The sequence below is a fragment of the Blastomyces dermatitidis genome (genome assembly GCF_000003525.1).
Source record: "Blastomyces dermatitidis ER-3 genomic scaffold supercont1.7, whole genome shotgun sequence".
NCBI lineage: Eukaryota > Fungi > Ascomycota > Eurotiomycetes > Onygenales > Ajellomycetaceae > Blastomyces > Blastomyces dermatitidis.
In genome coordinates, this window is record NW_025544780.1 from 2,472,035 (window position 1) to 2,544,123 (window position 72,089).

General features: G+C 32.1%; 3 protein-coding genes across 3 annotated transcripts; all 3 read right to left on the reverse strand.

Moving 5' to 3' along the window:
* Window positions 1-17,946: 17,946 nt before the first annotated feature.
* Window positions 17,947-19,718, reverse strand: BDCG_17412 (uncharacterized protein; the record flags this gene model as incomplete). The annotated part of the gene is made up of 2 exons (XM_045426541.1): window positions 17,947-18,648; window positions 18,741-19,718. The coding sequence occupies 2 exons, from the start codon at window positions 19,716-19,718 to the stop codon at window positions 17,947-17,949; spliced, it is 1,680 nt and encodes a 559-aa protein (XP_045281877.1).
* A 9,465-nt stretch (window positions 19,719-29,183) lies between these two features.
* On the reverse strand, window positions 29,184-29,565 carry BDCG_17413 (uncharacterized protein; the record flags this gene model as incomplete). The annotated part of the gene is made up of 2 exons (XM_045426542.1): window positions 29,184-29,260; window positions 29,340-29,565. The coding sequence occupies 2 exons, from the start codon at window positions 29,563-29,565 to the stop codon at window positions 29,184-29,186; spliced, it is 303 nt and encodes a 100-aa protein (XP_045281878.1).
* Window positions 29,566-29,597: 32 nt separating this feature from the next.
* On the reverse strand, window positions 29,598-30,081 carry BDCG_17414 (uncharacterized protein; the record flags this gene model as incomplete). The annotated part of the gene is made up of 2 exons (XM_045426543.1): window positions 29,598-29,670; window positions 29,723-30,081. 2 exons carry the CDS (start codon window positions 30,079-30,081, stop codon window positions 29,598-29,600), a joined length of 432 nt encoding a protein of 143 aa, XP_045281879.1.
* Window positions 30,082-72,089: the final 42,008 nt, after the last annotated feature.

The window sequence follows — 72,089 nt, forward strand, 5'->3', positions numbered from 1 at the left end:
GCATGTACAATTCTAAGATCAGCAGATATTCATTCAGTAATTGTTATCTCTGCTTTTACAGTTTTATATACTAATAATAGTTCTTAGTTGCTTCAGTGTCAGAGATCATTTTAATTGAAGATAATAACACTGCTGAGACTACTCTCTTTCACTCTTAAGCTTCTTCTGTTACTTTCTCTTTCTTCTCTGCAGAGAAGATTGTGCATACACTGAGTTATAAGTGTTTAACTCTGAGTGACTCTCACTGTCATTTGTTCAGTTCAGTGTCTTCTTCTTCTTTTATTTCTTTCATCTCTATTCTCTCTACTCTGGCTTTTAGTTCTGCAGATCTCATACTCTTCTCTAATTTTTCTATGTGTACACATACACATTTCTATATTAACATTTCAGTCAATCTTGCAATAAATGACATTAATGTTGTACACAGAGTGATAGAGAAATTGAAAGTGTGTATAATATTATTGTGAGAGTGACTTGCAGCTCTCAAATTCCTTGTAAATCTTGAGTTTTGAGATTTTCTTTATTTTTGACATTTTTCAGATGACATGGCATTGAAAATAGATTAATATGTGATATATGAAAATGAATAAAATGTGTATGATAATATTTATCTTTTATAGCTGATTCTTACAGTTGATAATCAATTCATGATTTCTTTTCTTTTCTTACACTTTTTCTTTCTCTGCTAGTCAATACTCTTACATAATCTCTATATAATACAGTGTTTAATGACTAGATTCAGCAGTTTTTATCTTTTATCATTCTGTCTTACATATTATACTATCTCTCTTCACCTGCTCAGATTACTATAGTGAACAGCTTATCAAAACTAATCTTGTCTGATCTCTGGGCATTCTCAGAGATTGAGATAACTTAGTCTTATATAGACTGACCGTGTAACCGTGTCTGAGACCAGAATCAGAATTTTTGATAGCCCTTTGACTCGCCAACTGATCTGAATTTCTCTCCTCCTATACCTAGTCAACTGTGCTGGTGGGTCGGACTGGTGGGAGTGGTACGGGACGAACGTGAGGCCAATGTGGTTGCGTTAGGGAGACTAATTGTGTATGTAATAACGTTTGACCTTGGTTTGGAGAGTGCTGGGTGTACTCATTCAGGAGTGTAATGTAGTAAAGCTGAAGCATTCTATGTAGACTGGCCCGGGATCATGAATTTCGTGTTTAGTCTCATTTGGTCTGGTCTCATACATTTCTTGGTGTGAATCCCGCTGGGACTACCTCTCAAAAAAACATGCAAAGTGACTATATATCAGATCTTAAAATGGAATCATGACTTGAAAAAAATGAGAAAGTGGTTTCATTTAGTCCCATTTAGTCCCATTCTTGGCATAAAGTTACTATTTTTAGACATTTTAAGGTTTTTTTTAGACTATTTTTAATTTTTTAAAAAGTAATGCTTTTTGATAACACTCAAATGAGATTTGAAGTCATTTAAAGCAATAAAAATAATTTAAATTGAGAAGTGGAAATCATGGTCTCATTTGAAAAATGTGATAAGAGTAGACAGTAAGTCTCACTGAGACAGTATGAGACTACTATCTAATATTAAAACCGTGTAATGGGATCAGTCAAATTGGTAATGAGACTATCAAAAAATCTGGTCCTGGTCCCAGACACGGTCACACGGTCAGTCTACTCATATGTTCATAGTTGTTTCAGATGCTTCATTCTCTGTTATCTCTGCAATTGAACTGATGTAAACAGTCAAATGTAACTCTGAATTTCTTTTTCTTCTGTGATCTGACTCATATATAAGTCTGCTGCTTTGAGACTGCTCTTTACTGTCTTATATCTGCTGTCTGCAGTGTATTATTATACAACTGGCTACAGTCTCATTACTTATTGAAGTGTGATATTTATCTGATTTCTTCATTTCTTCTCATTCTTTTTTATAGTTGTGAAAAGATTGAAATAAGTGAGATTATCTGATTTGTAAGTATTTATGATTTCTTTTACCTTGTAAGACTTTTCAATTATAAGTCTCTTCTTTTTCAATACTGATAATAGTGCTGCAGATGATTATAATTCACTCAGATCTTACATCTTTACTTTTATAAGTTATGAATTATTTATTAAGTTGTATAAGATCTGTTTCGCTGATTCTTTCAATGTGTATATTCTCAGAGAATGTGATTTGAGTATTTTATATAACTCAAATCATCTAGATTGAAACTTCTCAGAACTTTTATTATGTACAAGAACTTACATTTTCATCTTAAGACTCAATTTCTTAACAAGTGAGTCTTATGTTCTTTTTGATTGAATTGCTTGATTCAGAAGTAACTTATTAGCTTTTGCATGTGTATGACTGATCTCTTTCAATCTTGATTCTGTATTCATAACTGTTGCATCTGCAACTGCTACTACTGTGTCTGTAACTGCTGTTCTCTCTCTCATCTTTTTCAAAGCATTCTTCAGAATGCACGGATACAATTCATATAACAGATAGAATGATAAACACTTAAAGACTGCATGCTGCTGAATTCGCATGACTAATAGCATCTGACTGAGATATTCATCTCATAATCTTGTAGACTTACTCACTAGATATTTCATCAGTATGTTATTCAAGATTTCATTTAAGTGTTTCATCTTTCTGTTTATCTGCAGATAATATAATATTGTTCTATGATGTCTTATTTATAACTGGCCTATGAAATGCCTCACTACTTCTTCTATGAGATTCACATTATTATCAGTTAGAATCTCACACAGCATTTCATAGTTAATATAGATCTTATTATATAGAAACTTCATCATCATCTTCTCTATCATCTCTGAAACTGCTTTCACAACTGATCAGTCAGTAGTGTAATTAATAGCAGTGATTATTCATTGATTTTCATTTAGCATTCACAGTAATATATCTATGAGATTCATTCTTCATCATTTAAATAATTGTATTATACACTTCATCTGATATTATACTTTCTTATATTCTAATTCTTTCTTAGGTTCTTTCATGACCTGATAATTCAGGCACTTGTGAGTATACATCTGAATATTTTCAGTCATGCTTGACTAGTATACTCTTGATTTGAGTACACTCATGAGTCTAGAGCTTTCTAAGTGACTGAATTCCTTGTGCATATAAGTCATTGAGTCATGTTTAAATAAATGTTCTAGATAGAGAGCTTTCACATATTCTAGATTGCAGTAAAGCATAATATCATTTTTCAATTTTCTCAGCTTGAAGTTTGAAAGCATCTCTTCTACTACTTTTATAAGACACTTGTTATTCAATATCTTACTGTTCTCTAAGTAAGAGATCATTGTGTTCACTCATTCTAATTCCTTGCATCTTCTCAGTATATTTAATATGAACTTTTCTTATATCTGATTCACAGAATTCTACTTATGAAATCAGATCTATGACTGATTGTATCTGATATCACAGTGTTCAATCTCTTTCAGTATTTGATATAAAGATTGTACATTTGAAACTTCAAGATTCAATATACTAAGTGTTTAAAAGGTTTCATTGTCAATTATAGATAGATAAGGCTTTTATAATCTGTGATCACTGTTATTATATACACATTTTTAACATATCTATCTCATAATGTCAGTGTGTGCTTGATTGCTAGCAATTTCTTTTCATACACTAAGTAATTGAGCTCAGTGCTTGATAGTTTTCTATCATCATACATCACTGAGTGTAGCTTGCTATTCTTATCTATCTGTAGAAGAGCATCTCTGATAGCTCATTCAGATATATTTATCTCAATATAAACAGATTTATCATAATCTGATTGAATAAGTACTAAGAATATTATGACATATTCTCTCAGTGTGAGAAAAGCCTCTTCATATATAATATTTCAGATGATTGAATGAAACTTCTTCTTTCACAGATTTGTATTCATTTCTCTTAAGAGATCTGAGAGTGATGCAGATATTTATATAAAATTCTTGATGAATCTGCAGTAATATAAGATTAACTCAAGAAACTGTTATATATAGTATACATTTCTCAGTTATAGCTAATTTACTATGATATTCAATTTCTCTGAAATAAGATATATACAGTTATCACTCACTATATATTCTACAAACTTCAACTCTTTCATTTCAAACACACACTTTGTTAATTTAATATAGAGCTTATACTCTGTCAGAGTTATAAGTACTTCATTGAGATGCTTCAGATATTTATTATATAAGTTTGAAAAGACTAGAATGTTATTAAGAGATATAAGATATGAGATTTTATTCTGTTTATAAAGAATTATATTGATCATCATTTAAAAGATGACAGATGCATTTATTAGACTGAATAATATTATCAGAAATTTGAACTTCTCTTATTATATATTAAACACAGTTCACAGAACTGACAGTTTATCTATACAAATCTATCAGTATTCTGAGAGAAGATTGATCTTTGATAGATATCAGATATTTTCAACTGTATTCAACTATTATTGAATCTATGATAATGAATATTCATTCTTGATTATAAGCTTATTAAGTACTTGATAATTAATACATATTTATCACTTCTCATCTGTCTTTTTCATAAATAGAACTGGAAAGCCTCACACACTTAATGAGAATTATATAAGATTATGTTCTAGAAGGTCTGTGATCTGATACTTCTGTTCTTTGAGATGTATTTGTAATAGAGAATATGCATTCTGATTGACTGGTTTTACATTTCTCATGTCAATCTCATGTATAAATTCTCATTTCAGTGATAATTTCAGTGAAAGATCTGTTTAAAAGATCTTCTTATACTTCTTCAGAAGCTTCTTTATACACTTATTCTTCTGCATATTCTTTATCTTAATTTTCTCTGCTTTCAGATCCTGTATAATATATAGAATGCTTTCAGATGAGATCTTATAAATTGTTCTCTTTACTTATTAATGTATAAGCAGATTTAATTCTTTTATATTAGAAATGTGAAATGTCCTTCTTATATCAGTTGATAGAATTGTATAAACTGTTTTCTTTCTATTAGTTAACTAAATATAACATGTACATTATTGAATCTGCAGATTGAACCTTTGAAATCAATTAAGTCTGAGAATAAGATTATATTTCACATTCTGCAGCTCTTACACTCAAATATAGCAAGATCATTCTCTGAAGTGTAAGAAAACTCTTACTCTTACAGATAATATCAAATATTAGTTATCAGATAATTTTATATATCAGAGATTCTTCACTCAGCAGACTTCTTTCAGTCTTCAGATTATATAGTCATTAATATATTATATAAAAGCTTCTGTGTTCACTAATACTTTTACAGTCATCTCTCAATTCTTATTCAAGTGTCTCTTATATATTAACATTTCAGGTCTCAAGACATTGAGATGAGTATTCATTTCATTATTCTTATTCACATCTCATTCAGAAGTCTGCTTCTTCTTGATATTCACAGAATTCAGAGAGTCATCTAATATAAGCATCTCTTTTACTTTAAAGACTTTTCATAGAATATCAGCAAGTATCTCTGAGCTTACTGATTCTGCTAGTTTTTCAACTCTCTTACTTCTCTTGACTGTGCATGCTGAATGTAATCTTTTGTATTATAATTTTAATATCTGCAGTTGAAGCAAGCTTAATACTTGCCCCGGTGACTGAATGGTTAATGCGGCCACCCGGTAGCGCCTTGGCGTGGGAAACCAAGGCGTGTGGGTTTGAAACCCGCAGGGGATACATTAAATCCGGAACCCAAGCACCTCAGGTTCCTAATAAATACAGAGGTGTACAAATCACTTCAATAAATCGCTCTATGTTCCTGGGCTGGGAAGTTATTATCGCATGTATCTAATTGTCACTTCTTTGTATTTCCTATGTTATTGTTATCTTGATATGGTCTTAACACCTGTATTTCCTCCTGTATAACTAACACTTGGCCTGTATTTAACATCACGCAAGGACTCATCATAAGCTCCGCTTGCATATGAGTATAATGAAAGAATAATAATAATAATAATAAAGCTTAATACTTACAATATCAAGATTTTCACTCAGAGAATTTTTTTTTAGAGAATTCAGTACTTTAGTAATAATATTCAGATCTAGATTCATCATATTCAGATATGTAACTTGTATTATAGAAGTCTGATTATCTGTTCTTCACTGAGATATACTTAATTACAGTATTTTCTATTACAATTAACTCACTTATTTCTGTATAATAAGAATATTGTATACTTCTTTCACTATATCTGATTATAAGATTAAGTATTTTCATTTCACTCTTAACTCAGATGTAAGATTATGAATGAAGATCTGTAAACAGAAAGATGTTAAAAGCTCTTCATTTAATATAAGATAATGTAAGCTGAAGTGTGTGAAGTATAATATAAGATCACTTACTTATCTACACTTAGTGAAGCATTTGTAATACTTGTCTTATATATTCACTTTCTCAAAGTTGTACAAGATTCATTTGAAAAACTCATTTTATATTTATAAAAATGAATATTACTTCTGATCTGTGAGATTCATCTTTTCATCAGTTATTTATAATAACTTCACTTTTTCATGTAGAAATATAGCAGATCTTAAAACTTGTTGAAATTCTATTAACTGTCTATCTATCAGTTCATACTCAATCTGATAATATAATTGTATCTGACTTAGCTAGCTGATTACAGTATTATTTTTTCAGTTATTATTAAAGCTTAATAGCTCTGACAGATCTTTCAGCTTAATATATTTTATACTCAGATTCTCATCCTGCATAGCAGTCTTTAATAATGTGTATACTTCTGAAGATATTATGAATAATTATAATGAGATCTTTAGATTTGATGTAGTTATCTATCTGTGTAAATATTCAATCTCTCACTGCAGGTCTAAGACCTGATTTTCTCTATTCTTATTGATAATGATAATTATGTCAGTAAAGCTCTTTATAGTGAATACTTAATCTGCAGTGAATGTCAATTGTTATTTAACTTCTGTCTCAGTCTGTCACTGTGTATACAAGACCTTAATCTCATTTAGAATTCTTGTATATATACAGAGCTTTGATTTCAGTTTAGCAGTTTCAGCTGCTTTTCTTCCTGCTTTGAGTAAACTCTCTGAGAGGTTCTGTATATCTTTCAGTTCAGATAGCAGAGAAGAATGTTGTTCATATTAACTAGAAGAGATATTCATTTCAGTGATTTCTCATTGATTGTATAATATCTATTGTTATATCACTGTATTGTTATATAATTTCTGTTATTATTGTACAACTTCATTAATGATCACTCTTCTCTTTTATTCTTCTTTTAAGTAGAGAGTGAACTTCTTTGAATTTCATTTACTACTCTTATTTCCTTTCTCACATCTCATCTGTTTATATATCATATGTGGCATTTATCTGAGTGTGAAGTTTTTTCTCTATAAGTAAAACAGTATCAATCAGATACTCTTTCACTCATCACTCTTTATACACTATCTTTTGAGATGTTCTAGAACCACACTGATATGATAACTATGAATTACTTTATAGATGAAATTATCACACTCTGAAGAAGTCTGTGCTTCTCACTAGTTTTTAAACATACTATCAGATGTGATTCAAAGATTGCTTAAGTCAGTGTATAATTACAGCTGTACACTGACTTCTTATATATTATACACTAAATTAATTAGTGACTGCTATGGCCTCTTTACATTCGTAAGCAAGTTCGGAAGCGGCCGTGTTATTATCCGACAGTCATACGTTCTTTCAAACCACAACTTCAGCATGAGATTGAGTAAATAAAGATTAATAGAGATAACTCTGTAGATAATAAGATAAAAGCAGATCTGATAGAATATCTTTAATAAAAAGAGAAAATATTTATTATAATAAAAGTTCTTAAAGAATTTAGAAGCTAAGTAAGACTTATTAAAAGAGTAATAATTCTCACTGAATTTATTAACTACTTAATATAAAAAGAGAAAATTCTTTTAACTATAGACTAGTCTGAACTCTGAAACTGATAATATTCTTAAAGATAATAATCTTAATAAGAATATTATTGTAAATATATAATATTTCTGAAAAGAATATAATCTTTAATTATATAATTATATATAATCTGTAATTACTCTGCAGATCAAGACTTATTTTACTATACTTAAGAAGTTCAAGTTATCTACTTATACTTTATAAACTATTATAGAGAATAACTTTTCTAAGAGATCTACTATCTGCAGAATCTGTCTATTTAAGAAGCTGATTAATATAACTGCTAGATTAGAAGACTTAGATTATACTTTTATTCAATATCTGATTGTTATAAGAACTGATTATATCTATTTAAAATATCAGATTTTAAATATCGTGTTTTTTAACAGACTGCTTACAGAAGTCAACAGAGATTGAGTCTCATTTATAAGAAATTAAATAAATTAAATTGATAAAGATAATACTTAATTCTTAGAGAATGATTTTATAAGTCTGTGTAAGAGGCCTACGCCGAATAGATTGGTATGATATTGATAGGTCTTATATAACAAAGATAAAAATGTTAAAGAAGAAAGGAAAGAGAAAGTGCGAGAATCAGTGATTGAGATGAATATTTATACATGTATGTGATGAAGCTTCAGGGCGGAAGAATATACACGCGTTTGTAGCAGCTGAGAATCAGTGATTGAGAATGACTGAGAATTGAAGTGTATGTGTTTGTGGCGGCTGAGAATTGGCAATTGAGAATGGCCGAGGATCAGAGTGTATGTGGAATCTGTGAAGTGTAACAGAATAGTCTATATGATTGATCAGATGCAGCCCGTCACATTAGTCTTCTCTTTTCAGAAGCAGTTCTCATCAGTCAAGAGTGACTGTTTCAGATAACATGAAACTTGAAGTTCAGGTTGATTGATCATAGCTGACTCATTTCACAAGATATTATCAGCTGCAGCTGCATGATCTCTCATCAAGAATTTCTTCAATCTCTCACTTAAGTTCATTATCTTCTTCTATGATCCCTGGCAGTTGTCAGTTAGAAGTCAGTTAAGAAGGGAATGAATTGATGACAGTGCAGCAGAGCAAGCTTGTATGAAATACATTATAAATCTCTGATAATGTGTTAAGACAGTAGTTGTGACTATCTAGAACTTCTATTACTTTATACCTGGCATGGCAGTAATCTAGTATACAGGATGAATGTGTGATTCATATGTTCTTAAGATTCAATCATATCAGATCTTCTATCTTATATTGTTTGACAGGGTCTCAGTGAACATTGATTTGATTCTCTTGATCTTGTTTTGCAGTTGCCATAAAGGCCTCTGCTCAATTACAGGCATCTCAGAGCTTCATTACTATATTATCAGTGATCTGAATTGAACTGCAGAGGTTCAGTGTGAACTGTGTGATCTCTAGAAGATTCAACACTTTCATATGATATTCATGTGTAAGAAAGAATGGGCTTATATCTGTTGAAACAGCATCTTGACTGTTGATAGTGACCTCTGCATATAGAAGAAGATTATATCAATCATCTTATAAGTAATTGCAGAACTTACAAAGATAATTCTTTACAGTCTGAATTGTCTGTTCTGATGCATCATCAGTCTCAGAGTGATAGACAGTTAACAGACAGCATGTAATCTTGAGAACTTGACAGATTCTAGTTCAGAGAGTGCTCATGAATTGACAGCTCTGATTTAATACTATAAATCTCAGCAATTCATGCATCTGATAGAACAGGCTCTGTAGAAAGACTTCAGTGACTTGTTCAGTATTCATCTTATCACAACATTTCAATATTACATCTTTGCTCAATCAATTCATGATGATCAGAATGTTCCTATAACTCTTGCTCTTTGATAGATTGATAGTGAAGTCAATCATCACATCTCACTAGATTCTATCAGAAACATTGAGTGATTTCAGTAGATCTTTTCTACAGTTCTTTCATGAGATAATAGAAGAACAGCAGTTGCAGTTTCAGACAAAGCATCTGATACTGTTTAATATCTCAGGTTAATAGAATTCTCAGAAAATCATTCTATACAGTTATTCACAGTCTGAATGATCAGTCATATACAAATCATGTATCTCTTGTATTATCCAGGTGTATAAGAGTTCAGAGTGAGAGACTCAGCATTGTTTACAGAATTGTAGAGCATTATTATCATCAATTGAACATTCTGAGATATCAGTTCTTACTTGTAATTCTGAGAGAAATCAGAGTGCTTCTTATCATACTGCTTCAGTGAGTGCTTGAAGAAGTTCATTGATTTGAGCTGCTATATGTCATAGCTCATCTAATATAGGTTTAAGAGAAGTTGAGATATCAGTGACAGTTCTAATCAGAGAAGCATGTATAGTGCTATGAGCTGTTTCATCTTGATCAACTAGTATCTTCAGATTCAAGAGCCAGTGCTCTCAATTCATTCAGTGAGTATCTGTTACATTGAATGGCATATCTTGCTCTTATTGTGAGAGGGCATCTGTCATCGAGTTCTGGCTGCCAGAATGATAGTGTATTGTAAAATGAAAGTGACTTAAGAACTCAGATCATCACATCTGTCATTCAGTAAGTTTACAGGTAGTTATGAAGTATTTGAGATTCTTATGATCTGTAACTATCTCAAACTCAGAGACACTTCAGAGTTCAGAGTCTCATTCTTCTAAACAGTGTACAATTGTGAGAAGTTTCTTATCATAGATCTCATAATTGTATTCAGTGAGACTCAGTTTCTTAGACATGAAGGCACATGATTGTAGAACATCTTTATCATTATATTACAATATCACTTCTTCTATCACATAGTCAGAGAAATCAGCTTCAACAACTGTCTCATAATCAGAATCAAAGATTATCAGTAGAGAAGTATTAACAAACATCTTCTTCATCTGTGTAAATGCAGCTTTGATGTCTGCTGATTATTGAAATACTGAGTCTTTCTTAGTGAGATCTGTAAGTGATCTCACAATATCTGAGAAGTTTCATATAAATCACTGATAGAAGTTAGTAAATCTGATAAAGCTTTATACATCTTTCACAGTACATAGAGCTTCTCATTCAAGAATGATGAAGACTTTCTCAGAATTCATTCAAATCCTCTTATCAGCTTCTATAATAAAACCCAGATACTTGATACTCTTGACTTCAAAATCACACTTATCAATATCTATCAGTAGTTCTGCTTCTCATAGCTGTTGTAATACTTTTTGCATATATTCTTAGTATTCTTTTCTGAATTCATCAGTGAAGATGAGAATGTCATCTAGATAAGTAGATGCAAACTTATCAAGGAAATCTCAGAGCACTCAGTTGATATACTTCTGAAATGTACTGAGAGCATTAGTCAGTTCAAAGAGTGTGACTATCTATTTAAAGAGATCATAATATGTTCAGAATACTGTAAGTCATTTATCTTCTTCAGTGATATGAATCTTATGAAATGCAGTGATGACATCTAGTTTTATAAATTATTGAGCTCATTCAATCTGTGCTAGGGTTTCATTGATAAGAGATAAGAGATATTAATCTTTCTTTATCAATCTGTTCAGATCTCAGTAGTTTATACAGAATTGAAGTTCTTCATCTGATTTCTTTGCAAAGAGAATAGAGGCTGTGATGAAAGAGTTGCTAACACATATGAATTCTTTATTCAACAGATCATTGAGTGTCTTTTAAAGAAGAAGAAGTTCATCTCAGAACATGTTATAAAGAGAGCCTTATAGCAGTTCAGAATTCTTATCATTCTTTTTCTCTAACTTGATACTGTGATTCACTTCAGAACCTTGTAAGAGAAATATATTCATAATATTATCTTATCAGAAGATATCTAGATATTCATGATATTATTGAGAGAGTTTTGTATGAGAATCTGTTGTTATAATATGAAATAACTTTTCTAGAGTCTTTTTGATATCAGTCAGACTGATGAAATAGATTGACACATGATCTTGCTGTTAGTAACTCTGTCAGTGATTTTGATGATGACTTCTTTTTCAGAGTATTTCATACATGTTGACAGAGATCTGTGTCAGATTCATGATCTTGTGAATGTTATCTTCATGAACTCTATTATTGTTAGAGAATATCAAGCTTCTATTTCAAGTATTCAATAAGATGTCTTGTTCAGATAGCTAGACAAGTTCTAACATAAGATTATAATCAAGATTATCAACTTCATATATGTAGACATCTTCACATTGATATTCTTCTACATCTATAATCAGCTTCATCATGTAACAGGTACAAATGTCTTTTGAGTCATCAAATTCTGTGAGAAGTCAGAGTTTTAATAGAGAAATACACTGAAGATTATGACATCTTATAACTGAAGATTTTATCATTGCATAGTGACATAGATTACTGTCTATCATAGCCTTCATATTATACATGTTATTAATCACAGTAGATATAAGAATCACATTCATTGTCATCTTCTCTTCAAATCATTGTCATTCAATCTCTTCAAGCTTCTGTTTACAAATTTGAACAGAAGCTAATCTTTTCTCTGTTTCACTGAGACATTCTTATAGTTATTCTCTGAATCTTTCTCTAATACAATGTAGTTGGCGCAGACAGACGCTGATTCATTCTTTGAATGAGAAGGTACATAGGTTGATTAGCAGTTGAAAGCAATGTGTTCTGATCAGTTACAGTTGATACACACTCTACATTGACATTGATTGACAACTTCTTCAGAAGTGATCTCAGAGATTCAGAAGCCTGTTTAAACAGTGAAGACTCTTGCTTATGTATAGACATTTAAGTCTACTCAATTCATGACATCTGCATCATTGTTATTTCTCAGCACAGATGTATGAGTTACTGAGATATAACATCTTCTGTCACTGTTCTGTATATTCTTAAGCTTGATAAGATGATTATTCATTGTTCAGAGCTGTGTATAGAAGTCTTCATAAGTTGAGTCTTCATCTGCACTTACAAGAGTCTGTAAGAGTTTAAAAGTCAATGTCTTCTTAAGCATGCTAATCTTCATTTAATTCTCTCAAGACTAATCACCTGCTTCTAGAATCTTAATATTGAAGTCAGAGATGAATGTTATAAGAGAAGTGTTTCTCTGTCAGACACTCTGTAATTAATCTAATACTTTCTATTGCATGGCAGTATCTCAGAACAGAATATCAAGATATTTCATAATATTGTCAGATGTTCACAACACTGATTCACATGCTTTCATTCATGAATGAAACTTCTGTTTTACATGATTCTTCAATCATCTATTAATATATCAATCTTGATTGATTAATAAATCAATGAAATCTTCATCTACACTCAGTTTCATGAGTATTTCCATTCTTCATAATGAGTAGAGAGTGAGATCAGAAGTATTAAAATATGTGAGAGTATCTAAGCATTCTTTCAGTGCTTTTATATTCAATTCTGTAGATGCTGGAATTGCATGAGTTTCTTATTATAATAATCATTGAATTTCTTCATATTGATATTGTTGAGTTGCATGCATATCAGCTATTTATTGTTATTGTAGTTTTAACATTGCTCAGAGCCACTGTGGCACTGCATCTATACTCATGTTTGAGAGTTTCATATTATTGTTAGACATGATTATATTGATTGTTGAATGTGAAATTGTATGAATATCTCATATATCTGAGTGTCAGAACTCTTAAGTCTTTTGCTAATATTCTCTTATAAGATTTTATTCTCTTCATAAGATCTTGTTATGAGGCTAGAGTGACTGATGAGCAAGCTTCTATCTGAGAACTCAGTGTTCACTTATCTGTGTTTTCTCTTTCTTACATGTTGTTATGCATTCAGATATCTCTCAATGAATAATTGTTTCTGATGAGAAGATAATGTGTGAATAATTGTTTTCTAATAAGAAGACAATGAATGTTTTTATAGTGTAAGAGGCCTACACCGAATAGATCAGTATGATATTGATAGATCTTATATAACAAAGATAAAAATGTTAAAGAAGAAAGGAAAGAGAAAGTGTGAGAATCAGTGATTGAGGTGGATATTTATACATGTATGTGGTGGAGCTTCAGGGCAGAAGAATATACACGCGTTCATAGCAGCCAAGGATCGGCGATTGAGAATGACTGAGAATCAGAGTGTACGCGTTTGTGGCGGCCGAGGATCGGCGATCGAGAATGGCCGAGGATCGGAGTGTACGTGAAATCTGTGAAGTGTAACGGAATAGTCTATATGATTGATCGGGCGCAGCCCGCCACAGTCTGTACTATAATATTCTTTTACAGCTCTCTGCTGCTAATGAGACAAGTACTGATATATTTGAATACTCTATCAATAATTAGACTGACTGTGTGACTGTGTCTGAAACCAGGACTAGAATTTTTAATAGTCTCATTGTCAATTCAACTGATCTCATTACACAGTTTTAATAGATAGTAGTCTTATACTGTCTCAGTGAGACTTACTGTCTAATGTTATCACATTTTTCAAATGAGATCATGATTTTCACTTCTTAATTTAAATTATTTTTATTGCTTTAAATGACTTTAAATCTCATTTGAGTATTATCAAAAAGTGTTACTTTTTAAAAATTTAAAAATAGTCTAAAAACAATCTTAAAATGTCTAACAATAGTAACTTTATACTAAGAATGAGACTAAATGAAATCAAATGAGATCACTTTCTCATTTTTTACAAGTCATGATTTCATTTTGAGACTTGATATATAGTCACTTTGTCAGTTTTTTAAATGACTAGTCTTAGCAGGATTCATGCCAAGAAATGTATAAGATCAGATCAAATGAGACTAAATATGAAATTTATGATCTCAGCGGCCAGTCTATCAATAATGTACAAGATAAGAAAAAGAAAGACAAGAAAAAGAAAGACAAGAATAAAGAGAAAGATAAGAATAATAATATCAAATTTAAACCTGAATGTAGAGACAATGATGTGAAGATATATTATCATTATTAGACTGGCCGCCGGGACCATGAATTTCACATTTGATTTCATTTGATCTGGTCTCATACATTTCTTGGTGTAAATCCCACTGGGACTGACTATCAAAAAAACAGATAAAGTGACTATATATCAGATCTTAAAATGAAACCATGACTTGAAAAAAATGAGAAAGTGGTTTCATTTGGTCTCATTTAGTCTCATTCTTAGCATAAAGTTACTATTTTTAGACATTTTAAGGTTTTTTTTAGACTATTTTTAATTATTTAAAAAGTAACACTTTTTGATAACACTCAAATGAGATTTAAAGTCATTTAAAGCAATAAAAATAATTTAAATTGAGAAGTGGAAATCATGATCTCATTTGAAAAATGTGATAAGAGTAGACAGTAAGTCCCACTGAGACAGTATGAGACTACTATCTAATGTTAAAACCGTGTAATGGGATCAGTTGAATTGGTAATGAGACTATCAAAAAATCTGGTCCTGGTCTCAGACACGGTCACACGGTCAGTCTAATCATTATTAAAAGATTGATTATATTCAGACTGACTGTTAAAAGAAATACTCTGAGAAATATTCTTTGAATTTGAATTTCAACATCAATAGAAATAAGAATAAAGATAAGAATGCAGAGAATATAGATACTACTTCTATTCACAGTATTATAAAGTAAATATTTTACATTAAGAAAAAGATCTATATAAGTAGTTAGATAGAAAGATATCTGAATTCTAGACTCTGAATTAAGTGCTCATGTCACATCTTACAGAGATCTTATTGTGATAAAATCTCAGATAATAAAACTAATATTGAAAATAACAGATGAAATAGTAGTTCTCACTGCAGCTATAGAAGATATGAAGATTTTAGTGAAAGAGATAAATATACTGTTAAATAATATCTACTATATTCTGAAGCTAGAAGTGAATTTAATGAGTATAAATAAGCTTATATATCAGAGTTATATCTGTAAGCAGTTAATATATAAGAATAATTATACTATGTTAATTATGTCTTCTGATTACATGTTCTCATTTACAGTAAGATTAAATGAGAATGATATCTATAAGATGAAAATCCTGATTATATACAGAGACTTAATTCAGTTTACTATACTTAATGATGACTTTAAATCTGTGAATATATTACAGATGAAAGATAACATAATATTAATACTTTTTGATAGAAATAATACAAAGATTATAAAACTTACAATGATATAATAATATTAAAAGCTAGAATATCTAAATTCTGTGAATATTATAAAAATGACAGCAGATTCATGTCTAAAGATGATAATTATTCATTAACAAGCTTTATTATTCTGCAAAGTCTGTGTTCAGATAAAAATAACATGTTCAATCTTTACATCTATAATATAAGCTGTTAAGCTGATAATGAGATTCTTCATTGATCTAGCAGAGAGTGAAAAAACACTTTTCAATGAAAATGACACACTCACTAGAAGAGATGTGAGTTATTAAGTAAATATAACAGATAATACAATCTGTTATAGATGAGTAATTCTTATAATAAAAAAGAGAGAATCTGCTGCAAGATTAATAAATTTCATTATAAATATTAAGATAACTATACAATGTTGAGTTGAAACTCTACACTGAGATGATGAAGAAGAGTTTAAAACTCAAGAACTTAAGATCTACTGTCAGAGTAAAGAAATAGTATATGAAATGACTACATCTGACACATCATAATTGAATAACTCAGTGAAATGCATGAATTGAATAGTTGTAGAGAAGATAAGAAGCTTGCTATTTAATAGTAAACTGATGAAAGAGCTCTGAGATGAGATAATATAAGCTGTGATTATGATGATCAACACATTCTCAACATTAATAAAGATATTTGAATATAAGAAAGAAATATCACTTATATCTTTTAAAGCTTGAAGTGAGATGTAATCTTCTGTTCATTGAATACAGAGATGAGAGTGCAAGATCTATAAGAAGGATTTAAAAGTGTTGAATAAGCTCACAGATAGAACTGATGATAAGAAATAATAGCTGATTGAATATCAAGAATTATATTAATATCATGTATAAAATTCTGTTGCATATTGTCTTAAGATTGCATAAGATGTTATATTTAATGAAGCTCTTAACATAGATGTAAATACATCTGTAAATACAGTGAGAGACTTCAATGAATTGTCTAATAAATGGGCCTATACGCCTTGGGCTGTGTATAGTTGTCCTTACCTGGTTTTCACAGGACTACTGTGATGGTATCCTTGAAATGCGTTGGGCAGTAGCCCTGTTCGAGGCATGCGTTAAAGAGCTTGCAGAGATTTGGAAGGAGAATGTCGAGCGTCTGATGCAAGATCCCGTTGGTTATGCCGTCAACGCATGGTGCCTTGTTTGGGGACGCTCCGCGCACTGCTTTTTCAATCTCCGACGTGGTAATATCCGGGTATTCGATTGACGGAGGGTATTCATATGCTTCGATATCGGAAAGGTCGGCTTGGGGTGGTGGTGGGAAGAAGGACTGGCGGAGCACTTCTGCCTTTTCCAGTGGCCCTCGGGCGTGTTCTCCATCTGGCCTGATCAGTGCCGGGGTGCAGGCAGGTGTTATGTTGTGCCTGTTCTTGGCCCATTTGACCAGATTCCAGAGGCCTGACTGTGACGTCGATGCTTCTTCGACCTGTTGTCGATGAGTGTTATGGAGCATCTTTTTAATTTGTCGGCCTTTTCTATTTCGCGCCTATCGATAGGCCTTGTAGTCTTCATCCTGTCTTGATCGCTGCCATCTTCGGCGGAGTTGTTGAACTTCCGAGCACATGTCCTTGCATTCCTGGTCAAAACCTGCGACTGAGTGTGGGGACGGATTCGACCATGGAGTTGATGCAGCGATACCTGCCTCTAGGAGCACTGATGATGGAAGAAATGAGCTTGTCAATACTGTTCTTGTCTCTGAGCTCCGTGGCATCAACCAGGCAAGGAAGATGTTCCTCAACGGTTTTTCGGAGTTTCACCAGATTCGTCTTTTCCCATAGGCGCTTTCGGGTTGGGGTTGCTGGTTGCCAGCTCCAGTCTATGGCTAGAGTAATTGGAAGGTGATCTGAGTCACAGTCGAGGTCTTTGTTAATCTTGCAGTGGATTATGTGGGATGCCAAATGCGAGGTTGATTTCTCCGTCTTTCCATCGGTGGGTCGGGGTTCCAGGCACTGTGAGAAGCTGCAGCTGGAAATTCTCAATAATTGTGAGGAGCTCTTGGGCGTTTGGCCCGTATCTAGCCTGTCGATGTGCCGCTGACCAGAGAGGGTGATGCAGGTTGAAGTCTCCGAGTACTATGGCTTCCTTATAAGATTCCAGCCTGTCGATAGCGCCAGCAAGTGTGGAGAGTGTGTCGGTTCTCACTTCGTTGTAGACATTAAATACACGGATATTTCTGCCTGAGGAGGGGTCGCGGATGGCTAGGGTGGTGATGTCCTTGGACAGGTGTGAAACACTCCATGTGCCTGGGTCGATTCGTTTGTTGATGTAAAAGCATACCCTTGTGGCGTTGTCGTCGAGGTATGTTAGTTGAAAGTGTGCTTTGAGAGGGTGGTAGGATGTCGCGATGAAAGGGTTACGCCGGGGCTCTTGGATTGCTAGCACGTTGTATTCTAGAATCCTGGGGTCCTGGAATAGGCTTGCTAGAACGACGTCTCTTGAATTCTGGATGTTGTACTGTAAGATCTGTAGTTCCTGGTGTCTCGTCATGAGAGCAGTGCTGCGTCGGTGCTGTTTGTGCGGGATTGGCTGCGAGTTGTTCGGGGATCTGATGGGTGGGTTGGCGTTCCTCTGTGGGGTGTGCGGGTCCACCCAGGTTCGGCGGAGCTCCATTTGCCTTTGGGGTCGATGCGCACTGTCAGGTTTCTTTTGATATATCTCACCCTTTTCCTTATATGTGAGCGTAGTTCTGATGCTACCTCAAAGTCTTTGCCGCAGTACATGCATATCTTCATGCATTTAGTGATTGTTAGCTCGGCATCGCGTGTTGGCCAGTTGCCGTAGATTTCCTGGTGCTCCGGGCAGTTACATCCTTTGTAGATATTTCCTTGTGCCGTACTGTTGTTCGTTGCCACGGAGGTCAGCGGGGATCCCGCTGTCTCGGGAAGGTGCGGTCCGTCCTCGGGAAGACTGTCCGCCAATCCGGCCAGCCATGCGTCCGCGTCATGGACGTTGAACTCTTCCCAAATGGGGTATAGAGGTTGCTGGCTTGACGCAGCGTCTATTGGCGCCATTTCCACGACCTCGGCGTTCGGGACGCCATCTGCCGCCGGGTCGGCCTCCAGGAGTCGCTCTGTTGCCAGTAGCTGTGGGTCGATTAGGGGTTCTTCTGGTGATGCTGGTGTCGCCCAGTCCTCTGCAATTGGAGTAGCGGACAATGTCCGTGCAGCCTCGATCTCCACGGGTATCTGCGATTCCTGGAGAGAATTTCCTGCTCGCGCATTTGGAGGTTCCAAGGCGCGGGTTCCGTGATCCGAGGGCTCCACCTCAGGGGAATTTGCGACTGCGATGATTCGGTTGGCGGCAGGCTCGCGTGTACGGCGGTGCTTTGACCGCGGGTTGTCGTCCCTGGGGGATTCGTCCTTGGAGATAACGTGCCAGTAGATGTTCCGGACCTGCTTTGCCTGTTCATCTCTTACTAACTCTTTCTTTCTTGCTGAGCAGGCATTGCTCCATGCTGTGTGGACACCTTTGCAGACTGTGCATCTGGGGGTGCAGCCTTCTACCCCCTTCTGCTTGCAGTTCTTGGTCTCATGTAGCTCGGCGCAATAGCCGCATGCTTGGCCTGCGTTGCATTGAGTGCCGATGTGACTGTAATTATAGCAACAGAAGCATGGCTTTACTCTGCAGGCATTAAACATAGTTTAATAACCCTTAACAAGCCAAGGACGGCAGAGAGCATTTCATTCAAGAATCAATGAGAGAAGAAAAGAGTTTCTTTTGAATGTTCTAAAACAAGTAAAGATCAGTATTGATTACTTCAAATCTATGAAGATCTGGCTTAAAGGCTCCTAGCTCAGAGAAGTGGAATTTGTACAAGCACTGACACACATTAACATTACACACATGAAGAATTGATGATTTCTTTACTAAGAAGTTACTTGCATATTTGAAGAAAAAGACTGAGCTTGAATTTGAGAAGAAAGAATGATGTGAAGGATTTTTAATAGAAATCTGATGAAACTGAGACTGTAGCTGTTAAATAAAAGACTGCTCAGAAATGTAGCAGATTGAGACATATTTATAAATATATATTTAATCTAAGATACAGAATGAGAATCTTCTAACTCTGCTAAGTAAATTCAGTTCAGCTATCATTTAATAAACAAAGTCAATAATGATGTCAGCTTACTAGTGTATCAAGCTCATGATACTACTACACTATTCTAATAATTATGTATATATATGTAAATAAATCAAGTCAATACAACAGTTCACAGATTCTGTCTCTCTTGCAGTCTATATTAGAACTCAGTGAATCATTTTCACATAACTCTGTATATACATCTTATGTTTCAGTTTGATCTTATATTAGCTGCAGTTTGCAGACTCTTTATTTTTAAGATACTGAAGATAATTATTCTGAAAATACTAGCTCAGATCCGCGGGCTGTAAGTATTAATAAATATACTGATAATTCAATGATTCAGAATGTGTAAAACACTTAAAGTAACTCTGAGACTTCTTTATATTGTGAATATATTTCTTAGCTGTATAGAGAGTATTATTTTATCTCTTCAGTGAAATCTCATTATATATCTTACTTCTATTATCAGTGTTATCAAGTTGTAAGAATAAGTACTCGCAGGCGATTATTCGGGTGTTTGCAGCTTGGCATGATATGTACTGTTAACTACTAGAAGTGTTCATGATAGAAAGATAAATGTAGAAGTCAAATGTATAATAGTATTCAAGCTGAGTTATGAATAGTATTCACAAACTCCAGTCTATATAGTTGTGTGTAGCCAAGGGCCGCTAGCCCTATTGATTACATGAGAGATAGAAATAGAGATAAAGAATTCATAAGAAGTGGGATTTCTTACATATCCCTCTCTTTCTAAGACTTCATCTGTGAAGCCTTTCACTGAGTGACTTCATAGTCAGCTCAGCACTGCAGTAATACTCACTAAAAATTCTTCACATCTATAAAAAATCTCAGTGAGGAAAAATCTCTTATTATTATAAAGAGAAAAGAGTCTGTCACTTAGTTTCTTATTTCACAAGATTCTTTGTAATCTACAGATTCTTCTCTGACTATCACACAGATTCATCTCACATCTTTCATATAGAAGAGTTTCAGTTGACTCTCAATCATTTTTACAAGATTCTTGTATAATTATTATACAGATTCATCTCACAGATGAATCACTCTCTGTGAGATTATTCTCATTAAAGAGAAATATTTGTGAGTTGATCTTTCATTTATTCTCATAAATCATTGCTCTTTGACACTGTAAAATTGTGAGAAATTTTCCATTCTTTCACTAACTCTGTAGAATTATAGAATCAAGATGTCTGCAGTCTGCAATCACTCTTTATAATCACATAGAAAGATTCAGATCTGCAATTTATAATCACTCTTATTTACTAGAGTGATCTGACTATTCTGCAGAATCATTCACAGTGTAAACAAATCTCTCTAGAGTAGTATAAATATCTCAGATCTGTCTGTGAAATCTTATCTTCTTTTCTCTTTTTCTGTAACAGCTTTCATTCTCACAAACTGTGAGTATTCTCATTCATTCACAAAGTGTTTTCACTCAGATAACAGAGAGAGAGTGTTTCTGACAATGTTCACATATTAATTCAAGAACTTCTCAAGAATAAAAATTTTTTCAATTTCAATATCTTTGTAAACAATGTCTGATCATCACTGAGCTTCTTATGAGCATTTCTGTGACTTCTCTGATTGCTTTTTACTGACTGGTGAAGCAGGGACACTGCTGCTCACAACTGTGTCTTCATCTCTCTCAGTCTCATCACTGCACCTGATCTTCAGATCAGCAGCTCACTTCATCCCTCTCTCAGATCAGTCCCTGACTTCAAGCAGTGCAGTTTCTCTCTTTGCTGTAAGTCTTCTCATAAGTAATTCCTTACAGACTCTAGCTAACAGTTCTTGTGAAGCTCTCAGTATTGTCAGTGTCTTCTGCAGTCTCACAGGCCTATGATCACTCTCTTCCTGCCTACACAATCTCTGATCAGATATATGCAAATATGCCTAGGTTTTCTATCAATGATTCTCACACCGCGGTGCATTTCCACAATTTCATTGTTAATGAGAGATGAGTCTCTGAGTATCTGCAAAATCTGAGTAATCAAGGCAATGCAAATGTCATGAATTCACAATGAAAGTTGATCTGAATAGATGAGCTCTCTCTCTGTGTCTTCATTGTTTTCAGGCTGAATACTTCAGCATAACTGAGAGAGCAGACACAGCTTTATAAGAGATATCTGATTACATACACAGATAATCAGTCTTCAAGGCTCTGCTGCAACTGTGTACACTCTGATATCTGACTCTTCTGAAGTCTGTGTATTTCTAATGATCTTCACATCAAATGTAACAATTATCTGTATTATGAGTATAATGCTCTCTGCTTCTTTGAAGGAAGAAATTGATAGTTATGAGAAGATTGAGTGTCACAGATATTGATAATGTGAGTGTGAATTTTCTTTATTTTTTCTTTATTAATCTCTAAATTGTATTCATAGTCCTGTTTATTTTCTTATTTTTTAGCTTTAATGAGAATATGTTTTCTTCTTCTCTTGTGTACACTGCAGACTGTTCATCTCAGTAGAAACTCATTATCTTATAGACTAGAGTTTACAAATAACAGTGTTAATATCTTTATCATAATCAGATTCTTAACAAAGACTGCATCATTCTGACTTGTCAGAATTCATAGTATAAAAGTCATATCTCAGCTTCTGCAGATGTCTTATCTGTCTGAATAATTCTCAAGTGAACTTATTCATCTTGTCAGAATATTCTTATCACTGAATCTTGAATCAGAGCTTGTAATCTCACTTCTCTGAGTCAATAATTTCTTTAATCTGATATTCTCTTTCACTCTCTAGTATTTCATAGACAGAGTGATGAGTCACAGAATTCTCTTCTGAGAATTTCTTATATTTATGAAGTAAAGAGACATGAAAAATATTATATATCTACAACTCAGATGACAGTTTCAATCTGTAGAACTGTGAGCTAACTTTCTTCATAATCTTACAAGACTCTGTCTGTAAGAGATTCAGCTTCTTACTAGATCTCTATATAATGATATTTTCTAGACTCAGTCAGACTCTATTATCTTTCTTGAAACTCTTTATAATATGCTTAAAGTTATAGTATCTCTTCTAATACTCTTAAGCCTTTCTCAAGAATTCATGAGCTTTCTTCTGAATCTTCTGAATTCTCTCAGCCTGTTCACAGGCATCATTATACTCTATAGTGTACTCTCACAGATTCATCAAGATCATCTGTGAATAAGTCTCAGTGAGTATCTCAAAGAGGGTTTTATCTGTGCTGACATGCTTTGAGTTATTATACACAAACTCTGTGAGTGATAATTAATGCACTCAGTCATTCTGATTGTAATTGACAAAGTACTGCAGATACTGTTTCAATATACTCATCAGATGTTCTATCTGATCATCTGTCTGTTAATGAAAAGCTGTGCTTAGATCTCATGAGATCTTCAGTATAGTTATCAGATCAGATCAGAACTCTTCTGTAAAGATTGATTCTCTGTCTGAGACAATGTTTGCAGATAATTCATACAACTGAATCATATCACAGATGAAGATATGAGTTAAATTCTTTGACTTCAAGTTCTTACAGATGAGTATAAAGTGTGTTATCTTGATAAAGTGATTCACTATCACCAGCACACTGTCAAAGCAGGCATTATATATGTTCTTGCTTTCAGAGAGGCTTACAAGAGCATTTATTTCTAGCTGTTCTCAAGGTTCTCACAGAATGAGTAGAGAAGTAAGTTCTTCATATAATCTGAACTGCACTATCTGCAAACTCTGACAAATAGTATAAGAATTCACTATCTTCTTCACAAGTTCTTGCATCTTCAGTCAGAAGTATTTTCTTATAAGTAACTCATGAGTTCTAGTATCTATAAAATGACTCACTAGAGAAGAGTCATAATGCCTTTTGATAAGTTCTATGTATAGAAACTCATTCACAGGCATATAAATTCAGCTCTCTCTTCACAAGAGATCATTTAAGTCTCTTTAATTCTTTATTTCTGTAGAGTTGATCCCTGCTGTGAGCAGTTTCTGAATATGCTGAGTATATTCATTCTTCAGTTGTAGTTCAGACAATCTGAATAGAAGATCTTATGAAGACTTGTACTCTGTTTCTTCTTACATCAGGTCTTTCACAGTGCTTCTCAAAGTCTGCAAACTCTTCAGATTATAGATACCCTCTTCAAGGATTCTCACAGAGATTCTCAGAGTGTTAACTCTCAGTGTCATAGAGAGTAGTTGTACAGGCTTCTTCTCTCTCTCTCTTCTCTTCTCTCATAGGGAATTGAGAGACTCTTCAGTCAATCTCTTTGTAACACTCAGTCTGAGTATTCTGTGAAGCTTTTCTGTCTTCTTTAATCTCTCTGTATCTATTGCTCTGATCTTCTTAACATAGTCTGATCTGTGAGAGAGTCTGTCTGCTGAGTTCTTAGTTTTCTTAATATATTCTATCTTAAATCAGAACTCACTCAGTCTCTGAGCTCAGTGAATCTGTTACTGTGAGAGTTTCTTGATTGAAGTAAACTGTTGTAAGCTGTTATAATCAGTTCTAACAGTAATCACTGTTACAAGATTCTTGAAGTAGTGATATCAGTGATAGAAGAATTTCACTATTATGAGAAGCTTCTGATTATGAATGTTATAGTTGATCTCTGCAGGTTGCATCTTCTGTGAGAAAAAGATCACTGAAACTCAGTTCTTATTTGACTATAGTTACAAGATTATTTCTGAAATTGTAAAGAAGAAGATATCTGTCTTTAATCTGATTAAGAGTAAGAGATTAAAGTGAAACAGTATCACTGTGTTTATAAATATCTGTTTCAATCTTGTAAAGACTCTGTGAGCTTCTAAGATAAGAAAGTTCTTACAGTTCTTTCTTCTCAACAATCTTTTCATTCTCTGTTCACAGAATGACTTCTTCTTATTTTCACTCTTCAGCATGTCTGTAAGAACTAAGAAGATTCTCACAAATATAAAGATAAATCATCTATAGAAATTCACAAAGCTCAGAAAGATCTGAATCTCATAAATACTAGTTGACTCTGACTATGATAGAATAGTCTTAATCTGTGAAGATTTCATCTGAATATCATCTACAGTGATTACATATTCTAGAAAATTAATTCAGTGAGTACTGAAGTTGCACTTTGTGAGCTTAACATACAGTTCTGTCTTATCTAAGACCTTCAACATGCTTCACACATACTCAGTGTGTTCTTTCTTCTTCATGAAGTACATCATCACATCATTCAGATATATTATTACAAAGACATTCAGATATGTGCAAAGTATTTTATTGATGAAAGACTGAAATACTGCAGAGACATTAGTCAGATTAAAAGACATCACTAGATATTCAAACAATCTCAGTGCAGTTCTAAAGACAGTCTTTCATTCATTCTCAGACTGTATTCACAGCTGTGTATATGTATTAATTACATTCAGTTATGTGAATATGACAGCTTCTGTGAGATGATTGATCACATTCTCAATCAGAGACAGGAAATAGTGACTCTTTATTATCTTAGAGTTCAGGTTGCAGTAGTCTACACACAATCTGAGATCTTCATTCTTCTTCTTTGTAAACATCACAGAGGCTTTCACAGAGGCCTGTGAAGATTGAATGAAGTCATTCTTCAGATTCTTCTTTACATAGGTCTGCAAGACCTCTGTCTTGTGATGAAAGAGCTTATAGATTGATTCTCAGAAGGGTTTCTATTCTTCTATCAAATCTATTATCAGATTCTTCTCACAGTGAGAAGAAAGCTTAGCTGCCTTAGCTGAGCTGAACATCTCTGTAAGATCTCAGTATTTCTCTGATATCTGAAGCTCAGTTTCCATGACTGTGAGATTCTCAGACACTTATAAAGTCATTACATAGATGAGCTTGTCTTCTCTAATCAACTCTGTAGCATCAACTGCTTCTATCTCTGTGAGTGAGTCTGTCAACACTGATCAGAAGTATAAACCTGACTTATAGACAGCTATATATAGATTGTGTCTTTGAAGTCATACAAGTTTCAAATACATGTCATCTGTGATATTCATGACAATCATAGTTTCTGCAAATCTTCTTCAGATTTCAGAGAGATCTTGCAATTCAAAGATGACTCTCATGAGTCTCTCAGTTCTCAGATCTGAGTTCTCACACTCTGCTTGTTATAAGAGCAGGTTCTCAGTCTTCATCTTTCAGCTCATTCACTCTGCAAGCTTTAGAGACATCACAGTGACCTGGGATCCTGAGTTCATCAATACTTCTCATGCTTGTGAGACAGCAGTACTGCAGTGTGATCTCTCTCTGTGAGCAAGCATTTTCATTGAGAGAGCAACAGATTCAGGTGTCAGCTTCAAGACTCTTAAGAAGGCTGTTGCTGACTCTGTCTGTGACTTCTCAAATTTCTATTTTGATTTGTCTGAACAGTTTGCATGAAGATGTTCTGATTTAGAACAGATAAAGCAGAGTTTCTTTTTCTTGATCTCTCTGTTATACACTCTATTTACAGAAGCTTATAAAGCTCTTTCTCTCTGCTCAGCAGTCAGATATAAATCTCTCTGTATCTTGTCATCTTTTTCTAACAAACCTGTTCTCTGTTATTCTGGCCCTTGCAGAGCTGGTTGATAATCTGCTCTCTACAGATCTGTGACTCTCACAGTGATTTGTAAGTGATGAATGAGAGTCATCAGTTTCTTCAGAGTCAAGAACTTAGAGTCTTACTCAATAAGCTTGTTCTGCATGTCTTTATTCAGCTTCTTTACAAATATCATTATTCAGATCTTGTTTCAGAGCCCCTGTTTTCACAGATCTCAATTCACATTATAATTTTATAAAGCACTGTGAGTAGTCTTCATCAGATTCCTTATCTCTTTTTCTAATATTGATAATCACTGTTCAGGTGTTCTCTGTTCAGCTTGTGAAGTTTCTTAACTTGTTCTCTAGATAGGTCTTGAGAACAGATCATCAGAATCTCTCATGATCATTCTCTAGATAATTCAGTCAGTTCTTAGCTTCAGTGTAATAGAGGCCTGTCATTGTATAGATGACAGCTTCTTCATCTTTCATATCACACAGCTGAGCTTGTAAGTCAATTTCAAATGCAAACTTGTAAAAGCTTTTATAGATTGTGATTTGATAGATGATCTTAAGTGATTGTGACTTGAGAAAGTTTCTTTTTGATTCACAGGTATCTCTGAAGATCATGTCTAGAGACTCAGTTTAAGAGTGTTTGCAGATAGTAAGCATTTCTTGTAGAAAAATAGCTTAATTCTGTGAGAGATGCTCAAGAATGTTCTTCACTGAGATTGATTTATTCATGGATTCAGAGGGTTTCTCTGTTACAGATGCAGAGAATGATGTTCTGTGAGTGATTGATAAGTTCTCTGAGACTTCTTTTATGAAGATTATTCATGGTTCAGGTGACTGCTTCTGAGTGTCTGTAGTAGAGTTCACAGAGATTGAAGTATACAAGTTTCTAGTTCTTTCAGTCATAATAAGTGATTGCTGACTGACTGAGCTTGAAATGTAAGAATAAGTGCTCACAGACAATTATTCAGATGTTTGCAGCTTGATGTGATATGTACTGTTAACTACTAGAAGTGTTCATGATAGAAAGATAAATGTAGAGATCAAATGTATAATAGCATTCAAGCTGAGTTATGAATAGTATTCGCGAACTCCAGTCTATATAGTTGTGTGTAGCCAAGGGCCGCTAGCTCTATTGATTACATGAGAGATAGGAATAGAAGTAAAGAATCTGCAAGAAGCGGGATTTCTTACACAAGTACTTATATAAGTGAAAGTAAGAGTGAAAGTAAAGAAGTCTTTGATCTTCTTTCACAATGTAATCTACTCTTGAAAATGTCACAGTACATTTAAACAGCTTTAATCTCAGTATTCTAACACTGCAGCTTTTCTTTCACTGATTTAAATATCAGTTACATTAGAAGCTTTGAGAGAAGATGAATCTGTGTAAGAAGTATCTATTTCTTCTTTAGTATCTCTTTTATCTCATTATTTAATATCATGTCAGAGAGCTGCTGTTCAATGTTAATTACAGCTTACTTATTATTAAACTTCTCATGAATCTGTTTTCTATATTTATAGAGAAGACAGTTTCTTATCTTCTTTATATTATTCTTTTATCTCATAAATTTCTCAATTATCTGAAAGCTATTAATCTGTACAGTATATTATTCAGTCTGATTTCTCTTCTAAATAACTTTTTATAACTTCAGATTCTACTTTATAGTTATCTTCTATACATCTGTCAGATACTGTGAATATATTTATCAAGTTAACAGCTAATCTGTGTAATCACTTATATTAGAGAAGTGTTGAGATTCAGACTGCTAATTAGTGACTGCATATTAATACTTACTATACGTGAAATATAGTAGTTTAGAAAGATACAGATACTTATATACTTAAGAATCAGATTCTACTTAGTATCACTAATTAACTCTGTATTATTCTCTATCAGTGTCTTTGCTTCTCACGTGATCTAGTTGAATAGAAAGAGATAAGAGCTTCTTCTTCTTCTTATTACTTTTATTAAGAATCAGACTCTCACTATATCAGCAGTGATAATTAAATCAGAGATGTAGAAACCTGTAAATCTTGATAATTATCTGAATAACAGATAAAGAATTTATCTTCTTCTCAGAGAAGATGTAAACCTTATCACTCTTCTTTATTATCTTGTAGAAGATGAAGTAATCAGTCATCTCTGACTTCAGTGAGACTGAGTTCTGCTATTAATTACTCTTAATCATCAGTTCTCTGAGCTTCTTTATTAAGATGAGATTGATAATCTTGAAGACACTGAAGAAGAACAGAATGTCAAAGAGAAAGTTATATGAACTGAGAATTAGTAATGAGTTGTAGATAATCTCAGATAGAATGAAGATGTTTCTGACCAGCAGTCAGTTAGTGTATATATATAAGAATGACAGAGAAGAGTACATATGCCTGTGTGAGACTGAGATGCTTCTTCATAAAACTGTAGTGAAATTCCACTGTCAGAAGATGAGGCCCGCTGCTAGAATCCCGCTAAAGTGACACTCTCAGGTCTCTATATTGCAGGTTGAGAATGGCACTTTTCTGGTTCAGTGTGAAGAGGCTCAGCAGGTTGTAGAGACAGATCTGCATCTACTGCAGCTCAAGTCAAAATCTCTTCTCCTGTATCTGCAGGGCAGTCTTCTGAAGTGGAGACATGTTCTTCACATACACTGGGGTCTTCTCCTTCTCCTGCGTGTCCAGCCTGTGCTTCTTGGCCAGCTGTTGAAGGCTCTTCCACAATGATCAGCCTCATCAATCGGTGTGCTGGATGAGAAGTTGGGACTTATCTTCTGTGTCAGCCGCATCAGCTGTCCGTCGACCTTGGTGTCAGTGACAGCCTCATAGTAGTGCAGGAAGAACTTCCAGTCATCATTCAGAACACTCAACTTGTTCATCCTCTTCAGTCAACAGCCTTCCTTCCTCAACTTCAGTCTGAAGTGCCAGTTGAAGAACTGGTACAGATCACGTCGCCCTGCAGTGCGGACAGTGTTGATCGGGTCCTGCCACTTGGGGTCCGCGGATGGCTCCGCCTCTTTCTTCCTGCGAGCCTACCGCTGCCAGTGATTTTCCATTCGACCGATGAGGGCCCTGGCGCCAGGGGAGTAGTCATCGTCCTCGTCCCCCGATGATATCTCGTCGTCCATATCATCCTCGGGGTCCGTATCATCATCCGAGTCGTCGGTGGCAGTGGCAGCTGCATGTTTCTTGGAGACTGGTGTGTTCGGCTTGTAGACAAGCTGTCGACGCTTGCATTTGTCCTTGTGTCTGTCGCGAGGCGCATCAGAATCGGGCTCAGTCCACTCAGTCTCATATCCTTGATCAGACTGGCTGTTCATGTCCAAGTGGGACAATTCGTCTGTCATGTCACTGTCCTTGCTAGACGTCACCCGGCTTCGATGACACTTTGGCATGTTCACAGCGGTTTGGAGGCCCGAACCGAGGACGGTCAATTAAAAGGTGACAGGAGCGAGGAGTGGAGACCAGCCGACGCGGTGTGCTGTATAGAAGGCCAGGCCTGCTTGGTGTGCAGGTGGGTATATAACTCTCGACGTAGAGACAGCGATGGAGGGGAGGAGCCATGATGGATTAGCGGGTGGCCAGGGTGAGCAAAGTGACTGAAAGGGAGGCCGAAAGTGGCCCTGAATGAATAAAAATACACAACCATGGCCATGGAAGACACCAGAAGAGAAGTGGGTGATTGAGAGAGAGAGCACGCAGGGACGAGCAAGTCACTCATCTCTCAACTCACCAGCACACAGTTTCATCAGAAATTCAGATTATTATAAAAAAATCAATAAATTTAAAATTCTATAAATATAAAAAAATAGAAGATATTAAAATATAATTTATTTAAATATTATTATTATTATTATTCTTTCATTATACTTATATACAAGTATAGAGTGATTATATAACTGTATCTGAGATCAGAATCAGATTTTTTAATAGTCTTATTATTAATTTAACTGATCTTATTACATAGTTTTAATATTAAATAGTAGTCTCATACTATCTTAGTAAGACTTACTGTCTACTCTTATCACATTTTTTAAATAAGATTATGATTTTCACTTCTCAATTTAAATTATTTTTATTACTTTAAATAACTTTAAATCTCATTTGAGTATTATTAAAAAGCATTACTTTTTAAAAAATTAAAAATAGTCTAAAAAAACCTTAAAATGTCTAAAAATAGTCACTTTATGCTAAGAATAAGATTAAATAAGATTAAATGAGACTACTTTCTTATTTTTTTCAAGTTATGATTTCATTTTAAGATTTGATATATAGTCACTTTACATGTTTTTTTAATAGTCAGTCTCAGTGAGATGCACATTAAGAAATGTATGAAATTAAATTAAATGAAATTAAATGTGAAATTCATGATTCTGATGACTAGTTTATACAAGCAGAGCTTATTATGAGTTCTGTGATAAGCTGCGCCTGATTAATTATATAGACTTGTAAGAGGCCTACACTGAATAGATCAGTATGATATTAATAAGTCTTATATAACAAAGAGAAAAATGTTAGAGAAGAAAAAGAAATAGAAAGTATGAGAATCAGTAATTGAAGTGAATATTTATATACATATATAATAATATATATAGTGAAGCTTCAGAGTGAAAGAATCTATACATGTTCATAGTAACTAAGAATTGATGATTGAGAATAACTGAGAATTGAAGTATATATATTTATAGCAGCTGAGAATCAGTAATTGAGAATGACTGAGAATTGAAGTGTATATATTCAAGAATGAAGTGATTGAAATCTGTGAAATGTAACAGAATAGTCTATACAATTAATCAGGTATAGTCTGTTACATTAACTTCTCTCTTTCAGAAGCAGTTCTTATCAGTTAAAAACTACTGTTTCAGATAATATAAAACTTAAAGTTCAGATTAGTTGATTATAGCTGTCTTATTTCATAAAATATTATCAGCTGTGACTGTGAGATCTTTTATTAAGAATATTCTCAATCTCTTAAGCTTATTATCTTCTTCTATAATGTCTGACAGCTGTCAGTCAGAAGTCAGTTAAGAAGAGAACAGATCAGTGATGATGTAGTAAAGTAAGCTTGTATAAAAGATATTATAAATCTTTGATAATATATCAAGATAATAGTTATAACTATCTAAAACTTCTATCACTTTATACTTAGTATAATAATAATTCAGTGTATGAGATGAATATATAATCTGTATATTCTTAAGATTTAATTATATCAAATCTTCTATCTTATATTATTTAGTGAGATCTTGATGAATATTGATTTGATTCTTTTAATCTTGTTTTATAGTTGTTATAAAGATCTCTACTCAGTTATAAGTAATAACTGTATATAAGAAAGAATAGACTTATATCTGTTGAAATAATATCTTATTTATTGATAGTAATCTCTATATATAAAAACAGATTATATCAATTATCTTATAAGTGATTGCAGAACTTATAAAGATAATTCTTTACAGTCTGAATTATCTGCTCTGATACATCATCAGTCTTAGAGTAATAGATAGTTAATAGACAGTGTATAATCTTGAGAACTTGACAGATTCTTATTTAGAGAGTACTTATAAATTAATAGTTTTAATCTAATACTATAAATCTCAGTAATTTATATATCTGATAGAATAGACTCTGTAGAAAAGCTTTAGTGACTTATTCAGTATTCATTTTATTACAAGATTTTAATATTATATTCTTACTTAATTGATTTATAATAATCAGAATGTTTCTATAATTCTTACTCTCAGAGAGATTAACAGTGAAGTTAATTATTATATCTTATCAGATTCTATCAGAGATATTAAGTGATTTCAGTAGATTTTTTCTATAGTTCTTTTATAAGATGATGAAAGAATAATAGTTGTAGTTTTGAATGAAATGTCTGATACTGTTTAATATCTCAGATCAGTAGAACTCTTAAGAGATTATTCAGTATAATTATTCATGATCTGAGTGACTGATTATATATAAATCATGTATCTCTTGTATTATCTGAGTGTATAAGAGTTTGAAGTAGAGAACTCAACATTGTTTATGAAACTGCAGAGTGTTATTATCATTGATTGAGTATTCTGAGATGTTGATTCTTATACATAGTTCTGAGAAGAATTGAGATGCTTCTTGATATACTGCTTTGATAAGTATTTGAAGAAGTTCATTAGTTTGAGCTGTTACATGCTATAATTTATTCAGTGTAGATTTGAGAGCAGTTGAGATATTGATATCAGTATCAGTGTTAATGTCAGTAGCAGTTCAGAGAGAGAATGTTCTAATTGAAGAAGTATATATAGTATCATAAGCTGTTTCATCTTGATTAACTAATATCTTTAAATTCAAGAGCTGATACTCTTGATTCATTCAGTGAGTATCTGTTATATCAGATAATATATCTTACTCTTGTTATAAGAGAGCATCTATCATCAAGTTCTGACTGTCAGAATGATAGTGTATTGTAAAATGAAAGTGACTTAAGAACTCAGATCATTGCATCTGTTGTTTAATAAGTTTATAAGTAGTTATAAAGTGCTTGAGATTCTTATGATCTGTGATTATCTCAAATTCGGAGATACTTCAGAGTTCAGAGTATTATTCTTCTAGACAGTGTATAATTATGAGAAGTTTCTTATCATAGATCTCATAGTTGCATTCTGCAGAACTCAGTTTCTTAAACATGAAAATACATGATTATAAGATATCTTTATCATCATATTATAATATAGCTTCTTCTATAACATAGTTAGAGAAATCAGCTTCAATAACTATCTTATAATTGAGATTGAATATTATCAGTGAAGAAGTATTAATGAACATCTTCTTTATCTGTGTAAATGCAGCTTCAGTGTCTGCTGATCATTGAAATACTGAGTCTTTCTTAGTGAGTTCTATAAGTAATCTTATGATATCTGAGAAGTTTTGTATAAATTGCTGATAGAAGTTAGTAAATCTGATGAAGCTTTGTACATCTTTCACAGTATATAAAGCCTCTCATTCAAGAATAGTAGAGACCTTCTCAGAATTCATTTGAATTCTCTTATCAGCTTCTATGATAAAGTCTAGATATTTTATACTTTTAATCTTAAAATCATACTTATCTATATCTATCAGCAGTTCTGCTTTCTGTAGTTATTATAATATCTTTTGTACATGTTCTTGATATTCTTTGCTGAATTTATCAGTGAAGATGAGAATGTCATTCAGATATATAGATATGAATTCATTAAGAAAGTCTCAGAGTACTCAGTTGATATACTTCTGAAATATACTGAGAATGTTAGTCAGTTCAAAGAGTGTGACTACTTATTCAAAGAGATTATATTGTGTTCAGAATACTGTAAGTCACTCATCTTCTTTAATAATGTGTAGATTGGCCGCCGGGATCATGAATTTCACATTTAATCTCATTTAATCTGGTCTCATACATTTCTTGACGTGAATCCCGCTGGGACTGGCTATCAAAAAAACATGTAAAGTGACTATATATCAGATCTTAAAATGAAACCATGACTTGAAAAAAATGAGAAAGTGATTTCATTTGGTCTCATTTAGTCTCATTCTTGACATAAAGTTACTATTTTTAGACATTTTAAGGTTTTCTTTAGACTATTTTTAATTTTTTAAAAAGTAATGCTTTTTGATAATACTCAAATGAGATTTAAAGTCATTTAAAGCAATAAAAATAATTTAAATTGAGAAGTGAAAATCATGATTTCATTTGAAAAATGTGATAAGAGTAGACAGTAAGTTTCACTGAGACAGTATGAGACTACTATCTAATCTTAAAACTGTGTAATGAGAGCAGTTGAATTGATAATGAGACTATCAAAAAATCTGATCCTGGTTTTAGACACGGTCACACGGTCAGTCTAATAATGTGAATCTTATGAAATGTGATAATAATATTTAACTTTGTGAATTATTGAGCGTGTCTGATATGAGCTAGAGTTTCATTAATAAGAGATAAAGAATAATGATTCTTCTTTATTAATCTGTTCAATTCTTGATAATTTATACAGAACTGAAGTTCTTCATCTGATTTCTTTGCAAAGAGAATAGAAACTGCAGTGAAAGAGTTACTAATACATATAAATTCTTTATTCAATAGATCATTGAGTGTCTTTTGAAGAAGAAGAAATTCATCTTGACACATATTATAAAGAGAGTATTATAATAATTCAGAGTTCTTACTGTTTATCTTTTTTATCTTAATACTATGATTCACTTCTGAACCTTGTAAGAGAGAGAAATTTATAATATTATTATCTTATCAGAAGACATCTAGATATTTATAATATTATTAAGAGAGTTTTGTATAAGAATCTGTTATTATAATATGAAATAACTTTTCTAGAGTCTTTTTAATATTAGTCAGACTGATGAAATAGATTGATATAGAATTCTGCTATCAGTGATCTTATCAGCAGTTTTAATAATACCTTCTTTTTCAGAGTATTTTATAAGTATTGACAGAGATCTGTATAAGATTCATAGTCTTATAAATATTATCTTTATGAGTTCTATTATTGTTAGAGAATATCAAGCTTCTATTTCAAGTATTTAACAAGATACTTTGTTCAGATAGTCAGACAAGTTCTAACATAAGATTATAATTGAGATTATCAACTTCATATATATAGACATCTTCATATTAATATTCTCTTATATCTATGTTTAGTTTCATTATATAATGAGTATAAATGTCTTTTAAACCATCAAATTCTGTGAGAAGTTGAGATTTTGATAAGAGAATATGCTGAAGATTATAATATCTTATAACTGAAGATTTTATCATTGCATAGTAGCATAGACTGCTGTCTATCATAGCTTTCATATTATACATATTATTAACTACAGTATATATAAGAATTGCATTCATTGTCATTTTCTCTTTAAATTATTATTATTCAATCTTTTCAAGCTTCTGTTTATAAATTTAAACAGAAGTTAATCTTTTCTCTGTTTCATCAGCTTATTCTTATAATTATCTTTCAAATCTTTCTTCACTGCAATGTGATTGACACAGACAGATACTAATTCATTTCTTAAGTAAGAAGATACATAGACTGATCAGCAGTTGAAAGTAATATACTCTGATCAGTTACAGTTAATACACACTTCTTATTAATATTAATCAGTGACTTCTTTGAGAGTGATCTCAGAAACTCAGAAGTCTGTTCAGATAGTGAAGATTCTTGCTTATATATAGATATTTGAGTCTACTCAATTCATGATATCTGCATTATTGTTATTCTTCAGTATAAGTGTATAAATGACTGAGATGTAATGTCTTCTATCACTATTCTGTATACTCTTGAGCTTGATAAGATGATTATTCAATGTCTGAAGCTGTGTGCAGAAGTCATTATATGATTCAAAGATTGCTTGAGCCATCGTACGATTACAGGCGTACGCCGGCTTCTTATATATTGTACACTAAATTAATTAGTGGCCGCTATGACCTCTTTACACTTGTAAGCAAGTTCAGAAGCGGCTGCATTATTATCTGACAGTTATATATTCTTTCAAATCACATTCTCTCTCATCAGATTTAGTCACACTCATGTGATTATAACACTCACTCTAGCTTCATGCGGATTAGTGTGTTACTAGTATTTACAATCTTGTGATCTATCTCTGATTCAGCTAGTATTCTATATACATTCTTATAAAGAAACTTTCACTATATTATATCACTTATTCACTAACTTTTCTCATTCTTCAATTATCTTCTTTATTATTATTATCATTAAATACTACTATCTTCTTCAAGATTTCTATCTCTTCTTCTGTCTAACTCTTTTCATCTATTTATCTATCACATTATACATGTTTCTGATGATGGCCTCTCATTCTCATAACAAGTATTCTTATAGTGCTCATATCAGGCAGTTTATTAGCAGTAAGTGTAATACATTGTGAAATGTGATCAGAACTTATTTATCTTCTAACAATTATCAGAATATACTACTATAAATGACATATCTTCTTCATCTTCTTATATACTCTTGACTGTTTTCCTTCTCAGCAGGTTTCTGATCATGTTTTCTAGCATAATTTTGCATGAATGCAGATGCTAATATATTTATTTTTATTTGCATAGAATCTTCACATGTTGACAGATCTGTATCTGCTAATAATAGTGAACTCAATATTGAATCATTGATTGAGAACTTGAAGAACATGATAATGAAGAAATTATCTGTGTCATATGTGACTGAGTCTTCTATGTCTCTTTCTGCCTTCTCTGTTTCTTTCTCTACTGCTTTCTCTCAATCTTCTACATCTATTTCTGTGTCTGATTCTCCTGCTTCTGCTATCTCTGTCTCTGTGTCTGATTCTTCTACTTCTGCTACCTCTGCTTTCTCTGATTCTGCTGTCTCTGCTTTCATTATCAGCTCTCCTCATTTTAAGAAGATGTTGTGTAGACTTAATAAATCATGTTTCTCAGTATATATGCTTCTGTTCTTCTTACTAATCTCTAGAATAATTTATTGTATAAAGACTGTGTACAATATGACTATCTGAAGCTCAGCTACAGACATCAATCATTACATTCATTTTAAATATTTATAATGAGACAATTATTCATTCATATCAGAGAATGACTTCTTCTCTTAACAGTATTAAAATTATAAGTCTTTTTCTTTTTCATCTTTTCTTTCTGATGCTGATTTTTCTGTTCTTAGGAAAAATTATTATAAGTTTTATTATGCATGAAATTATGATATTCACAGATATTAAGAAACTTTTTATAACTGTGAAGTTCAATATTATAGAAATATCTACTTTGATAAATTTCTGCAGAATGATAGATCTGTATCAGTCTATTCTCTGATATCTGTTATCTGACTTTGTAATGCAGACAAAAGATATCTGTGTTTTCAGAAACAGAAATGTGAATATTATACTCTTTTACATTCACAGATGTGAGGCTTATACATCTTGTCTGAGATGTTATTGTAAAAATGAGCTGTTTACATACTGTGTTCTGCTTTCTGCATTTCTCTGTATCTCTCTCTCTCTTTCTGAGAAGCCTTGTATGTGTTGTAATTATGTGTACAATTCTAAGATCAGTGAGTGTTCATTTGATAATTGTTATCTCTGCTTTTACAGTTTCATATGCTAATAATAGTTCTTAGTTGCTTCAGTGTCAGAGATCATTTTAATTGAAGATAACAATGCTGTTAAGACTATTCTCTCTCACTCTTAAGCTTCTTTCATCACTTTCTCTTCCTTCTCTGCAGAGAAGGTTGTGTGCATATCAGATTGTAAGTGTTTGACTCTGAGTAACTCTCACTGTTGTTTATTCAGTTCTGTGTCTTCTTCTTCTTTCATTTCTTCTATTTTCATCTTCTCTGCCCTGACTTCTAGTTCTGCAGGTCCCGCGCTCTTCTTCAATTTTTCTATGTATACACATATGCATTTCTATATTGATATTTCAGTCAATCTTGTGATAAATGACATTAATGTTATATACAGAGCAGTAGAGAAATCAGAGACATGTGCAGTGTTATTATAAGAGTGACTTACAGCTCTCAAATCTCTTACAGATTTTAAGTTTTGAGATTTCCTTTATTTTTGATGTTTTTCAGGTGATGTGATGTTGAACATAGCTTAAATATATAATGTATGAAAATGAATGAGATATGTATGATAACATTTGTCTTTTACAGCTGATTCTTACAGTTGATGATCAATTCATTTTTCTTTTCTTACACTTTTTCTTTATCTGTTAGTCACTACTCTTACATAATCTCTATATAATACAGTGTTTAATGACTAGGTTCAGCAGCTTTCATCTTTTATAATTCTGTCTCATATATGATACTGTCTCTTTTCACTCACTTAGATCACTATAGTGAACAGCTTATTAAAACTAATCTCATCTGATCTCTGAGTGTTCTTAGAGATTAAGATGACTTAATCTCATATATCTGTGAATGTTTCTGATGCTTCATTCTCTGTTATCTCTGTGATTGAACTGATGTAAACAGTTAAATCTAACTCTGAATTTCTTTTTCTTCTGTAATCTGATTCATGTGCAAGTCTGCTGCTTTGAGACTGCTCTTTATCACATTGCACTTACTATCTGCAGTGTGTTATCATATGATCAGCTATAGTCTCATCACTTATTAAAGTATGATGTTTATCTGATTTCTTCATTTCTTCTCATTCTTTTCTTATAATTATGAAAAGATTGAAATAAGTGAGATTATCTGATTTATAAGTGTCTATGATTTCTCTTACTTCATAAGACTTTTCAATTATAAGTGTCTTCTTTTTCAACACTGATAATAGTGCTGTAAATAATTGTAATCTGCTTAAGTCTTACATCTTTGCTTTCATAAGTCATGAATTATTTATTAAGTTATATAAGATCTGTCTCTCTGATTCTTTCAATGCATACATTCTCAGAGAATGTGATTTAAGTATTTTATATAGCTCAAATCACCTAGGTTGAAACTTCTCAGAACTCTCATTATATATAAGAACTTATGTTCTCACCTTGAGACTTGATTTCTTAACTAGTGAGTCTCATATTCTTTTCAATTGAATTGCTCAGTTCAGAAGTAACTTGTTAGCTTTTGTGCATGTGTGACTAATCTCTTTCAATCTTGATTTCATATCTGTAACTGTTGTGTCTGTAACTGCTGTTTCTGCTGTGTCTGTAACTGCTGTTCTCTCTCTCATCTTTTCTGAAGCATTCTCTGAGATGCGCGGATGCAATTCATATAACAGATAGAATGATGAACACTTGAAGACTGTATACTGTTGAATCTGCATGATTAATAGCATCTGTCTGAGATATTCATCTCATAGTCTTGTAGACTTGCTCACTAGATATTTCATTAGCATGTTGCTTAAGATTTGATTCAAGTATTTCATCTTTCTGTTTGTCTGTGAATAATATGATGTTGTTCTACAATATCTTATCTGTAACTGACTCATGAAATACCTCATCACTTCTTCTATGAGATTTACACTGTTATCAGTCAGAATCTCATGCAGCATTTCATAGTTAACATAGATCTCATTATATAGAAACTTTACTATCATCTTCTCTGTTATCTCTGAAACTGCTTTCATGACTGATCAGTCAGTAGTGTAATCAATAGCAGTGATTATTCATTGATTTTCATTTAATATTCACAGTAATATGTCTATGAGATTCATCTCTCATTATTTAAACAGTTGTATTATATACTTTATCTGATGTTATGCTTTCTCACATTCTATTTCTTTCTTAGATTCTTTCATAACCTGATAATTCAGGCACTTGTGAGTGTATGTCTGAATGTTCTTGATCATGCTTGATCAGTATACTCTTGATTTGAGTACACTCATAAGTTCAGAGCTTTCTAAGTGACTGAATTTCTTATGCATGTGAGTTGTCAAGTTGTGTCTAAATACATATTCTAGATAGGAAGCTTTCATATATTCTAGATCACAGTAAAGTACAACATCATTTTTTAATTTTCTCAGCTTGAACTTTGAAAGCATCTCTTCTACTACTTTCATGAGATACTTATCATTTGATATCTTATCATTCTTTCAGTGAGAGATCATTGTATTCACTCATTCTGATTTCTTATATCTTCTCAGTGCATTTAATGTGAACTTCTCTTATATCTGATTCACAGAACTCTCACTCATGAAATCAGATCTGTGTCTGATTGCATCAGATATCACAGTGTCTGATTTCTTTCAGTATTTTATATGAAGATTATACACTTGAAACTGTGAGATTCAATGTGCTAAGTATTTGAAAGATTTTATTATTAATTATAGATAGATAAGACTTTTATGATCTGTGATCATCATTGTTATATATCTGTTATTAATATATCTATTTCATAATATCAGTATATGCTTGATCACTAGCAATTTCTTTTCATATACTGAATAATTGAGCTCAGTGCCTGATAGTTTTCTATCATTATATATCACTGAGTGCAGCTTGCTGTTCTTACTCATCTGTAGAAGAGCATCTCTGATAGCTCATTTAGATGCATTCATCTCAATGTAGAAAGATTTATCATAATCTGATTGAATAAGCACTGAAGATGTTATTACATGTTCTCTTAGTATGAGAAAAGCCTCTTCACACACAGTATTTCAGATGATTGAATAAAACTTCTTCTTTTACAGATTTGTATTTATTTCTCTTAAGAGATCTGAGAGTGATGCAGATATTCATGTGAAATTCTTGATAAATCTGTGATAATATGAGATTAACTCAAGAAACTGTTGTATATGATGTATATTTCTCAGTCACAGTTAATTCACTATGACATTTAATTTCTTCATAATGAAGTGTATACAGCTATCACTCACTATATATTCTATGAACTTTAACTCTTCTGTTTTAAACACACACTTTGTTAATTTAATATAGAGCTTATACTCTGTCAGAGTTATAAGCACTTTATTAAAATGCTTCAGATGTTCATTGTATGAGTTTGAAAAGACTAGAATGTCATTGAGATATATAAGATATGAGATTTCATTCTATTTATAAAGAATTATATTTATCATTATTTGAAAGATAATGAGTGCATTTGTCAGACTGAATGACATTGTCAGAAATTTGAACTTTTCTTATTATATATTAAATATAGTTCACAGAACTGACAGTTTATCTATATAAATCTGTCAGTATTCTGAGAGAAGATCAATTTTTAATAGATATTGAGTGTTTTCAACTGTATTCAACTGTTATTAAATCTGTGATAATGAATATTCATTCTTAATTATAAGCTTATTAAGTGCTTCATAATTAATACACATCTGTCACCTCTTATCTGTCTTTTTCATAAATAGAACTGAAAAGCCTCACATGCTTGATGAGAGTTGTATGAGACTATATTCTAAAAGGTCAGTGATCTGACACTTCTATTCTTTGAAATGTATTTGTGACAGAGAATATACATTCTGATTGACTGGTTTTGCATTCTCTATGTCAATCTCATGTATGAATTCTCATTCTGACAGTAATTCTGATGAAAGATCTGTTCAGAAGATCTTTTCATACTTCTTCAGAAGCTTCTTCATATACTTATTCTTCTGTATATTCTTTATCTTGATTTTCTCTGCTTCTGAGTTCTGTATAATATACAGAATACTTTCAGATGAGGTCTTGTAAATCATTCTCTTTACTTATTGATATATAAGCAGATTTATCTCTTCTATATCAGAAGTGTGAAATGTTCTTCTTATATCAGTTGATAGAATTGTATGAACTGTTTTCTTTCTATCAGTCAACTGCATATAATATGTACATCATTGAATCTGTGAATTGAATCTTTGAAATCAATCAAGTTTAAGAATAAGATCATATTTTACATTCTGCAGCTTTCACATCTAAATATAGTAAGATCATTCTCTGAAGTGCAAGAAAACTCTTACTCTTATGAGTAATATCAAATATCAGTTATCAGATAATCTTATATGTCAGAGATTCTTCACTCAGCAGATCTCTTTCAGTCTTCAGATTATATAATTATTAATATATTATATAGAAGCTTCTGTGTCTGCTAACACTTTTACAGTCATCTCTCAATTCTTATTCAAGTATCTCTTATACATTAACATTTCAGGTCTTAAGATATTGAGATAAGTATTCACTTCATCATTCTCATCTGCATCTTATTCAGAAGTCTGCTTTCTCTTAATATTCACAGAATTCAGAGAGTCATCTAATATGAACATCTCTTTCACTTTGAAGACTTTTTATAGAATATCAGTGAGTGTCTTCAAGCTCACTGATTCCGCTAGTTTTTTAACTCTCTTGCTTCTCTTAACTGTGCATGCTGAGTGCAATCTTTTATATCATAATTTTGATATTCACAGTTGAAGCAAGCTTGATACTCATGATATCAAGATTTTCACTCAGAGAATTTCTTTTTCAGAGAATTCAGTGCTTTAGTGATGACATTCAGATCTAGATTTATTATATTCAGATGTGTAACTTGTGTTATAGAAGTCTGATTATCTGTTTTTCACTGAGATATACTTGATTACAGTATTTTCTGTTACAATTGACTCACTTATTTCTGTATAATGAGAATGTTATACACTTCTTTCACTGTGTCTGATTATGAGATTAAGCATTTTCATTTCACTCTCAACTCAGATATAAGATCATGAATAAAGATCTATAAACAGAAAGATGTTAAAAGCTCTTCATTCAATGTGAGATAGTGTAAACTGAAGTGTATGAGATATAATATAAGATGACTTACTTATCTACACTCAGTGAAGTATTCATAATACTTATCTCATATATTCACTTTCTCAAAGTTGTGTAAGATTCATTTGAAAAACTCATTTCATATTCATGAGAATGAATATTATTTCAGATCTGTGAGATTTATCTTTTTATCAGTTATTCATAATAATTTCAGTTTTCTGTATAGAAATATAGCAGATCTTAAGACTTGTCAAAATTCTGTTAGCTATCTGTCTGTGAGTTTATGTTTAATCTGATAATATAATTACATCTGACTTAGTCAGCTGATTGCAGCATCATTTTTTCAGTTGTTATTAAAGCTTAATAATTTCAGCTGATCTTCTGACTTGATATATCTTATACTCAGATTCTCATTCTGTACAGTGATCTCTGATGATGTGTATGCTTCTGAAGAGATTGTGAATAATTGTAATAAGATCTTTAGATTTAATGTAGTTACTTATCTATATAAACATTCAATCTCTCACTGCAGGTCTAAGACCTGGTTTTCTCTATTCTTATTAATAGTGATGATTGTGTCAGTGAAGCTCTTCATAGTGAATACTTAATCTGCTATGAATGTCAATTGTTATTTGACTTCTGTCTTAGCCTGTCACTGTATATGTAAGACCTCAATCTCATTTAGAATCCTTGTACATGTACAGAGCTTTGATTTCAGTTCAGTGATTTCAGCTGCTTTTCTTACTACTTTGAGTAAACTCTCTAAGAGATTCTGTATATCTTCTGATTCAGATAGCAGAGAAGAGTGTTATTCATATTAACTAGAGAAAGTATTCAGTTCAGTGATTTCTTGTTAATTGTATGATATCTATCATCATATTGCTATATCATTATATCACTATATCATTATATGATTTCTGTTATCATTATATAACTCTGATGATAATCACTCTCTCTCTTTTATCTCTCTGAGTGAAGAGCAGTCTTCTTTGAATCTGGTTCACTGCTCTCATTTTCTTTCTCATATCTCATCTATTCATGTCTCATACATGGCATTCATCTGAGTGTGAAGTTTTCTCTTAACAAGTAAAGCAGTATCAATCAGATGCTCTTCTGCTTACTGCTCTTCATACACTATCTTTTGAGATGTTCTAGAATCACACTGACATGATAACTACAAATTACTTCATAGACAGAATTATCACATTCTGAAGAAGTCTGTACTTCTCATCAGTTTTTAGACATGCTATCAGATGTCATTCAAAGGTTGCTTAAGTCAGTGTATGATTACAGGTGTATGCCAGCTTCTTATATATCATACACTAAATTAATTAGTGGCTGCTATGGCCTCTTTACACTCGTAAGCAAGTTCGGAAGCGGCCGCGTTATTATCCGACGGTCGTACGTTCTTCCGAACCACAATTATAAGTTGAGTCTTTATTTATTCTTATGAGAATCTGTAAGAGTTTGAAAGTTAATGTCTTCTTAAGTATGTTAATCTTCATTCAATTCTTTCAAGATTAATCACCTGCTTCTAAGATCTTGATATTGAAGTCAGAGATAAATGTTATAAGAGAAATATTTCTCTGTTAGATACTCTATAATTAATCTAATACTTTCTATTATATAACAGTGTGTTGAAATAGAATATCAAGATATTTAATGATGTTATCAGATATATACAACACTGATTTACATGCTTTTATTCATAAATGAAACTTCTGTTTTATATAATTCTTCAATTATTCATTGATATATTAATCTTGATTAATTAATAAACTGATGACATCTTTATCTACACTCAGTTTCACAAGCATTTTCATTCTTCATAATGAGTAGAGAGTGAGATTGAAAGTATTGAAATATGTGAGAGTATCAAAGTATTCTTTCAGTGCTTTTATATTTGATTCTGTAGATGTTGAAATTACATGAATTAATTATTAAATCTCTTTATATTGAAGTTATTGAGTTATGTATATATCTGCTATCTATTGCTGTTATAATTTCAATATTACTTAAAGTCACTATAATATTACTTCTATACTCATGCTTGAGAGTTCTCTTATATTATTATTAGACATGATTATATTGTTTATTAAATGTGTAATATCTGTGAAATCTGAAGAAGTGTAATCATATTCTCATACATCTGAGTGTCAGAACTCTCAGGTCTTTCACTGATATTCTCTTATAAGATCTTATTACAGGGCTAGAGTGACTAGTAAGCAAGCTTCTATCTAGAGACTCAGTGTCTGCTTTAACTGATTATTTCTCTTTCTTACATGTTATTACATGTTTGAATATCTCTTGATGAATAATTGTTTCTAATAAGAAGATGATGAACATTTTTCTAGTATAAGAAGCCTATACTGAATAGATTGATATGATATTAATAGGTCTTATATAACAAAGAGAAAAATGTTGAAGAAGGAAAAGAAAGAGAAAGTGTGAGAATCAGTGATTGAAGTGGATATTTATACATGTATGTGGTGGTGTACACAGTGGAGCTTCGGGGCGGAAGAATCTATACATGTTCATGATGACTGAGGATTGGCGATTGAGAATGGCTGAGAATCGGAGCATACGCGTTCATGGCAGCTGAGGATCAGTGATCAAGAATGGCCGAGAATCGGAGCGTACGCGTTCGAGAATGGAGCGGTTGGAATCTGTGAAGTGTAACGGAATAGTCTATATGATTGATCGGGCGCAGCCCGCCACAAGACTATTCCATTACACTCCACAGATTCCTACCGTTCCGATTCTCGGTCGCCGATCCTCGGCCGAAAACCTACGGAATTCCTATTCTTCCACCCTGAAGCTCCACCGCGTACACCACCACGTACATGTATAAATATTCACCCTGATTACTGATTCTCACACTTTCTCTTTCTTTTCTTCTCTAATGTTTTTCTCTTTGTTATATAAGATCTATCAATATCATAGCAATCTATTCAGTATAGGCCTCTTACACTAGAAAAACATTCATTGTCTTCTTATTAGAAATAATTATTCACACATTGTCTTCTTATTAGAAATGATTATTCATTAAGAGATATCTGAATGTGTAATAACATGTAAGAAAGAGAAACAGTTAAGCAGACACTGAGTTCTTAGATAGAAGCTTGCTCATCAGTTATTCTGACTCTGTAACAAGATCTTATGAAGAGAACAAGATCTTATAAAAAAAATGTCAGTGAAAGACTTGAGAAGTTCTGACACTACAGATGTATGAGATATTCATATAATTACACTTCTTCTAATTTCACAGATATTATGTATCTGATGATTAATATAATCATGTCTAATGATAGTATGAGAGACACACTGCTCATAATCAGCAAGCGCTTCACCACGAACTCGCTCAATTTTTTGAATAAGAACCCGCCGATAGATCCATCAAAAAGCCCTCGATCATACAAGCATTTTGACCCCATCACTGACTGCATACCCCGTGTGGTGGTGGAGTTATCCAGCCAAACATGAACCAGACGTTGTTCGAAACTCCTGTGTGGGATTATCCCCTGTTCACCCCTACCACACCACAACCCTGGGCCAAATTGCCATACAAATTGTAAGGTGAAGAGACCTAATCATATGCATCAATCTTCTTGATTTTGGAAGATCTCTGACCTGTAATTGTGAAGATATCTGAGAAGCATCTTCCACAAAAACTCTGTCTATCTTTGATGTTTCAGAACATCAACACCAAGTCTCACCCATGTACCGTTCTTTCCAATCTGGCCCACCTTCAGCAGAAAAATACAAAAAGATATCTCAGCAATAGTATTAAGTATATAATCAACAGACACATCTGAAGTGCATTCTCTGTGAAAACCCCTCTCTGTCTTTGATATATCAAGACATCAACATTAAGTCTTACTCTTGTATCACTTCTTCTGATCTGACTCATCTTCAGCAGAAAAATATAAAGAGATATCTCAGTAACTGTACTCAATATATAATTAGCAGATATGATAACTATAAAATCAGTATATCTTAAAATCTGACTGAGCCTTTGATCTCTGTACAGTGAGATATATTAAATCTAGTTTTAATATCTCAATATTTAATAGATTCTGTAAGAGATTGAGAATAGCAATACTAGATTTCTATTGAATTTGAGAATTAACTTTATATTGATATAATCATTGACAAAGTCTTCTATTTTAAGATATAAATAATCAGTTTCTCTACATTCTGCTGATAATATTTATATTATTATATAGAAACAGACTTATATTCTCTATAATATCAAGACTCTGAAGAGAAAAAGTCTTGATAGAGAGTATATAGTAGTGCATATCTTAGCAGTTTCTATCTCATTCTTCTATAGCAGTTAATGTAAAAAAAAAGATCTTAGAAATAGTTTTTTACTTCTCTAGAAAAAGTAAGATGTTTTTCTCTGAATTTTATACAATATTCTTATAAAGAATTAAAAACAGAGTTATTTTCTATCATAATTTCATATTCTTTTAAGTAAGAATTACTTTTTCAGTGACTGAAGAGCTTTTATTAATACTTAATTCTTTTTTACACTCTTTATTAACTGATTTGAGTTGCACACTTGTTGTGTGAGAAGAATTGAATAATTTAGAATAAAATTGAATAGTTTTAATTAATTTCTCTGCAAAAAATTGATTTATTTTTTATCAGTTTTTCTCTTAAAAACTGTCATATTATCTGATTTATTATCAATTGATATCATACTTTTTCTCACTGTATTTCAAGAAAGAGATTATAAAGATTTTATTGAGTTATCTTAAAAATCAATTTTAGTTTATTAGATTCTCTTCAAAAATCTAACCTAGTTACTGAACTAGTGTGAAAAAAATCAGGTATTTTATACACAAAAGTCTGTTATTCTTCTTTTGAAATAGTCTGATTAACTTTTCAATTGAAAACAGACTTAGAAACCTCTTAATTGAAACAGTCTGATTCACTTTTGAATTTAAAAGAGTTTAATAAATATCTTAATTGAATTAGTCTGATCAACTTTTCATTGAGTAAGAACAATGAGTTTGAAAGTATACTCAGTTAATGTGAAAAAAGATGCTTTCTCAAATGCTATTCCTGAGATTGAAATTCTGAAGAGAAGAAAGAAAGAAGAAATAGAGAAATAACAAGTTCTTGAAATATAGACACTTGAAAAAGCAAGTAAAATGCTTGAAAAGCAGTGTCTGAGTGAGATGAATGAATAGACTGGCCGCTGGAACCATGAATTTCATGTTTGATTCCATTTGATCTGATCTCATACATTTCTTGGCGTGAATCCCGCTGGGACTGACTATTAAAAAAACATGTAAAGTGACTATATATCAGATCTTAAAATGAAATCATGACTTGAAAAAAATGAGAAAGTGATCTCATTTGATCCCATTTAATCTCATTCTTGGCATAAAGTTACTATTTTTAGACATTTTAAGGTTTTTTTTAGACTATTTTTAATTTTTTAAAAAGTAACGCTTTTTGATAATACTCAAATGAGATTTAAAGTCATTTAAAGCAATAAAAATAATTTAAATTGAGAAGTGGAAATCATGATCTCATTTGGAAAATGTGACAAGAGTAGACAGTAAGTTTCACTGGGACAGTATGAGACTACTATCTAATGTTAAAACCGTGTAATGGGATCAGTCAAATTGGTAATGAAACTATCAAAAAATCTGGTCCTGGTCTCAGACACGGTCACACGGTCAGTCTATGAATGAAGAAGTTCTGTTAATTCTTCATACTCAGACTAGACAACTACAGAAAGTGATCAAGTTCAACCTTGGAATTTCAAACACAGTTCTAAAAACTTTGAAAATTTCTAATATATATAATCACTGACTCTTCAGTTTGCTCTTCTTTTTTTTCTACTTCTTCTTCTTCTTCTTCTTTAAATCAGAAGAAAACATATGCTCAAGCAGCTAAATCTGCTGTCTCTAAACCAGCTGTCTCTAAATCTGCTGTCTCAAAACCTGCTCAAAATTCTGAGAAAACTGAGAAGAATACTGCTCATACTTCTATTGATAGAAGAGTGAGGAAAAAAATGTAAAAAGAGAAAAATCTTCAAATCTTCAGAAATAGAAGACTTATTCTCAAAGTATCAAATTAGAATATCTTACAGAGAAATAAGCTAAACTCAAGTCTCATTTTCAGAATTAGAAATGAAATTAATCAGCAGTTCTTTTCTCAGTTAATGACTGATATTAAAGTTCAAAAATCAGTTATAGCTTCAATTGAGTCATTCTTCTTTGAAAACTCCATCATTCTGATCACAATATCTGAATTCAGTGCAGAATTTCTTATTCAGAATGAGAATCTCTGAAAATCAGCAGTAGAATCTCTGTTAAACATAATAATTCTATCTGAGAGAGATGAAAAGTGAGATAAATTCATTCTTCATAATATTTCAGTTGAAATCTTTGACTGTGAGAAAGAAATGCTACTTCTTAAAAATGAATTGAAAGAATACAATTCTATTCAACTGAGAAAAGAGCCTGTATAACTTAATTCAATTGAGTTCAGACAGAGTAGAAGAAATGTCTCTGTTCTAGTATATATAAAGACACTTGAACAATCAAGAATCTCTGAAGTAAGAGTACCAGATTTGAAAATGAGAGTTCATGAATACAAAGACTCAAGAATGAATCTCAAAGCTCAAACACAGTGTTCAAACTGTCAAAGATATGAACACTTTGCAATCTCTTGTTTCAGAGACTCAAAATGCGCATTCTGTGCTAGAGATCACAAAGCTAGTGTGCATAAATGTGAAACATGCTTAAAAAGAGATGAAATATGTCAACATACTCTACTTAAGTGCTTCAATTGCAAAGAAAAACATGCATCTAGCTCAAAAGAATGTGTACTTACTTCAAGAACTCAGAAGAACTGAAGAAAAGATGAAGCTCAAAGTGAATCTAAAACTGAAGAGAAAAGTTAAGCTAGTAAATCTGCAACTGTAAGCTTAAAAAGAAGAAATTCTCAACTATCTAGATCTTCAAACTTCAATTCTTCAGCTAAGTGTAAACAGAATTTGAATCCTCAAACTTCTATTAAGATTAGAGAATTGAGAAATAACTCTGATGATAAAGTAGATATAATGTAAGCAGTTGAGATTCCTACTTTTCAAAATAGTTATAATCTACTATCTGATGATAGAGATTAGATTCTACTCTATCTCTACTCTCTCTTAGTATGAATATACAACAAAAACAATAAAAAAAGTTTAAAAACTCTTCAAAAATCACATTTATTCAAAATAATGTGAATAGAAACTTAAATTGTATTTATTCTTGTCTTCAGATTGTATTTGAATAAAAAGTTGACTTTGTACTTCTTCAAGAATCAAACTTTGATACTGAGTAAAAGTACATCATTTCTCATTCAAGCTATTACTGCTTTCTTTCTGAAAAATCTGAGATAAAATCAAGAGTAGTGATCTATGAGAGAAAAAGATCAAGATATCAATTTAATTTGAGATTTGATATTATATCTGACTCTGATATTCTGGTGAGTGATATTATAGATAAAGAGAATGAGTTTGATACTATTCAACTTATAAATATCTATAATGAAAAGTTATTGAAAGAAAACAACAATATCTGAACAATTGATAGAGAATTTTTGAATATAACTCTCTTAAAAAACTCTATAATTGCAGAAGACTTCAATACACATCATCTCTGATAAAACTCAGAGTGCATAAGAGCAGTAAGAGCAGATAAACTGATTGAATAAACTTTTAAGCATTCAATAGATTTAGTTAAGAAGTCTGATCAATCAACATTCTTTAGAAAAGATATGAAACAGAAATCTACTATAAATCTAACTTTCATGTTATAAAATTTAATTGAAAAAAGACTTATAAATTGATATATTAATTCAAATGAAATCTCAGGATCAGATCATGAGATCATTCAATTTGATATTGAACTGAGTGAAAAACAAAGAAGTGAAAATCCTCTTCTCTCTAATCAGTATAACTTTGAAAAAGCTGATTGAAAAGCAGTTGAAGAAAGAGTAAAACAGCTGAAATCTGAAAGATAGAGTAAGCTCTATTGAAATCAAAGTCAAGATATCTCAAATGAAATGCTTAAGAATAGAGTAAAGCTGATTATATCTATTCTTCTAACAAGTATTAAAGAAAATATTTCAAAGAAAAAGTCTTCTGAGTATTTCAAATCTTGATAAAATGAGAATATCACTTTCAAAAGAAAGCAATTAGTCACTGCTAAGAGAGATTGAAAGAATAACTTAATATCTGATGAAGAGTTCAAAGCTATTTGAAATGAATATTTTTCAGATATTAAAAAAGTCAAAACAGATTGCTGGAACAAATTTCTTGAAGAAGCATAAGAAAAAGAAGTTTTTAAAGCCTTCAACTATACTAAAACAAGAAGTGTAGCAAAGCTTCTAACCTTAGAATATGAATTTCAGAATGAATTGTATACAGCAAACTCTTTTGAGGAAAAATATCAAGCTTTTATAAGAATTCTCTTTCAAAACTCATCACATTTAGAAGAGAAGAATATGTCATTTCATGAATATATTGATGAAAATAACTGGGAATGGTCTGAGCTTACATGTGATGAACTAGAGTCAGTAATATTCTCCAGTTCAATTAAAACTGCTGCAGGGCCTGATTCAATTAATCATTTAATTATTCAAAACATATATTTCTACTTGAAGAATGAATATTTTGAGCTCTTTTTCAATCTCTTAAAAAATGATTATCATTCTTAATACTGGAGAGAAGCTACTGGAGTAATCCTTGCAAAATCTAATAGAAAAGCTTCAATTTCTAAGTTATATAGAGTAATATCTCTGTTAAACTGTTTGAGAAAAGTTCTAGAAAAGATAATAGCTACTAGATTATCTTTTATAAGCTCTATTAGTGATTCTCTTCTATTTAATGAATAAATGAGAGATAGAAAACAATGTTCTGTAATTGACACTGTTCTCTCAGTTATTTATGATATTCAAGTAGCAAAGCATGAAGGCCTGATCTCAACTGCAGTTTTTATTGACATAAAAGATGCATTTGATCATGTTTCAAAGTCTAAGATAATTCAAACTTTGAAGATGTTAAAACTGTCACTTTCTTTAATAAAATGAGTTAATTATTTCATGTTTAAAAGAATTATACAACTATTCTTTGATGGAAGAAAACAAGATAAAACAGAGATAAAAATAGAAGTATCATAAGAATCTTCAATCTCATCTGTTTTATTTACAATATACACTGCATATCTATTCAAGAATAGAGAGATGAAAATAGTGAGATCTTCAAGTTATGTAAATAATATTGATCTACTCTACAGTTCAAAGACAATCAAAGAGAATTTAGAAGTCATTGAGAAAGCAGTAAAGAAAATCTTTGTTAGAGCAGATATCAATCTAATTCAATTTAATATGAATAAAACTGAGTTAATTCACTTTTCTCCCAGATTTAATGAGAAAGAACTAAGTCTAACTGTTTTAAATAAAGAGATTAAACTCAGTTTAAATGTTAAATAACTAGAAGTATGGTTAAACTCCAAGTTGAATTTTAAATATCATATTCAACAAAGAATCATCAAGACAGAGAGACTACTGAATAGTATAATCAGACTATCAAATACTGAGAGAGGTCTATGTTTTCAGGCTATGAGACAGTTATACATAGCCTGTATTATCTCAGTAGCTGATTATGAAGTTCAAGTTTAATGAAACAATCAAGATAACTTCAATGAACTGTTTCAAAGTCTATAAAACAGAGCTTTGAGAAGAATTCTGAGAGCATTCAAATCATCTTCTATTAAAGCAATGGAAATTGAAGCTTCAATTTCATCTTCTACTATTTGATTTGAAAAGGCCTGTATGAACTATGCTCTGCGAGTTATAAAGATGAGCTCAAATCATATAATCAGAGAAAGAGTCTCTTCTTCATTTCTATCAGTTAACTCAGAAAATGAACTGAATTGAAATAGATTCCTTAATTGAAATGAGAATAATACTTTAAAGAAAATGCTCTCTTAACTGTATTGACTATGTTCACTTATTAAGAATTAATTTTCTTTATTAAATGTTGAGAAAATTGATCATGAGAAGATATCTCTCTGAAGAGAAAAGTTGAAATCTCTCATAGACTTATAAATAAGTGAACTATCTAAAGAGAGAGAATATGAACAGTATTTGAAGAAGATCTCTACAATTAATATAAAAGACTCTATTCTGATTTACTCAGATAACTTAAAAAATGAGAATTTGAATAGATTAGATGCAGGCATTGCTTATACTGAAGATAATATCAATTATATCTCAGATTTCTGGAATTTAGACTGTGAATCTGAAGTCTTTGATGCTGAACTATTTGTAATAGTGAAAGCTTTCAAACTCATTGAAATAAAATCTCATAAAAGAGAAAATAGTTTGAAAGAGATATGAATATTCTTTGATAGTCAAGCTGCTTTAAAAAGACTTAGAAATAGTCAGATTCATAATGATCAAATGAATCTTAAACTGATTTTAAACTCTGTTTTGAAAATTCAAAAAAGAAGAACATCTAAACTGATAATTCATCTGCATTGAGTTCCTGCTCATATGAATATTCATGACAATGAATTGGCTGATTTAGCTGTAAAAAAGAGTTCAGAATTAAGCAGATCTATTCAAAAAACAGTGTCCTGATCTTTCATAAAGATAAAGATAAAAGAATCTCATTTAAACAAGTGAAATGAAAGCTGGCAGAAACAAAAGAAGAGCATACATTATTCAAGATTTGAGACAAAACCAAAGTGGAAATCTTGTTCAATTAAATGCAAAAAGAAAATATTCTCATTCATAATTCAGCTAAAACTAGAACATGATTATTTCAAATTCTATATACAAAGATTTGATGATAGATTTAATTCAACAGAGTGCTCATTCTGCAATACAAATGAGAATTCTGAGTATATTGTAATACATTGTGCATTATACAATAGTCTCAGAGTCAGATTAAAGAAGAAGTATGATTTAACTCAATTAAATATAAGGTTCTTATTCTCAACTGAGACAAGACTTAAATACTTAATAGACTTTCTATCAGAAACTCAAGCAGCTACAAGAAAATGGCTCAATTCAGAAGTATCTGAATATGAAGAGGTGGAAATTTATTAGATATAGTCTGTTAAAACAGCTATACACTATCTTTTAATAATTTTATTTTGTTATAGTCTCTCTTTACTGTACTTGTTTCTTTCTGTTCTTTTCTATCTATCTATTTAATGTGTCTATCTTTAAGACTATGTTCTCTTTTCCTTTGTCATGATATTTTCAAATGATTTCAAAGTATCAGAAGGTGTTGAAATACTGCAATTTATAAACAGTTTTTGTATTCTGAGCTGGAATTTTCTGATTTTACATATCTGAAATTGATAAGTGTATAATAGTTGACTCTATAGATATAGGAAAAACCCTGAGAACTAAAGGTTCTCAGGTAGATATCATAGTCTCTGACTGCATACATCTATAATTGAAGAATAATAATAATAATAATCATCATAGAAGCTGATAAGAGAATTTGAATAAATTCTGAGAAGATTTCTGTCATTCTCAAATAAGAAGCTTTATATACTGTGAAAGATGTATGAAGCTTCATTGAATTCACTAACTTCTATCAGTGATTGATATGAAACTTGTCAGATATTATGAAATCACTTATAGAACTCATTAAGAAAGACTTAGTATTTTAATAATCAGCAGATACTGAAGCTGCATTTATACAGATAAAGAAGATATTCATTAATACTTCTCTACTGATAATATTCAATTCTGATTGTAAGATAGTTATTGAAGCTGATTTCTCTAACTATATCACAGAAGAAGCTATATTACAATATAATGATAAAGATGTCTTATAATCATATATCTTCATGTCTAAGAAACTGAGTCCTGCTGAATGCAATTATGAGATCTATGATAAGAAACTTCTCATGATTATATACTATTTAGAAGAATGAGACTCTGAACTCTGAAGTGTCTCTGAATTTGAGATAATCACAGATTATAAGAATCTCAAATACTTTATAACTATCTATAAACTCACTGAATAATACATATGATGATCTGAGTTTCTAAGCTGCTTTCATTTTACAATACACTACTGCCTCAGCAGTTAGAACTTGATGACTGATGCTCTCTCACAATAAGAGCAAGATATATCATTTAATATAACAGATACTCACTGAATAAACTGAGAGCACTGACTCTTGAATCTGAAGATACTAGTTGATCAAGATGAAACAGCTCATGACACTATACATACTTCTCTGATTAGAACTATCACTGATGTCTCAACTTCTTCTGAACCTATATTAGATAAACTATGATATACAGCAGCTTAAACTGATGAACCTCTTCAAGCACTCATTAAAGTAGTATAATAAGAAGTATTCTAATTTTCTTCAGAACTATGTATAAGAACTGATATCTCACAATATTCAATTGATGATAATAACACTCTATAATTCTGTGAATAATGCTGAGTTTCTCACTCTGAACTCTTACACACCTGAATAATACAAGAGATGCATGTCTCTTATATAACTGATTATTCAGATTGTGAATAAGTGTATAGAATAATCTTCTGAGAGTTCTACTGATCTGAGATATTAAACAGCATCAGATACTTTATCTGAAACTGTAACTACTGTTCTTCTATTATCTTATGAAAGAACTGTAGAAAAAATCTACTAAAGTCACTTAATATTTCTGATAGAATCTGATGAGATGTAGTAATTGACTTCACTATTAATCTATCTAAGAGTAAGAATTATAAGAACATTCTGATCATCATTGACTGACTAAGTAAAGATGTAATATTGAAATCTTGTAATAAGATGAATACTGAACAAGTTACTAAAGCTTTCTTACAGAGTTCATTCTATCAGATATATAAGTTACTGAGATCTATTGTATTGAACTGAGACTATCAATTTATAAGCACTCTCTGAATAAGAATCTGTTAAGTTCTCAAGATTATACACTGTTTATTAACTATCTATCTCTCTGAGACTGATGATGCATCAGAATAAATAATTCAGACTGTAAAGAATTATCTTCATAAGTTCTGTAATCACTTATAAGATGATTGATATAATCTTCTTCTACATACAGAGGTCACTATTAACAGTTGAGATGTTATTTCAACAGATGTAAGCCTGCTCTTTCTTATACACAGATATTATATAGAAGTGTTGAATCTTCTAGAGACTATACAGTTCACACTGAATCTCTGCAGTCTGATTCAGATCACTGATAATATAGTAACAAAGCTCTGAGATGTCTGTCACTGAGCAGAGACCTTCATGATAACTGTAAAACAAGATTAAGAAGATTAAATCAATATCTGATGAGATCTCACAGAGTAGTATAAGATAGAAGATCTTGTATGATTGAATCTCAAGAACATATAAATTACATCTTCATCTCATGTGATTCAAAGGTTGCTTAAGCCAGCGTACGATTACAGGCGTACGCCGGCTTCTTATATATTGTAATATCGTACGCTAATTTAATTAGCGGCCGCTATGGCCCCTTTACACTCATACATGTACACTAGTAGTTTGGAAGCAGCTGTGTTATTATCTGATGATTGTACATTCTTCTGAATCACATCCTTCTTCACCAGATTTGATCACACTCACATGACCATGTCATACACCCTAGCTTCATGCGGATTAGCTCATCACTAGTGTTTCATGATTATGTGACCTATCTCTGATTCAGCTAGTGTTCTGTGTATACTCTTACAAAGAAACTTTCACTATATTACATCACTTATTCACTAACTTTTCTCATTCTTCAATCATCTTCTTCATTTCATCATCATTGAACATTACAATCATTCAAGATTTCTACTTCTTCTTCTGTTCAACTCTTTCTATCTGTTCATCTATCATATTATACACATTTCTGGCAATGACTCTCTGTTCTCATAACAAGCATTATCATAGTGCTCATACCAGGCAGTTCATTAGCAGTAAGTGTAACACATTGTGAAACATGATCAGAACTTGTTTATCTTCTAACAATTATCAGAACAATGTATTATCATAGATAATGACACATCTTCTTCATCTTCTTATACACCTCTGATCATTTCCTTCTCAGTGAGTTTCTGATCATGTTTTCTAGCATGATTTTGCATGAACACAGATGCTGATATATTTGTTTTTATTCACATAGAATCTTCACACATTGACAGATTCACATTTATCTATAATAGTAAACTCAGTGTTGAATCATTGATTGAGAACTTGAAGAATGTAATAATAAAGAAATTGTCTGTGCTATATGTAATCAGGTCTTCTGTGTCTCTCTCTGCTTCTTCTGTTTCTTTCTCTGCCACTCTCTCTCAATCTTCTACATCTGTTCCTGTGTCTGGTTCCTCTCTCACTACCTCTGTTCTCACAACTCTCACTTCTGCTACTTCTGGTTTTATCATCTCTGCTTTCATTATCAGCTCTCCCTGTTTCAAGAAGATGTTATATAGACTTAATAAACCATCTCTTTCAGTGTGTACACTCTCACTCTTCTTACTGACTCTCAGAACAATTTATTGTATGAAGATAGTATATAATATGACTATCTAAAGCTCAGTCATGAACACTGATTATTATATTTGTTTTAAATATTCATGATGAAAGAATTGTTCATTCATATCAGAGAATCACTCTTCTTCTTAACAGTGTTAAGATCATAAGTCTTTTTCTTTTTATCTTTTCTTTCTGATACTGATTTTCCTGTTCTTAGAAGAAATTGTTATAAGTTTTACTGTGTATGAAGTCATGACATTCACAGATACTAAGAAACTTTTCATAATTATCAAATTCAACATTACAGGTATATCTGCTCTGATGAATATCTTTGAAATGATTGATCTGTATCAGTCTATTCTCTGATGTTTATTATCTGACTTCATGATACAGATGAAGAATATTCATGTTTTTGAGAACAGAAATGTGAATATCATACTCTTTTACACCTATAGATGTGAGACTCATACATCTTATCTGAGATGTCATTGTGAGAATGAGCTGTTTGTATGCTGTATTCTGCTTTCTGTATTTCCTCATGTCTCTCTCTCTCTTTCTGAGAAGCCTTGTATGTGTTGTAATTGCATGTACAACTCCAAGGCCAGCAGGTGTTTATTTGATAACTGTTCTCATCTCTGATTTTGTGATTTTTATACACTAACAATGATTCTTAGTTACTTCAGTATCAGAGATCATTCTGATCAAAGATGACAATGCTGCTGAGACTACTCTCTTTCACTTTTAAGCTTCTTCTGTCACTTTCTCTTCCTTCTCTGTGAGGAAGGTTGTATGCACACTGAGTTATAAGTATTCAGCCTCAGATAGCTTCTGTTATTTGTCTGATTCTGCACCTCTCTCTTCTGTTTCTTCTGTCTTCATTCTCTCTGTTCTGGCTTCTGATCCTGCGAGTTCTGCACTCTTCTTCAATTTCTCTATGTGTACATGTATGCATTTCTATATTAGCATTTCAGCCAATCTTGTGATAAATGACATTAATGTTGTATACAGAGTGATAGAGGAATTGAAGATGTGTACAGCATTATTATAAGAGTGACTTATGACTCTTGAATTTCTTACAGATCTCAAGTTTTGAGATTTTCTTTATTTTTGATGTTTTTCAGATGGCATGGTGTTGAAAATAGATTAATATGTAATATATGAAAATGAATGAGATGTGTATGATAATATTTGTCTTTTGCAGCTGACTCTTACAGTTGATGATCAATTCATTATTTCTTTTCTTATGCTTTTTCTTTATCTGCTAGTCACTACTCTTACATGATCTCTATATGATACAGTGTTCAGTGACTAGGTTCAGCAGCTTTTATCTTTTGTAATTCTGTCTTATATATTATACTGTCTCTCTTCACCCGCTCAGATCACTACAGTAAACAGCTTATTAAAACTAACCTTGTCTGATCTCTGAGCATTCTCAGAGGTCAAGATAACTTGGTCTCACATATCTGTGAATGTTTCAGATAGTTCATTCTCTGTGATCTCTGTGATTGAACTGGTGTAAATAGTCAAATTCAACTCTGAATTTCTTTTTCTTTTGTGATCTGACTCATGTGCAAGTCTGTCACTTTGAGACTTCTCTTTGTCACATTGCACTCACTGTCTGCAGTGTGTTATCATATAACTGGCTACAGTCTCATCACTTATCAGAGTGTAGCATTTATCTGATTTCTTCATTTCTTCTCATTCTTTTCTTATAATTGTGAAAAGATTGAAATAAGTGAGATCATCTGATTCATAAGCATCTATGATTTCTCTTATTTTGCAAGACTTTTCAATTATAAGTCTCTTCTTTTTCAATGCTGATGATAGTGCTGTGAATGATTATAATCTGCTCACATCTTGCATCTTTACTTTCATAAGTTATGAATCATTGATTAAGTTATGTAAGACTTATTTCTCTGATTCTTTCAATGCATATGTTCTCAGAGGATGTGATTTGAGTATTTTATATGATTCAAACCATCTAGATTGAAACTTCTCAGAACTCTTGTTGTATATGAGAACTCATGTTCTTATCTTGAGACTTGATTTCTTAACAAGTGAGTCTTGTATTCTTTTTGATTGAATTGCTCAGTTCAGAAGTAACTTATTAGCTTTTGTGCATGCATGGCTGATCTCTTTCAATCTTGATTTCATATCTGCAACTGTTGTGTCTGCAACTGCTACTGCTGTGTCTGTAACTGCTGTTTCTGCTGCATCTGTAACTGCTGTTTCTGCTGCATCTGCAACTGCTCTCTTCCTCACCTTTTCTGAAGCATTCTTCAGAATGCGCGGATGCAATTCATACAACAGATAGAATGATGAACACTTGAAGACTGCATGCTGTTAAATCTGTGTGACTAATAGCACCTGCCTGAGATATTCATCTTATAATCTTGTAGGCTTGCTTACTAGATATTTCATCAACATGTTACTCAAGATTTCATTTAAGCATTTCATCTTCCTGTTTGTCTGCAGGTGATATGATGTTGTTCTACAATGTCTTATCTGTAACTGGCTCATGAAATGCCTCACCACTTCTTCTATGAGATTTGCACTGTTATCAGTTAGAATCTCATGTAGCATTTCATAGTTGACATAGATTTCATCATGTAGAAACTTCATCATCATCTTCTCTATTGTCTCTGAAACTGCTTTCACAACTGGCCAGTCAGTAGCATAATCAATAGCAGTGATTATTCATTAATTTTCATTTGATATTTGCAGTAATATGTCTATGAGATTCATCTCTCATTATTTGAACAGTTGTATCATACACTTCATCTGATGTTGCACTTTCTTGCATTCTAATCCTTTCTTAGATTCTTTCACAACCTGGTAATTCAGGCACTTGTGAGTGTATATCTGAATATTCTCAGTCATGCTTAATCAGTACACTCTTGATTTGAGTATGCTCATGAGTTCAGGGCTTTCTAAGTGACTGAATTCTTTGTGTATGTGAGCTATCAAGTCACATTGAAATGAAGATTCTAGATAGAGAGCTTCTGTATATTCTAGATTGTAATAAAGCATAACATTGTTTTTCTTTCTCAATTTCCTCAGCTTGAAGTTCAGAAGCATCTCTTCTACTACTCTTATGAGATGCTTGTCATCTGACACCTTGCCATTCTTTAAGTGAGAGATTATAGTGTTCACTTATTCTGATTTCTTGCATTCTCTCAGTGCATTTAATGTGAACATTCCTTATACCTGATTCACAGAATTCTCACTCATGAAATCAGGTCTGTGACTGATTGCATCAGGTATCACTATGTCTGATCCCTTTCAGTATTTGATATGAAGATTGTACACTTGAAACTCTGAGATTCAACATGCTAAGCATTTGAAAGGTTTTGTTATTAATTATAGATAGATGAGGCTTTTATAATCTGTGATCACTGTTATTGTATGCCTGTTATCAATATATCTATCTCACAACACTAGTGCATGCTTAATCACTAGCAATTCCTTTTCATACACTGAGTAATTGAGCTTGATGTCTGATAGTTTTCTATCATTGTACATCACCAGGTGCAGCTTGCTGTTCTTACTCATCTGTAGAAGAGTGTCTCTGATAGCTCATTCAAATGTGTCTGTCTTAATATAGAAAGGTTTATTATAATCTGATTGAATAAGCACTGAGAATATTATTACATATTCTCTCAGTGTGAGAAAAGCCTCTTCATACACAGCATTTCAGATGATTGAATGAAACTTCTTCTTTCACAGATTTGCATTCATTTCTCTTAAGAGATCTGAGAGTGATGTAGATATTTATGCAAAATTCTTGATAAATCTGTGATAGTATGAGATCAACTCAAGAAACTATTATACATGATGTATGTTTCTCAGCTGCAGTCAATTCACTATGACATTCAATTTCTCTGAGATGAGGTGTATACAGTCATCACTTACTATATGTCTCACAAACTTCAACTCTTCTGTTTCAAACACACACTTGATTGATTTGATATAGAGCTTATACTCTGTCAGAGTTGTAAGCACTTCATCAAGATACTTCAGATGTTCATTGTATGAGTTTGAAAAGACTAGAATGTCATTAAGATATACAAGACATGAGATTTCATTCTGTTTATGAAGAATTGTATTCATCATTATTTAGAAGATAATGAGTGCATTTGTCAGACTGAATGACATTGCTAGAAATTTGAACTTCTCTCATTGTATATTAAACACAGTTCATGAGACTGACAGTTCATTTATATGAATCTGTCAGTATTCTGAGAGAAGATTGATCTTTGATAGATATTGAGTGTTTCTGACTGTATTCAACTGTTGTTGAATCTATGACAGTGAATATTCATTCTTGATTATAAGCTTATTAAGTGCTTGATAATTGATACACATCTGTCACTCTTCATCTGCCTTTTTTATGAATAGGACTGAAAAGCCTCACACACTTGATGAGAATCATATGAGACCATGTTCTAGAAGGTCTGTGATCTGATGCTTCTGTTCTTCAAGATGTGTTTGTGACAGAGGATATGCATTCTGATTGACTGGTTTTGTGTCCTCTATGTCAATCTCATATACAAATCCTCATTTCAGCAGTAATTTCAGTGAAAGATCTGTTCAGAAGACCTTCTCATGCTTTTTCAGAAGCTTCTTTATATGCTTGTTCTTCTGTATATCTTTTATCTTAGTTTTCTCTGCTTCTGAGTCCTGTATGACATACAGAATGCTTTCAGATGAGGTCTTACAAATTGTTCTCTTTGCTTGTTAATATGTAAGCAGATTTAATTCTTCTATATCAGAGATATGGAATATCCTTCTTATATCAGTTAATAGAATTATATAAATCATTTTCTTCCTATCAGTCAACTGCATATGACATGTATGCCATTGAATCTGTGAATTGAACCTTTGAAATCAATTGAGTTCAAGAATAAGATTGTATTTCATATTCTGCAGCTCTCATGCTCAAATATAGCAAGATCATTCTCTGAAGTGCAAGAGAACTCTTACTTTTGCAGATAATATCAAATATTGATTATCAGATAATCTTATGTATCAGGGATTCTTCACTCAGCAGACCTCTTTCAATCTTCAGATCATATAATCATTAATATATTATATCAAAGCTTCTGTATTCACTAATACTTTTGCAGTCATCTCTCAATTCTTACTCAAGTGCCTCTTATACATTAATATTTCAGGTCTTAAGACATTGAGATGAGTATTCACTTTCTCATCTATATCTCAGTCAGAAGTCTGCTTTCTCTTTGCATTTACAGAATTCAGAGAATCATCTAATGTGAGCATCTCTTTCACTTTGAAGACTTTTCATAGAATATCAGTGAGTGTCTCTGAGCTCACTGATTCTGCTAGTTTTTTAACTCTCTTGCTTCTCTTAACTGCACATGCTGAGTGCAATCTTTTGCATCATGATTTTGACATCTGCAGTTAAAGCAAGCTTGATGCTTATAACATCAAGATTTTCACTCAGAAAATCTCTTTTTCAGAGAATTCAGTGCTTTAGCAATGACATTCAGATCTAGATTCATCATGTCTGAGTGTATGACTTGTGTCATAGAAGTCTGATTATCTGTTCTCTGCTGAGATATACTCAATTGCAGTATTTTCTATTGCAATTGACTCACTTATTCTCATATAATAAGAATGTTATATACTTCTTTCACTGTATCTGATTGTGAGATTAAGCATTTTCATTCTGCTCTCAACTCAGGTGTAAGATTATGAATGAAGATCTGTAAACAGAAAGATGTTGAAAGCTCTTTATTCAACACAAGATAGTGTAAACTGAAGTGTGTGAAGTACAATGTAAGATTACTCACTTATCTACACTCAGTGAAGTGTTTATAACACTTATCTTACATATTCACTTTCTCAAAGTTATGCAAGATTCATTTGAAAAACTCATTTTATGTTCATGAAAATGAATATTGCTTCAGATCTGTGAGATTCATCTTTTCATCAGTTATTTATAATAACTTCACTTTTTCATGTAGAAACACAGCAGATCTTAAGACTTGTTGAAATTTCATTAACTGCCTGTCTGTGAGTTCACATTCAATTCAATAATATGATTACATCTGACTTAGCCAGCTGATTGCAGCATTATTTTTTCAGTCACTATTAAAGCTTGATAACTTCAGCAGATCTCTCAGCTTGATATATCTCATACTCAGATTCTCATTCTGCACAGCAGTCTCTGATAATGTATACACTTCTGAAGAGATCATGAACAATTATGATAAGATCTTCAGATTTAGTGTAGTCATCTATCTGTATAAACATTCAATCTTCTACTACAGGTCTAAGATCTGGTTTTCTCTATTCTTATTAATGATAATGATTGTGTTGATGAAGCTCTTCATAGTGAATGCCTAATTTGCAGTGAATGTCAATTGTTGTTTGACTTTTATCTCAGTCTGTCACTGTGTACACAAGGCCTTGATCTCATTTAGAATTCTTGTACACATATGAAGCTTTGATTCTGGTTCAGCAGTTTCAGCTGCTTTTCTTACTGCTTCAAGTAAACTCTCTGAGAGATTCTGCATATCTTTCAGTTCAGATAGCAGAGAAGAATGTTATTCATATTAACTAGAGAAGATATTCATTTCAGTGATTTCTCATTGATTATATAATATCTATTATTATATCACTGTGTTATTATATTGATATATTATTCTATCACTATATTGTTATATCACTATATTGTTATATAATTTCTGTTATTATCATATGACTTCAGTGATAGTCACCTTCTTCTTTTATCTCTTTGAGTGAAGAGTGATCTTCTTTGAATCTGATTCACTGCTCTCATCTCTTTTCTCACATCTCATTCATTCATATACATAGCATTTATCTGAGCATGAAGTTTTTTCTCAACAAGTGAAGCAGTATCAATCAGATGCTTTTTCACTCACTGCTCTTCATATACTATCTTTTAAGATATTCTAGAACCACACTGACATGATAACTATGAATCACTTCATAGACAGAATTATCACACTCTGAAGAAGCCTGCACTTCTCACCAGTTTTTAGACATGCTATCAGATGTGATTCAAAGGTTGCTTAAGCCAGTGTATGATTACAGGTGTACACCGGCTTCTTATATATTGTAATATTGTACGCTAATTTAATTAGCAGCCGCTATGGCCCCTTTACACTCATACGCGTACACTAGTAGTTCGGAAGCGGCCGCGTTATTATCCGACGGTCGTACGTTCTTCCGAATCACACTCATACAGTAGATTACTATCACACTAGATATAGAGTGATAAAAGTTCTAGGTAGTTATAACTACTATCTTAACACATTATCAGAAATTTATAATGTCTTTCATATAAGCTTACTCTGCTACACTGTCACTGACTCATTTCCTTCTCAACTGACTTTCAATTGACAGTCATCAGAGATCATAGAAGAAGACAATGAACTTGAGTGAGAGATTGAAGATATTCTCAATGAGAGACTCTGCAGCCGCAGCTGATAATATCTGATAAAATGAATTGACTATAATCATCTGATCTGAACTCTGAGCTCTGTATTATCTAAGACAGCAGCTCTTGACTGATGAGAACTACATGTCTGCAACTCTATATCACTTCTGAAAAGAGAGAGTTAATATGATGAGCTGCACCTGGTCAATTATATAGACTATTTCATTACACTTCACAGATTTCTACTGTTCTGATTCCCAGTCACTGATTCTTGGTGTAAGAAATCCCGCTTCTCGCGAATTCTTTACCTCTATTCCTATCTCTCGCATAATCAATAGGGCTAGCGGCCCTTGACTACACACAACTATATAGACTGGAGTTCACAAATACTATTCATAACTCAGCTTGAATGCTATTATATATTTAATCTCTACATTTTATCTTTCTACTGTGAATACTTCTAGTAGTTAACAGTACATATCACATCAAGCTGTAAACATCTGAATAATTGTCTGTGAGCACTTATTCTTACATTTCAAGCTCAGTCAGTCAGCAACTGTCTGTTATGACTGAAAGAACTAGAAACTTGTATACTTCAATTTCTGTGAACTCTACTGCAGACACTCAGAAGTAGTCACTCAAATCATGAATAACTCTTATGAAAGAAGTCTCAGAGAACTTATTAATCACTTACAAGACATTATTCTCTGCATCTGTGACAGAGAAACTCTCTGAATCTATGAATAAATCAATCTCAGTGAAGAACATTCTTGAGCATCTTCTATAAAATCAAGCTATTTTTCTATAAGAAATACTTACTGTCTGTAAACACTCTTGAACTGAGTCTCTAGACATGATCTTCAGAGACATCTGTGAATTAAAAAGAAACTTTCTTAAGCTGTAATCACTTAAGATCACTTATCAAATCACAATCTATAAAAGCTTTTGTAAGTTTGTATTTGAAATTGACTTATAAGCCTGACTGTGTAACATGAAAGATGAAGAAGCTGTCATCTATATAATAACAGATCTCTATTACACTGAAGTCAAGAACTGGCTGAATTATTTAGAGACTGATTATAAGAGATTCTGCTAATCTGTTCTTAAGACCTATTTAGAGAATAAGTTGAGAGACTCTGTGAGCTGAACAGAGAATATCTGAGTTATAATCATTAATATTAGAAAAAGAGGTGAGAAATCTGATGAAGACTACTTGCAGCACTTTATGAAATTATGATATAAATTAAGATCTGTGAAAACAGGGCTCTGAAACAAGATCTGAATGATGATATTTGTGAAGAGACTGAATAAAGATATGTAGAATAAGCTTATTGAGTAAGACTCTAAGTTCTTGACTCTGAAGAAACTGATGACTCTCATTTATTACTTATAAATCACTGTAAGAGTCACAGACCTGTAGAGAGCAGATCACTGACTAGCTCTGCAAGAATCAGAACAACAGAGAACAGATTTATCAGAAAAAGATAATAAAATATAGAGAGATTCACATCTAACTACTGAGTAGAAAGAGAGAGTCTTACAAGCTTCTGTGAATAGAGTGTATAACAGAGAGATTAAGAAAAAGAGACTCTGCTTTATCTGTTCTAAATCAGAATATCTCTGCACAAACTATCTGAATAAATTAAAATAGAAATTTGAGAAGTTACAGACAGAGTCAGTAACAGTCTTCTTAAGAGTCTTGAAGCTGATATCTGAATCTGTTGCTTCTCTGATAAAAATACTTACTTATAAGAAGAGACTGTGCTGTGATACTGCTGCTCTGTAAGTATGAGAAGTATTAATGAACTCAGAATCTTAGATCACTGTGATGTCTCTAAAGCTCATGAAACAAATGAGCTGAAAGATGAAAACTGAGAATCTGTTCTTATAATAAGCAGGACACAAGAACTCAGACCTGAAAACTGAGAGACTCATAAGAGTCATCTTTGAATTGTAAGATCTCTCTGAAATCTGAAGAAGATTTGTAGAAACTGTGATTATTATGAACATCACAGATGACATGTACTTGAGACTTGTATGACTTTAAAGACACAATCTGTACATAGCTGTTCACAAGTCAGATTTATACTTCTGATCAGTGTTAACAGACTTACTTATAGAGATAGAATCAGTTAATACTGCAGAGTTAATTAGAGAAGACAAGCTCATCTATATAATGACTTTGTAAGTGTCTGAGAATCTTGCAGTCATGAAAACTGAGTTTCAGATATCAGAGAAATATCAAGATCTCACAGAGATATTCAGCTCAGCAAAGACAGCTGAGCTTTCTTCTCACTATGAGAAGAATCTGATAATAGATTTAATAGAAGAATAGAAACTCTTCTAAGAATCAATTTATAAGCTCTTTCATTATGAGACAGAGGTCTTGTGAATCTATATAAAGAAGAATCTGAAGAATGACTTCATCTGATCTTCACAGGTCTCTGTAGAAGTCTCTGTGATATTCATGAAGAAGAAGAATAAAGATTTCAGATTATATGTAGATTATCATAATCTGAACTTCAAGATAATAAAGAGTTACTAATCTCTATCTCTGATTAAGAATGTAATCAACTGTCTTATGAGAGCTGTTATATTCACACAACTGAATGTAATCAATGTATATACACAGCTGTAAATACAGTCTGAAGATGAATGAAAGACTGTCTTTAGAACTGCACTGAAATTGTTTGAATATCTAGTAATGTCTTTTGATCTGACTAATATTCTCACAGTATTTCAGTCTTTTATTAATAAAATACTTCACACATATCTGAATGTCTTTGTGATAATATATCTGAATAATGTGATGATGTACTCTGTGAAGAAGAAAGAACACACTGAGCATGTATAAAGTGTGTTGAAGATCTTAGATGAGACAGAACTGTATATTAAGCTTATAAAGTGCAACTTCAGTGTTCATAAGATTAATTTCCTAGAATATGTAATCACTGCAGATGATATTCAGATGAAATCTTCACAGATTGAAACTATTCTATCATGACTGAAGTCAACTAGTATTCATGAGATTCAGATCTTTTTGAGCTTTGTGAATTTCTATAGATGATTTATCTTTGTGTTCATGAGAATCTTCTTGACTCTTACAGACATGCTGAAGAGTGAAAATAAGAAGAAGTCATTCTGTGAATAAAGAATGAAAAGATTATTGAGAAGAAAGAACTGTGAGAACTTTCTTATCTCAGAAGCTCATGAGGTCTTTACAAGATTGAAACAGATATTCATGAATATAGTAATGCTGTTTCACTTTAATCTCTTACTCTTAATCAGATTGAAGACAGATATCTTCTTCTTTACAATTTCAGAAATAGTCTTGTAACTACAGTTAAATGAGAACTGAGTTTCAGTGATCTTTTTCTCACAGAAGATGTAATCTGTAAAGATTAACTATAACATTCATAATCAGAAGCTTCTTATAATAGTGAAATTCTTTTATCACTGATGTCACTACTTTGAGAACCTTGTAACAGTGATTACTGTTAAAACTGATCATGATAGCTTATAACAGTTTACTTCAATCAAGAAACTCTCACAGCAGTAGGTTCACTGAGCTCAGAGACTGAGTGAGTTCTGATTCAAGATAGAATATATCAAGAGAACTAAGAACTCAGCAGATGAACTCTCTCACAGATCAGACTATATTAAGAAGATCAGAGTGATAAATATAGAGAGACTAGAGAAGATAGAAAAGCTTCACAGAATACTCAGACTGAGTATTATGAAGAGATTGACTGAAGAGTCTTTCAATTTGCTGTAAGAGAAGAAGAAAGAGAGAGAAAAGAAGCCTGTACAACTACTTTCTATAATACTGAGAGTCAATACTCTGAGAATCTTTGTGAGAATTCTTGAAGAGAGTATCTATAATCTGAAGAGTTTGCAGACTTTGAGAAGTACTATGAAAGACCTGATGTAAGAAGAAACAGAGTATAAGTCTTCACAAGATCTTCTATTCAGATTGTCTGAACTACAACTGAAGAATGAATATACTCAGTATATTCAGAAACTGCTCATAGCAGAAATTAATTCTGCAGAAATAAAGAATTGAAGAGACTTAAATAATCTCTTATGAAGAGAGAGCTGAATTTATATGCCTGTGAATGAGTTTCTATGTGTAGAACTCATTAAAAGACATCATAACTCTTCTCTAGCAGGTCATTTTATAGACACTAGAACTCATGAGTTGCTTGTAAGAAAATACTTCTGATCAAAGATATAAGAACTTATGAAGAAGCTAGTGAATTCTTATGCTATTTATCAGAATTTGTGAGTAGTGTGATTCAGATTATATAAAGAACTTACTTCTCTACTCATTCTGTGAGAACCTTGAGAACAGCTAGAAATAAATACTCTTATAAGTCTCTCTGAAAGTAAGAACATATATAATACCTGCTTTGACAGTGTGCTGATGATAGTGAATTACTTTATCAAGATAACACACTTTATACTCACTTACAAGAACTTAAAGTCAAAGGATTTAACTCACATCTTCATTCACAATATAATTTAATTATATGAATTATCTGTAAACATTGTCTCAGACAGATCATCAATCTTTATAGAAGAGTTCTGATCTGATCTGATAACTATACTGAAGATCTTATGAGATCTAAGCATAGCTTTTCATCAACAGACAGATGATCAGACAGAATATCTGATAAGTATATTAAAACAGTATCTGCAGTGCTTTGTTAATTATAATCAGAATAACTGAGTATATTGATTATCACTTATGAAGTTCATGTACAATAACTTAAAGTATATCAACACAGGTAAAACTCTCTTTGAGATGCTCACTGAGACTTATTCACAGATGATCTTGATGAATCTATGAGAGTATACTATAGAGTGTGATAATATCTGTGAATAGACTGAGAGAATTCAGAAGATCTGAGAGAAAGTCTGTGAATTCTTGAGAAAGACTCAAGAGTATCAGAAGAGATACTATGACTTTAAGTATATTATAAAGAGTTTCAAAGAAGATGATAGAGTCTAACTAAGTCTAGAAAACATCACTATATAGAGATCTAGTAAGAAGCTGAATCTCTTACAGACAGAATCTTGTAAGATTATAGAGAAAGTTAGTTTACAGTTCTACAGATTAAAACTATTATCTGAGTTGCAGATATATAATGTTTTTCATGTCTCTTTACTTCATGAATATAAGAAATTCTTAGAAGAGAATTCTGTGACTCATCACTCTGTTCACAAAGTACTAGAGAGTGAAAGAGAATATCAGATTAAAGAGATTATTAACTTAGAGAAGTAAGATTATAAGCTCTGATTCAAGGTTCAGTGATAAGAATATTTTGATAAGATGAATAAGTTCACTTGAGAATCATTCAGACAGATAAGATATCTGCAGAAGCTGAGACATGACTTCTATACTATAAATTCTGATAAGTCAGAATAACACAGTCTTTACTAAGAATCTGATTGTGATAAAGATATTAACACTGTCATTTGTAAACTCTAGTCTATAAGATAATGAGTTTCTACTGAGATGAATAGTCTGTGATATATGTAAGAAAAGAAGAAATTATATTCTTATTAAAGCTAAAAAACAAGAAAATAAACAGAGCTGTGAATACAATTTGAAGACTAATAAAGAAAAAACAAAGAAAACTCAAACTCATACTCTTAATATCTGTGACACTTAATTTTCTCACAACTATTAATTTCTCTCTTCAAAGAAGTAGAGAGTATTATATCTGTGATACAGACAATTATTATATTTAATGTAAAGACTGTCAGAAATATACAGACTTCAGAGAAGTCAGATATCAGAGTATACACAGTTATAACAGAGTCTTGAGAACTGACTGTCTGTATATATAATCAGATACTTCTCATGAAGCTGTGTCTACTCTCTCAGTTATGCTGAAGTATTCAGTTCAGAAATAATTAAGATACAGAGAGAGAGCTCATCTGTTCAGACTAACTCTTATCATGAATTCATGATATTTGCATTACCTTGATTACTCAGATTTTGCAGATATCTGAAAACTCATCTCTCATTGACAATGAGATTGTGGAAATGCATCACAGTACAAGAATCATTGATAGAGAATCTAGACATATTCATATATATCTGATCAGAGATTGTATGAGCAGAGAAGAGATTATTATAGACCTGCAAGACTGCAGAAGACACTGATAACACAGAAAGCTTTATAAGAACTGTTAGCTAGAATCTGTAAGGAATTACTTATGAGAAGACTTACAGTAAAGAAGAGAACTGCACTACTTAAAGTTAGAGACTGATCTGAGAAAGATATGAGATTGACTGCTGATCTGAAGATCAGATGCAGTGATGAAGCTGAGAGAGATGAAGACATGATTATAAGCAGCAGTGTCTCTACTTCATCAGTCAGTAAAAAGCAATTAGAGAAGTTGTGAGAATGCTCATAAGAAGCTCAGCAGCAGTCAGACATTGTTTACAGAGATATTAAAATTGAAAAAATTTTTATTCTTAAGAAGTTCTTGAATCAATATACAGACATTGTCAGAAACACTCTCTCTCTATTATCTGAGTTAAAATACTTCACAGATGAATGAGAATACTCACAGTTTATAAGAATAAGAGCTGTTACAGAAAAAGAGAAAAGAAGATAAGATTTCATAGACAGATGTGAGATATTTATACTACTCTAGAGAGATTTACTTACACTGTGAGTAATTCTGCAGAATAGTTAGATCACTCTAGTAAATAAGAGTAATTATGAATCACAGATCTGAATCTTTCTATATAACTATAAAGAGTGATTACAGACTGTAGATATCTTGATTCTATAATTCTACAGAGTTAATAAAAGAATGAAAAATTCCTCATAATTCTACAGTGTTAAAGAACAATGATTCATAAGAATGAGTGAAAGATTAACTTACAAATACTTCTCTTTAATAAGAGTGATCTCACAGAGAGTGATTTATCTGTGAGATGAATCTGTGTGATAATCATACAAGAATCTTATGAAAATAATTGAGAGTTAACTGAAACTCTTCTGTATGAAAGATATGAGATGAATCTGTGTGATAGTCAGAGAAGAATCTGTAGATTATAAAGAATCTCACAGAATAAGAAACTGAGTGATAGACTCTTTTTTCTTTACAGTAATAAGAGATTTTTCCTCACTGAGATTTTTTATAGATATAAAGAGTTTTTAGTGAGTATCACTGCAGTGCTGAGCTGATTCTATAAAGTCACTCAGTGAAAGACTTTACAGACAAAGTCTT